The 61,614-nt window shown below is 41.9% G+C and overlaps 1 protein-coding gene across 1 annotated transcript; it reads right to left on the bottom strand.

Annotated features, from left to right (window-relative positions):
- Positions 1-1,446: 1,446 nt before the first annotated feature.
- On the bottom strand, positions 1,447-46,271 carry ankef1a (ankyrin repeat and EF-hand domain containing 1a). Its single transcript, XM_048600896.1, has 9 exons — positions 46,113-46,271; positions 45,381-45,774; positions 32,248-32,447; positions 24,122-24,271; positions 18,845-18,968; positions 15,650-16,472; positions 12,216-12,442; positions 3,410-3,582; positions 1,447-1,647 (listed from the first exon to the last, which is right to left on the bottom strand). The coding sequence occupies exons 2-9, from the start codon at positions 45,727-45,729 to the stop codon at positions 1,447-1,449; spliced, it is 2,247 nt and encodes a 748-aa protein (XP_048456853.1). The 5' UTR covers positions 45,730-45,774; positions 46,113-46,271.
- Positions 46,272-61,614: the final 15,343 nt, after the last annotated feature.

Raw genomic sequence — 61,614 nt, 5'->3', positions numbered from 1 at the left:
GGAGCAGAGAGCCTCTCTGCTCCTATGATGCTGCTTGGCCTGCTGTGTTCATCCAGCCCTGCACCTTGTTGTCTAGGAATAGGAGTAGGTCACTCAGCCCTTAGCCTACTTCACAATTCAATAAGATTGTGCTTGATTGTGCCCTCAAAGCCTCATTCAAGTCTTCCTTTGATAACCTTGCCTTACAAATATTTAAATGATTCTGCTTCTGCTGCTCTCGAGAAAAGAGTTTCAAAGACTCATGATTCTCTGAGAAAAAAAACATTCTCCACACCTCTGTCAAATGCTTGAATCTCTATCTCCTAGTTCTAGTCACTCCCAGTTGTGGAAACAGATGTGCACTAGCAGGCCAAAAATGTAAGGTAGTTATGGATAAATCCAAAGCATAATTTGTGAGAAACCACTTCACCTATAGGGTAATTAATGCTTAAATGTTTACTACAGGAAGTAGTTGAGATGAATAGCATTCAGGGAGTTTAATGCTAGGGTGACAGGAATGATCAAACATTAAAGACCACATGAAAATTTACTCTGATTTGAATTAGCTTTGGATCATTAGAAAGACATCCAGAATGTGGAGTATTGGTGAATGCAGCAGTCATGTGGTGACATGGCTACTGATGGAATTTAAATCAAGTAGGGTCCAAATGCTTCCTGAAACAAAGCCAAGCTTATTAATTGGACAGGACATCAGAGTTGGGAGGTCAGTGGAAGGACACTGGAGGTTGGGGTTCAGGCGGGAGGTTGAGGTCAGAGCATCAGGATGTGGGAGTGTTGGAGGTCAGTGAGGAGCTGAATGGGGTGTTATTACCCAGAGGCCTGGACACAGTTTTAACCTACAAACATTTCCTAGGTAACAATCCAGGTAAATAAGTCATATCTCTCCCAAGTCTTTGACTGTAAAGGCAAAGTTGCAGACCTGTTGCAGTTGCAGTCCAACTATAAGGTGCTCTTTCATTAGAGGGACAGAGAGGGATACACGACTGAAGGTGGTTTAACCTGACAATCACCACACCTGAGGCAAGTGGAGAGACTGAGAAGGAGAACCCTGCATGGTAATCTCAGCTGGTGCAGGAACTGAACTCACATTGTTGGTTTTACTCTGTATCACAAACCAGCTGTCCAGCCAACTGAGGCTCAATTCTAACAGATTTGGGAAATATTTGTGTAGGGTCCCCAGGGAGCTGGAGAATTGCTCATTACATGTCTAAGCTTCCTGGACAATTCCATGGACTCAGTGATCTGGGACATCTGAGGAGTCTTAATGTGTATCTTTAAGTGTGTATCTGAACGTCAGAAAAATGGAAGATCTGGGCCATTAGGTTAGCAAAGAACAGGAAATGACTTTATTTTTATTATGCCATTTACATGCAATCTTCCTGTAGAATTCAGGCACCATGGCATGCTGAGCTATTCTTAGGAAATTCTTAGAAACTTTGCCAACATTCAGACCTTTGAGTTATTTACAATTTGCTGCAGAGAAAATGTTTTTGCAGAGCATTCTGTACTTACAGTCTTTGGAACAAAGGTGATATCAATTTTCTTGGCAATGCCACTGTTTAGCATTTCACTTTTCCTTGCTATGCTGTCCTTGGGAAACTCTTTCTTTGGTGACTTCAAAGTGCGAGACAGAGCTGGAATCGGTGTCTGTTAAAATATAAACGTATTAGAGAAAAAGGTGAGTATTTATTTCAAGTGGGATTTCATGCGTCAAACTGCATCAAAGACAGTATGCATGCTTCAGAATTCATTTAAACGTTAATTTTGGAACAGTAAATCCACAGAATTTAAGAAATAGATGTTTTTAAATCGATCTGTTCATAACACGTCTTATGGCAATTGGGACTTGATCTAGGTCTTCTGACTCAGAGGTCGGGACACTACCCATTGTCCCAGAACACTGCCTCCTTGACTAGAATTACTGGATCACTGTAGTCCATGTGGTGTAATTACATCCCAATTATGAGGGGACCACCTCTGAAAACATACTCCATCACCGGGTGAAAGAATGCAGTGCTGACCTCAATGAATTCAACACGTGCAATTCATTTGCTTGACCTTTTGCCAAATTACTGTCCCTGAGAATAAGAACGAAATGTACCCTTGAAGTACGGTTTCCAGCTTTTAGTGGTGTCAGTGGATTCTATATTGGCAGGCATCTGGTGAAATAGCAAAGGTTTTTGCTAGGTTTTCTGGGCCAGTCTGTCCCAGTGAGGGTTGAATATTGGAGAACATGACATCTGAGCTGTGGGGAAATGTGTTCCCATGAGACCCTGAGGATGGAAAATAGGAGAAGGGCCTGTTACTGGATCACCAACCCAAAACAGTCCCACTGTGACATCTGCCTAGGGATTCCCCCTGAGGTGGCTCAAAGAAAGGGTGGGAGGGTGGGAGACTGGCTCTCAGAAGCTGGAAGGCCAATTAGAAGCCTTTCTGCTTGCAAAGACCAGCAACTTGAAATGGGTGGCAAATAATTGAGTGGGTCTTTTCACAGTAGAGGTACCCTCTCACCAACTGACTTGATAAGTTATATTTTTTCAAAATGTTCCAGTTGTGAGGCCCCCAGTGTTGGTGGTGATGGTGGTTGATGGAGGGATGGTTGATGGAATGGTTGGTACAGCCTTTCCCCTACAGGGGGGTCTTTAGTTACCCTCCAAGTGGGGGTGAGGGCTCGCGGCTTGCCTAGAAAATTCTGGAAAATTCCAGGGTTTTTTTTTTAGTTTATCCTTCCTGTTTACAAGACTCTTAACGAGTCCAGTTTGAACCCCCAAAAGGTGGTGGGCTAAAATTTGTCTTTCTTACATTTTCTTCGTCACTGCAATCCTCTTTGCGAGCTTGGAATCCATCTCCACCCTCCCTCTGACCATAGAGGAGTTACATTTCCTGAGAGGTGGTTGCGGGCAGGGCAGGAAAAGTGCCTAACAATTGGCCCAGAGTGATGTCACTGGTGACCTCTGTAGGTTACTGCTGGAAAGCTGGGATGAGCACACGTCCCAGACTCAGGGCAAGGAATGGAAACCTAGCTCCATAGTGATGTGAAGATTGTCTGCACTCCACATTCACCAGGTCATCAAGTAGGCCACATCTTCAAACTAAATTTATCAAAAAGCCCTCAAGAACAAGAGACTGGAGGAACAAAAACAGAAGTTGCTGGTAAAGCTCAGCAGGTCTGGCAGCATCTGTGTGAAGAAAAAAAAAAGTGAGAGTTAACATTTTGGGTCCGGTGACCCTCCCTCAGAACTGAGGAAGTTCTGAGGAAGGGTCACCAGACCCGAAACGTTAACTCTGATTTTTTCTTCACAGATGCTACCAGGCCTGCTGAGCTTTACCAGCAACTTCTGTTTTGTTCCAGATTTACAGCATCCGCAATTCTCTTGGTTTTTATAAGAGACTGGAGGAGTTAGTTTACCATCATTTCGAGCGAGATCGCCTGGAGCCTTGAAGAAACTGCACTGCCTCCTTTTGCAGCTTTCCCACCTTTTTTGGGTTTTTCTTTCTTTGGAAGGCTGTCCATCTTCTCCTTGATCACTTGAATTATCCTTATATCAGCGAAGGCATTTGCAAGGTCCAAAGCATTTTGCCCTAATTTAAATAAAACAAAAAAAAGGCCATGGTGTCATGTAAAATATACCATGCAAAAGTAACATTGTTATCAGTCAGTGTCAACCCAATTTCTCCATCAGACTTACACATAATTGAGCAAAAAAGCCTCAGACTGTAGAAACTTCAAAGAGACAGTACAAAAATTGCATTAATATGTATGTTTCTCATATCCTCAGGAAAGCACAAATCGTTTCACAGCCAAGAAGCACTTTTGAAATGTATGCACTGTTGTACAGTAGGCAAATGTAACAAAATTATACAAATAGGAATGAGATAAACTGCCCACTATTTTAATGGTATTTGTTGAGAGGGTAAATATTGGGTGGAATTTTGTAAGAACTCCCTTGTTTACCTTCAAGTATTGGCATGGGACCTTCTTTGTGTCCACTTGAGACTGCAGATGTTTTAATGATTTATTCAAAACATCAACTCCGACAGTACAGAGGAGCTGAGAAATTCGTACGTACAGCAACATAGTGTGGTAGATCTGGATGTTATGAGCAGGAACATCAAAAGATTGTGGTGAACAGAATTATTTGACTTTAATTTTACACTAAATGCTACTTCGGATAACTGAATTAAATGCTGATGGCGTTCTTATATTTATGGCAATGCTATAGGTGTTCACATTGTAAAATGTACTGCACCAAAGACACAGTCATTGGCCAAAGCCAACCAAATTTCTCCTACATAATTGAGCAAAGAAAGGGGTTCAAACTTCAGAAACTTCAAAGTGATTGGATTAAAAAATGCATGAATATGCATAGCTTTCACAAGGGCATAAACAAGACAAAAACAAAATATTAAATCTTTTGACTCTCTTGCCTCTTTCAGCTTACAATCATTGACTCTCCATTTTTTAAATCTTCCAGTTATACCTTCTATACATGTTTAAATGAACCATTACATTTATGTTACAGCTGCCTTTCCAATTCTATTGATCACGCTCTCCATTTAAAACATACTCGATTCTCTTGTAAATCCTGTAATTTGGAATTCAGGATTTTTTTTCTAACAAAGTGAATAAATGCTGAAGCACTGAAATATTGACACCTGCGCAGCAACTAAAATGTGAAACACCACGCAGGTGCTGCCCTGTTTAAAATCAGTGGCATATTTTAGTCAGGGGGTGTGAGGCCATTTTCCACCTAACTCCCTGTGTCTTTGGGCAAGGTGCTGTCTGGTGGGGTATCTAGATTTTCCAGGATTTTAAACAATTGACTATCATTAGACCCATTGGAACTGCTCTGCCTATGGATTGTTGACAAGGATTTGGGGTTTAAACTATAATAATGTTCCTAACATGAATCCGAATGTAGCAATGTTAAAAATAGAGTCTCTCAAGAGAAAACAGCAAAGAGTGGATTGTTATGTTAACACGTTCACCAAGATGTTAATGAGCCAACCATTCTTATGACTTGGAACAGTATATGATTTGAAAATCATAATCAAGACTGTAAGAAATAGGAACAGGGGTAGGCCATTCTACCCACTGAGCCTGTTCCGCCATTTGTTTCAGGCCCAATAATATTTATTTGGGCAGCTAGTGGGTTGGACCAAATTTCTGATTGGAGGACAGTTCATGCCCAACAGTGTGTAGCTGGAATTTAAAAACTATAGTTTTTTTTTTAAATGTAGTATCAAACTATAGTTTGGTCCTGTCTGTTGTGTAGTAACTCCAAGTCAATGCATTGTGCAGTTGGATGCAGGTATGGCCAGACAGGCTTGGATGTTTATAACACCAACGTGACTGCTTCCAGAGAATAGGCAGGCCTCCCTCTCTCGTCAGGTTGGAAACTTTCAAAACACCCATGGGTTTAGATACACACAATGCTCATGATTCGGAATTCAGGTTGGAAATTGGTAAGGGATGGAGGGACTCCAATATAAAGAAGAACACTTTATTGTTGATACATTACTGGACCAGGAGCCAGAGCAACAAGCACAGGGGTGAGAGGCAAACAGGGCTTACTGGAAGTTAGGATACATATATCCAAGTTTTAGCGTTGCACTCATGTTTACTGAGGGTAGAAGGGAAGCTGAGCAGAAATAGACTGGATTAGCCGAGTTTGGCAAATAACGCATAACTAATACACTTTGGTAGGAACATAGTTTAGATTCACATTTTTAAGGAGATCAATGCAGTTTCTCCATCTAACTAACATCTTCTACACTTGGTGCAATTCAAACCTATTTCCTCTGAACATTGTCTAAGGGTATGACTCTCTTTTTAAAATGTGGGGTCCAGAACCTCAAGCATAAAATACTCCTGTGAGCATTGCAGAAGGTTGTCTGGTAGGAAATGTCTTGAGATGATTCTCCTGGAGTACAGGGTTAAAAGCAGGCTTGATGGGGCCAGTAACTTTGTAAGTTCAGAATCCATTCCTGAATTGGCTGGAATTCTATGAAGGCCAATATTCAGAAAGGAAAGAAGTGAAAATGCCGATGCCCCCTGATGAGCAAGGCTATTATTAAAGATGAGGTTTATATGATTTACAAAGATATGCTGAGAGATGTGGCTATGTATATGTGCAGACTGCTAAATGTAATTTTAGCTTACATTCAATGGCTATATCTAAATATAGGTGTCAATCATTGCTTCACAGTAAGTATGTACGATAGTATCTCACCTGATACATGTGCAATGAAGCACAATATGTTTGGTGAATAATTTGGAACTGACAGAGTCCATGAACGAAACGGCACAGGATAAAGTTAGAAATAGGAAGGGCAACATGTACCTCCAACTCTTCATTAGCTATAAACAACGTTGGGTTTGTCCGTTAGCTTCATGAACTTGCATTGGTCAGTTTCATTAGAAAAAAACAATTTTTTTTAATAAGAAGAGCCATGATAGAGGCAGAATACTTTCTGTCAAGGTACAAAGTCTTCTCATTTCCATAATGTGGCCCTGCTTCTATTATGTATGGCATGACATTGTGTAAGTGCATCAAAGCAACAGGATAAATGAAGAGTCAGGAGATCTCTGTACTGGCTGTGCTTCATGGTAGGGCTTGGGTCTTTCTTTGCTTATTGACAGGGAAATGTCTGCTCGAATTTCAGTTTGGGTATCGGAGGTGATAATGCACAATCTCGTGCCATGCAAGGTACAGGAGAAACCTTGCCAACAAAGTGTGAGCGAGAACCTGCCTGTAAGGTATAGGAGAGACCCTGCTAATAAGGTGTAGGTAAAAACCCTGTCAGTGAGGTGTAGGATAAACCCTTCAGTCAAAAGATGTGCAGGTTAGTTGGATTGGCCATGCTAAATTACCCATAGTGTTCAGGGATGTGTAGGTTAGGTGCGTCAACCATGGGAAATGCAGTGTAATGGGGTATGGGGATGGGTCTGGGTGGGATGCTGTTCAGGGGGTTAGTTGGACTGAATGGCCTGTTTTCACACTGTGGGGATTCTATAACAGAAAAAAAGCTGTAGGATAAACCCTGTCAGTAAGGTGTAGGAGAGACCCTGTCATAGAGTCATAGTGATGTACAGCACGGAAACAGACCTTTCCGTCCAACTCGTCCATGCCAACCAAATATTCCTAAATAAATCTAATCCCATTTGCCAGCATTTGGCCCATTTCTCTCTAAACCCTTATCATGCATGTACCCATCCAGACGACTTTTAAATGTTGTAATTGTACCAGCCTCCACCACTTCCACTAGCAGCTCATTCCATACATGCCCTTAGGTGTCCCTTAGGTCCCTTTTATATCTTTCTCCTCTCACCTTAAACCTATGCTCTCTAGTTTTGGATTCCCCATCCCAGGAGAAAGATCTTGATTATTTACCCTATCTATGCCCCTCATGATTTTATAAACCTCTGTCAGATCATCCCTCAGGCTCCAAAGCTCCAGGGAAAATAGTCCTGGCCTATTCAGGCCCTCACTGTACATCAAACCCCTCCAACCCTGGCAATATCCTTGTAAATCTTTTCTGAATCCTTTCAAGTTTCACAACATCGTTCCTATGGCAAGAAGGCCAGAGTTGAATGCAGTTTTCCAAAAGTGGCCGAACCAATGTCCTGTACAGCCACAACATGATCTCCCAATTCCTATAATCAATACACTGACTAATAAAGGCAAGCGTACCAAATGCCTTCTTCACTATACTATCTACCTGCCACTCCACTTCCAAGGAACTATGAACCTGCATTCTAAGGTCTATTTGCTCGGCAACACTCCCCAGGACCTTACCAAAGGCAAATGCCCTCATTTGCCTTTCCAAAATGCAGCACCTCATTTATCTAAATTAAACTCCATCTGCCACTTCTCGGCCCATTGGCCCAACCGATCAAGATCCCGTTGTACTCTGAGGTAATCTTCTTCGCTGTGCACTACACCTCCAATTTTGGTGTCATCTGCACACTTACTAACCATACCTCCTATGTTCACATCCAAATCATTTATATAAATGACAAAAAGCAGTGGACCCAGCACCGATCCTTGTGGCACACCGCTGGTCACAGATCTCCAGTATGAAAAGCAACTCTTCATCACCACCTTCTATCTTTGAGCCAGTTCTATATCCAAACAGCTAGTTCTCCCTCTATTCTGTTCTGATTTAACCTTGCTAATCAGTCTACCACAGGAAACCTTGTTGAATGCCTTACTGAAGTTCATATAGATCATGCCCACCACTCTGCCCTCATCAATCCCCTTCTTTACTTCTTCAAAAAACTCGATTACGTTACTGAGACATGATTTCCCATGCATAAAACCATGTTGACTATCCCTAAGCAGTCCCTGCCTTTCGAAATACATGTAAATTCTGTCCATTAGAACTTGTTCCAACAATTTACCCGCCATTAATATCAGGCTCACTGGTCTCTAGTTCCCTGGTTTTTCCTTCACATCTTTCTTAAATAGTGGCACCACGTTAGCCAACTTCCAGTCTTCCGGCGCCTCACCTGTGGCTATCGATGATACAAATATCTCAGCAAGGGGCCCAGCAATCACTTCCCTAGCTTCCCACAGTTCTAGCGTACACCCGATCAGGTCCAGGGATTTATCCACCTTTATGCATTTTAAGCCATCCAGCACCACCTCCTCTGTAACATCATATTTTTCAAGATGTTGCTATTTATTTCCCCACATTCTATACCTTCCATGTCCTTTTCCGCAGTAAACACTGATGCAAAATACTCATTCAGTATCTCCCCCATCTGCTGTGGTTTCACACATAGGCAGCCTTGCTGATCTTTTAGAGGCCCTATTCTTGCCCTAGTTACTCTTTTGTCCTTAATGTATTTGTAGAATCCCTTTGTACTTCTACTGCCTTTATACTCTTCTAGAGATTCACTCAAACTCTGCAGTCTATACCTGACATATGCTTCCTTCCTCTTTTTGGCCAAAATCTCAATTTCTCTAGTTATTCAACATTCCCTACACCTACCAGGTTTGCCCTTCATCCTAACAGGAACAAACAGTCTTTCTCTCTCGTTATCTCATTTTTGAAAGCTTCCCATTTTCCAGCCGTCCCTTTACCTGCAAACATCCGCCCCAATCAGCTTTTGAAAGTTCTTGCCTAATATTGTCAAAGTTGACCTTCCTCCAATTTACAACTTTAACTTTTAGATCCGCTCTATCCTTTTCCATTACAATTTTAAAACTAATAGAATTATGGTCACTGGCCCCACAGTGCTCCCCCATTGACAGTTTTGCACCTTCTCTAGCAGATACATCCACATACTGAATCAGAAAATGTTCTTGTACACACTTAACAAATTCATCTCCATCCAAGCCCTTAACACTATGGCAATCCCAGTCTATGTTTGGAAAGTTAAAATCACCTACCATAACCACCCTATTATTCTTACAGATAACTCAGATCTCCTTATAAATTTGTTTCTCAATTTTCCACTGTCTATTGGGGATGTCTATAATACAATCCTAATAAGGTGATCATCCCTTTCTTATTTCTCGGTTCCACCGAAATAACTTCCCTGGACATGTTCCCAATAATATCCTCCCTAAGTACAGCCGTAATGTTGTCCCTAATCAAAAATGCCACTCCCCAACCTCCCTTGCACCCCGTCTTTCTGTCCTTCCCATAGCAGCTATACCCCGGAACATTAAGCTGTCAGTCCTGTCCATCCCTGAGCCATATCTCTGTAATTGCTATGACATTCCTGTCCCATGTTCCTAACCATGCCCTGAGTTCATCTGCTTTACTTGTTAGGCCTCTTGCATTGAAATAAATGCAGTTTAATTTATCAGTCCTATCTTGTTGTCTGTTTTGTACCTGTCTGCCCTGACTGTGTGACTTGCTCTTTTTCCCAACTGTACCAGTCTCAGACTGGTCTCTTTTCTCGCTATCTCCCCAGGTTCCACGACACCACACCCCCCCCTCAACTTTACTAGTTTAAATCTTCCCGAGAAGTTTGAGTAAATCTTCCTGCCAGTATATTAATCCCCTTTCAATTCAAGTGCAATCTGTCCTTCTTATACAGGTCACTTCTACCTCAGTAGAGATTCCAATGATCCAAAAATGGGAATCTTTCTTTCCTGCACCAGCTCCTCAGCCACATGTTCACCTGATCTATCCTTCTATTCCTACCCTCACCAGCTGGTGGCACTGGGAGTAATCCAGATATTACTACCCTCTAGGACCTCCTTTTTAAATTTCTGCCTAGCTTCTTATATTTTCTCCTCAGAATCTCATCCATTTCTCTTTCCATGTTGTTAGTTCCAATGTGTACAATGACCTCCTGCTGATTCCTCTCCCCTTTGAGAATATTCTGCACCCTTTCTGAGATATACTTGATTGTGGCAACAGGGAGGCAACACACCTTTGTTATGTCTTGCTGTTGGCTGCAGAAATGTGCCTCTGAGTAGGAAGACCCCTGTCACAATCGATCGCTTGGAACCTGGGGAAGCAATGGCTTAGTGGTATGATCGCTGGACTGTTAATCCAGAGACCCAGGTAATGTTCTAGGGGCCTGGGTTCAAATTCTGCCATGGCAGATGGTGGAATTTGAATTCAATAAACATCTGGAATTAAGAGTCTAATGATGATTGTGAATCCATGGGCAATTATCAGGAAAGCCCATCTAGTTCACTGCTGTCTTTTAGGGAAAGAACCTGCCATCCTTACCTGGTTTGGCCTACACATGAGTCTAGACCCACAGCAATGTGGTTGACTCATAGGGATGGGCAAATAATGCCGGCCTAGCCAGCGATGCCCTCATCCCAAGAATGAATAAAGGGGAAAAAAATCTTTGCACCTTAACAATCTACAGAGCCGGCAAACATCACAGTCTTACTGCTGTAAAAAACACTGCACCAGACTAACTTAGTACCTATGTTTTGTATTTTTAAAGTTTAATCAAGAGACAGATCTCAATAAAACATATAACTAAAAAGAACCCACTCTACTCACTACTATAGATTTGCAAAAACAAAAAAAAAAGTAAGGTTACACTTTAAAAAGCCACTTAGCTGGTCTCCTGCTGTGAGCTCTCCCACACAGGCTTCTTCAAGGTTAGCTGTGAAATTTGCTGTTTGTTAATCTTTCTTAGATGACACTGATTTCCAGAGATACTTCAGTAAGATATAAGATAAACCCTGTCAGTAAGGTGGAGGAGAGACCCTGGCAGTAAGGTGGAGGAGAGACCCTGCTAACAAAGTGTAGGAGAGACCCTGTGAGCAAGGTGTAGAAGAGAGAGTCGAAATAGTGTGGAGCTAGAGGAACACAGCAGGTTAGGCAGCATCAGAGGAACAGGAGAGAGACCCGGTTAGTAAGGTATAGGAGAGACCATGCTAACAAGGTGTAGGAGCTTTCCTGTCAGCAGGGTAGGAGAGATATTTTATATTATGGTGTAGGACAGACCCTTCCAGCATTATTTAAGAAAGACATTGCCAGTAAAGTGCAGGTGAGACCCTGCTAGTGAGATGTAGGAGAGACCTTGCCAGTAAGATGTAGAGAACTTGCCAGTAAAATGTAGGAGAGACCCTGCCAGTAAGATGTAGAGTGACTTTGCCATTAAGGTAAAGTAGAGACTACGTCAGCTGGTAGAATAGTAACTTTAATTTAGGCCATCACTGATACCACCAATTGGACTTGTCAATAACATATATGCATGGTGGTATTAACAGTGACTACACTTACAAGTGCTGTACTGGTTGTAAAGAGCTTTGGGGCACCTGAAGTTTTTGAGGACATTATGTAAGAACAAGTTTTTTTTTTGCCGTTATTTAATGAGCACAGATGAACCTTGGGAATCACCATACTTGCAGCTGAGCCCATAATGCTGCAGGCACCTCAAGACAGTATTGCTGGCTAACCCCGTGCAAACAAGCCATCTATCTTTTTGAAATATTAAAAATGTTCTCTTCATTTACTCATTTCCCTCCTGGATTCTTTTTAACATTCTGAAAGTATTAACTAGAAAATTGGGATTCACCGAATCAAATCTTTGGTTCCTTGTCTTGGACACGATGGAACTGAAGAAGGTGCTGAGGGATGTAAAAGCTGGTCACTGACTCAGAATCACAAACTTTACCCTTTCAAGTCAAGTCAAGATTTACTCCCAAATTCTTTTTATGGTGACTATTTTTCTTTCAATTTTGGTTCATAATGTTTGCGAATCGTGTCGCCCAGTGCTAGCATACCTTTATTGTTCTCCATGTCAACACTAGCTCCATGGTTAATCAGAGATGTTACACATTCCAATCTGCAGCTTTCTATTGCTCTCATTAAAGGTGTGGCTCCATTAATGGAAACTGCATTAACCGATGCACCAGCATTCAGTAGCAATTCAACAATGCTCTGCTCTCCTGAATGGCAAGCATGATGAAGAGGTGTCCACAGTAAATTATCATGTGCATTTACATTAGCCCTAGGAATACACAAAACATTACAACATAGCCGCATTATGATGTCTAGTTTCTAACAGAGCTGTCCACTATTTGAATGTGCTTAGTCTAAGTGGTAATATTTAACTAAGTTAAAATGATTGTTTGGAAAATAATGTACAATATGACACCTGTTGAGAAAAACATTGCCGTAGTAATTTACAAGGAATTTCCTGACAAAGACTTTGCAAAGACTAATATGGTGTAACTGTGGATCTCATATCTTACTACAACACAAATATTTAAACAGTCCTGAATTGTTTGATGTAATTAAACAACCAAAATATATCAATGGCAAATAAGACTAATCCCTTAAAGAAATAATCTAAAACAAGTCCCCATCAGGTTGAATCTTAAACAAATCCTGACAACCAATGACGAGGCCAAACTTAAAAATTGGTACAACCTAAATGAGTAAACAGAATAGTACACTTCCACCGGAAGATATTAAGTCCCAACTCCTGTTGGCAGGGGACCCTGCCAAAAATCAGCAGTGTCTATTTTGGAGCACTTCACTTGCAGAGTACTAATGACCTGCCACGAGATGGGGAGCTCTGAGGAAGCTTTGGTGCAAGACAGTGTCACCCAAGGGAGCTGAAGCAGTGTTAAGGCCCCTGATTTGCCTATATTAACTGCCTAGTTCCTGTATCCAGTGGTGAGTACAGAATGTCTTTTTCTGGCCCTTACCAATAAGGCCTCCAATATGGTCTGCATAAGAATCGTGCATGTGTACTGTGGACTCTATGTTATCCGTACACTGAAAATACAGGTGCTATGGAGACTAATTTCTAGTCTCTCATTTCTCCATACTTAGTGAGAAAGGATGCAAAATGCATTTACAATTATCTGCATCACATCGAGATAGCTGAATTAAGATCCATACAGATGAGCAATCAAGGATGCAGATAAAGCTCTTTACTGCCTTGATGAAAACAGTGGTAAAAATTTACCGAGATAGCAAGAACTGCACGAACTTGAGTCAGAGATAACAAAGTGTGGAGCTGGAGGAACACAGCAGGCCAGGCAGCATCAGAGGAGCAGGAAAGCTGATGTTTCGGTTCGGGACCCTTCTTCAGAAAATTTCACCTGATTTCTGGTCCCCAGTTCAGAATAAATAGTAAAAGCTGAAAATCAGGAGGCCTCACTATAATGGGCAGATTGTGGGAGAAATTTAAAGGAGTGAATTCATCTGATTTCCTGGTGCCAGGTTCATGAACATGCTGTTGGCGAGCTTCCAGTATCGTTTCTGCAACTGGTGGCTCACATGTCTCGCTTGGCGATGGGGAAGAAAAGTTACTGGCACCGTTTGTCTAGCACACTTTGGCTGGTGTTCCCGGTATAAGAGGAAACAAAAAACTAAATTAAAAAAAAAATTCTCTGTAGATCCCACTGTACATAATGCAATCAATAGATGGTTTTTTAATTAGTTAAACGCAGCCCTCTAAGCTTCAAACCCTGCCTGACATGAACACCAGATTCAGATGACAGGATGTACATGACAGAGTCATAGAGATGTACAACACAGAAACAGACCTGTTAGTCCAACTCATCCATGCCAACCAGATATCCGAGATTAATCTAGTCCCATTTGGGCCATATCCCTCTAAACCCTTATTATTCATCCAGGTGGCTTTTAAATACTGTAATTGTACCAGTCTCCACCACTTCCTCTGGCAGCTCACTCCATACATGCACCACCCTCTGTGTGAAAAAATTGCCCATTAGGTCCCTTTTAAATCTTCCCCTCCCACCTTAAACCTATGCTGTCTAGTTTTGGACTCCCTTACCCTGGGAAAAAGACCTTGGCTGTTCACCCTAGCTATAGGATACATTTCTATTGTTTGCATCGTCTTACAAATATTCTTGCCTGTGCATGTGTGCATGGTAGTTCGTAGGAGGAGGTGACTCTTGGTCTTGGAAAGATCCAGCGCGAGGAGTCTTTTAACATGGGTGGGGGTTGGGGGGTACTGCTGTGCTGGAGCTATCATATGATTCAGACTGACAAGGAAACTCTCCTACACAACAACAACAACAAAAACAAAGTTGCTGGAAAAGCTCAGCAGGTCTGGCAGCATCTGTGAAGAAGAAAACAGAGTTAACATTTCGGGTCCAGTGACCCTTCTTCAGAACTGTTCTGAAGAAGGGTCACCGCACCTGAAACGTTAACTCTGTTTTCGCCTTCACGGATGCTGCCAGACCTGCTGAGCTTTTCCAGCGACTTCTGTTTTTGTTCCTGATTTACAGCATCCACAGCTCTTTCGGTTTTTATTAAGGAAACTCTCCTGCTATTATTGCCCGACCACAGGCAGACATACCTGATGGATCAGATGGATTTACCGATTGATAATCCATCACCTTGGCCACATCATGACATACACTCAGTGGCTGGCTGATCCTGAGGTGGGACTGCAGACCCACAGTTTCTGATCTAGAGATAAGGAGGCTATCACAGAGGCACAAGACTCTCTGGGCCTGCCTATTTGGGGAGGATGGATTGTAAACCAAAGTTATATCAAGCTGCAGACTGCAAATGCAACAAATAACAGAAAAGCCAACAAACAATTGATCACCCCATCCACAGCATACCCACCTGGAGTGCATTCGCAAGAACATTAGAGCAGCAAGTATTTAGACAAGTAATTTAGATAAGTAGATGAATTAGAAATGTTTGGAGGGATATGGACTAATCTCAAGCAGGCGGGATTAGTTTAGTTTAGGATTATTGGGTCAGCATGGACTGGTTGGACCAAAGGATCTGTTTCCGTGTGTATGACTCTATAGCTATAAGTAAGCCATCTAGCCCCTCGAACCTACTCAGCCACTCAGTAAGATCAAAACTGCTGTGTAATCTCCATATGCCTGGCTTTGCCATTCTAATACTATTGGTGAACAAAAATCTATCAATCTCAAATACAAAATTAATAACTGACAGAGCAATTGTCATTTGGGGAAGGAGGTTGCAAGCTTTTACAATCTCATCTTTGCCCCTTGGCTACAATTTGTTGACCACGTTCTTTAGTCCTAGCCTCGCCAATGGGCAGAAATAGTTTCTCTCAATCAGGCCATCTGCTCCCCTCAAAACCTTGGTGAAATCAACCATCAAACTCTCAAGGGTGCAGAAAACAGCTTCACTAAAAATTAATGTCAGATGTTTTTTTTTTAACAACAGCCAGAAAAGGAGTCAGGCATACTTTGTTTCCACGAGGTATTTGGCAAGTGCATAATTCCCATCCGCACAGGCTGCCATAAGCGGAGTGGTGAAAAATTTATCCTGCACGTCAACTGGCACTCCCTGGAAAAATGCTTTCTTTAACGACTGCATATCCTCTGCTTTTGCTGCGTAGTTAATGTTTGTGTAGACCTTTTCTGGCTTATCTAAGTACCATGCAGAGTCATCTTGCAGGGGATGCTGTGGTGGGTTATCACGGCTGAATCGACTTCTATCTGTGAATGTCTTGTAGCTTTCAATCATAAACTCTGGTGGGCCCCCATCCTCCCGCCGAATCATATATTCTTTAGGAAGGGTGCAAATTGGTATTGGTATCACCAGTTTCCCCTTTTTCCCACGTTTGCCCTTCTTTCCCTTTTTCTTCTTGGGTTCATACGAAGACATAAGGTAAACCTTTTCGAGGTACTTTGTGCCTGTGAAGAACTCATTGATATCGATGACTCCAGTCCGAGACTTGTCATGGGCAGACATTAGGGCAGCTATCTCTTCTTCCTTCATCGGCGCGTTTTTCTCCATAAGGATGGCGGCAAAATCCTCCTTCGCCAAGGTGCCATCGCCCCTGTCCACGGTGGCAAATAGATTCCGAAGTGCGAGCTCATGATACAGCGACCAGTCATAGAGCCGGATGGCCCAGGGGGCATTGGGATTTTTCACGTCGGGCCTGGCATACTTGGTATAAAGGCGTTCGGCCTTGCGGAGTTCTTTCGATACAGCTTTGTGACCGTTAGCTTTGGCGGCAGCTGCTGGGGTCTTTTGCAGCAGGTTTTTCATTTTGGGGTTGCTCCCTGAGCGGAAAGAAAGTCGAGAGATTGAATGAGAAAGGGATTGCAAGCTATGCCCTGCTAAAAACTTTACAGCACCATTTTTCTGTCAGTAAAGTAGGCCAAGGGGCCATTTTCCACGCTGTCAAAGAACATTATGACTCTATTATTCCCCCACTTTGTGTTTTGCTAACATACTGAGGGTCAATAAGCTACATCTTTCTTCTTAACAATCGATGTAACTGACTCAGTCAGATGTATCTGAGGAAATCGCACCCAATGACACATAATGGAAACTCTGGTTTGTAAATTCAACGGCACCCCAGGATTTTCTAACCCTAATTAGCCATGACTGTATCAAAACCACTTTATTATTGAGTGTAATCGTCTAGCAGGCCTTTTACTGTGGTCTAAAGGAGTCGTGCTGAGATTGAGCTACGGGGATCAATTTTAACCTTGTCCAACAGGAACAGAGCATGGGAGATGTTACAATAAGTTACTTACTGGATACCTACTTATGGAATCATACAGCATGGAAGCAGACCCTTTGGTCCAACCAGTCCATGCCAAACATAATCCCAAACTAAACTAGTCTCACCTGCCTGCTCCTGGCCCATATCCCTCCAAAGCTTTCTGATTCATGCATTTATCTAAGTGTCTTTTAAATGTTGTAACTGTGCCCACATCCACCGCTTCTTCAGAAAGTTCCACACGTGAACCACCCTCTGTGTAAACAATTTGCCCCTCATGTCTTTTTTAAATCTCTCTCCTCTCACCTTAGAAATATGCCCCCTCGTCTTGAAATCCCCCACTCTAGGGAAAAGACATCTGCCGTTAACCCTATTTGTACCCCTCATGATTTTATAAACCTCTACTTGCAGGATGGCAGGGAAAGAATGGGAATTGGGACTATTTGGACAGCTCTTTAAAGACTCAGCACAGACCCAATGAGTTGAATAGTTTCCTTTTTATGAAGCTACACTGTCACTCGGCAGCACCTTGTCTTTGCCATCTCTGTGAGGTATTGAAGCTGCCGCAGGAACCTGGTGGAAAGTGGTTGGCAGAGGTCAAGACAAGTGACATATTTTAGCACTTGGGAGGATACCTTGAGATCTAGAAGAAAGAAGAGGCCTCTTCTGCGCTCCAGAAAGATGCCAGGACCTCTCTTGTCCCAGACCCTGCTACACCTAAACTCCTTCCACCCTAACTCCTGGTACACTTATTGTAAGACAGGAACTATTTCTTTGGGTCTCTGGTGGGTGGCTGCTTCCTAATTCCTGTTCCTGCCCATCTTGAAGTCATAGGGTCCCAGAGTCATAGAGTTGTACAGCACAGAAACAGACACTTCAGTCCAACTCATCCACCCCGACCAGATATCCTAAATTAATCTGGTCCCATTTGCCAGCATTTGGCCCATATCCCTCTAAACCCTTCCTATTCATATACCTATCCAGATGCTTCTTAAATGTTGTCATTGTACCAACCTCCACCACTTCCTCTGGCAGCTCATTCCATATACGCACCACCCTCTGCGTGAAAAAGTTGCCCCTTGGGTCCCTTTTAAATCTTTCCCCTCTCACCTTAAACCTATGCCATCTAGCTTTGGATTTTCCTAGCCTGGGGAAAAGACCTTGATTATGCACCCTATCCATGCCCCTTATTGTTTTACAAACCTCTATAAGATCACCTCTCAGCCTCCAATGCTCCTGAGAAAATAGCCCCAGCCTATTCAGCCACTCCCTATAGATCAAACCCTGCAACCCTGGCAACATGTTGGGATTAGGAACACTCTGCTTGAGAGGTCAGTGGAAACGGAATTCACAGGAACTCTCAAATGGGAAATTAAATGAATGCTTGAAGGAGGAAACTTTTCAGCATGGGAGACAGGGTGACAAACTGTGTAGCTGATTGCATAGCTTTTGGGCATGGTGGGTCAAATGGCCACCGTTTGTGTCATGCTCTCCATCTTTGGGCAATGGACCAATGCAAACGTGCAAGTGCAATACGTCTGTTAAAGTCAGACAGGCCTCATAAGATCATAAGAAATTGGGATAGGAGCAAGGCCATTCGGCCCCTTGAGCCTGTTGCTGCTATTCATTAGGATCATGGCTGATTTGACATTCTTCACGTTCAAGTTCCTGCATTGTCTCTGTAACCTTTGGTTCCTCTCACGCATGTTTGGAATTCAGGATGTGCTGTACTCTCCTCGTGTATTAAATGGGCTGAATCAGACAGGTGATGGGCCTGGTTTCTAGTTGGCTGCAAGGTTAAGACACCAACAAAGATTTTGGGTTTCCCACTGGACATACATTCACTGTACCAAAAAGACTCCCCCCATAAGAACAGATGATCCTGGGTGGTGCATTTCCCTCGGATCAAGAGCTTCATTTCTGTACCTCTTTGCGCCAGGAACTTGGCAGTGTCAACAAAGCCTCCCAATGCTGCCAAATGTAAAGCTGAGTTTCCATCCAAATTGATAACATCAAGGTCACAGTCATGAGCAACCAGGGCACGAATCACCTAAAGAAAGACACACATGTCAGCAAACAGTTGTTAATCTCATTTTATTTGCTTGCTTACTTTTCCTTCTGAAATAAAGAGAATAGATTCATGGATTGGCATGCTAAATTGGAATCCCTACAGTGCAGAAAGAGGCTATTTGGCCCATCGTGTCTGCACTGACCCTCTGAAGAGCACCCCTTCCCATCCTATCCCTGTAACCCTGCATTTCCCATGGCTACCCACCTAGCCTGCACATCCCTGAACTCTATGGGGTAATTTAGCACGGCAAATTCACTCGAGCCTGCACATCTTTGGACTGTGGGAGGAAACTGGAGCACCTGGTGGAAACCCACGCAGACACGGGGCGTATGTGCAAACTAAACACAGTCTCCCAAGGCTGGACTCGAATCCAGGTCCCTGGTGATCTGAAGCAAATGGTGCTGACCACTGTACTTTTAATTCTTTCCCTCATTAATGTATCATTTGTGAATGCACCATGGAAGTTAATTACAAGTATGGGTCAAAGCAAGGGTGTCGGATTGGAATGACTTGCGGAGTTGAATTTTCTAGGGTCTTCCTTTGGCTTTTTAAAGAACTTGACCGACAGAAGCAGTGACACAAAATTACATGGAGCATCATTTTGACAAAATATTAATTCACATTAGCAACAAAATCAGTGATATTCCAGCTCACAAACCTTGTATAATACAATTCCGACAGTCATATTTTCCTCCACTGCATGGTGGTTAAAAAGGTTTTTTACTTTCACAACTCTATCTGCAATTTAGGTGATAAAGTGTAGACTCTACAGTCGCAACTGTTTCAGAGCCAAGAATTGGTTGCACAGTGATTGCTTCTTACCAGCTGAAATATTTTTTGGACACAGAGAGCAGGATTTGCTTCCTTTCAGTTGGGTAATAGGGTGGCAAGATTTCTGCTGCCCCTTTCTCTTTACCCTACACCTCACCTACCTCCATCATAGGAATAGAATTTGCCTACTTTCTCTGGAGTTCAGAAGAATGCACAATGATGTGATTGAAACATAAGATTTTGAGAGTCACAGACCGATTCCTTGGATGGCAGGACTGATGTATAAGATTTTGAGAGGCCTTGACCAGGCTGATTTGAGGGACTGTTTGGTCGGAGAGCCTAATATTAGAGATCAAGGCCTCAGGATAAGGGATCGGCCATTTTGGACTGTGATGAGGAGAAATGTCCTCGTTCAGGGTGCTGTGAGTCAGTGGAGTTCTCTCCCCTGGAGAGCTGAGGATATTCAGTCACTGAGACTGTGATCAAACACAAAACACAGATAACACTGGAGAGGCCTGACAGGTCTGGCAGCATCAGTGGAGAGAGAAACTGAGTGATAGTTTTGAGTTTGGTATGACTCTTCTCCAGAACTCAGAGACTGAGATCAACATCATAAGATCTTATCGTAGGATGCCAGAACCCCTACAGTACTGAAAGAAACCATTTGGCCCATCAGGTCCACATCAACCCTCTGAAGACCATCCCATCCAGACCCATCCCACTACCCTACCCCTGTAACCCTGCATTTCCCATGGCTAAACCACCTGTCCTGCACATCTGTGGACACAATGGGCAATTTAGCATGGCCAATCCACTAACTTGCACATCTTTGGACTGTGGGAGGAAACCGGAGCACCCAGAGGAAACCCTTGCAGACACAGGGAAAACATGCAAACTCCACACAGACAGTCACCTGACGCTGCGATCAAACCCGGGTCCCTGGTGCTGCGAGGCAGCAGTGCTGACCACTGAGCCACTGTGCTGCCAGCTCTGAGGGGCTCAAGAGTAATAGGGATGGTAAAGAAAGGCAGAGCTGAGGAAGAAGATCAGCCATGATCCCACTGGACGATAGAACATGCTGGAGGTGTTGTATTGCCTACTCCTGTTCCTGGTTCTAAAGTGTCTTATGTTCTTATAATTCATAGAACATAGAACAGTACAGCACAGTACAGGCCCTTCGGCCCACAATGTTGTGCTGACCTACTATCCTACTCCAAAATCAAACTAACCTGCATTTTACTATCATCCATGGGCCTATCCAAGTGTTGCTTAAATGTCCCTAATGTATCTGACTGTTCTACCACTGCTGGCAGCGCATTCCATGCACCCACCATTCTCTGTGTAAAGAACCTACCTCTGACATTTCCCCTATACCTTCCTCCAATCACCTTAAAATTATGCCCCCTTGTGATAGCCATTTTTGCCCTGGGAAAAAGTCTCTGGCTATCCACTCTATCTATGCCTTTCATCATCTTGTACAAATCTCTATCAAGTCACCTCTCATCCTTCTTTGCTCCAATGAGAAAAGCCCTAGCTCCCTCAACCTTTCCTCATAAGACCTGCCCTCCAGTCCAGGCAGCATCCTGGTAAATCTCCTCTGCACCCTCCCTAAAGCTTCCACATCCTTCCTGTAAAGAGGCGACCAGAACTGAACACAATATTCCAAATGTGGTCTAACCAGGGTTTTACAGAGCTGCAGCATAACCTCACAGCTCTTCAACTCAATTCCTCTGATTCTTCCAAGTCAAAGTCTGTTGTTATGCAAGACAGGCTCCTGAAGCAAGCAGGAAACTGATTTTGCAAACAGGATAATCTTGTAGGTGCTGGACAGGCATTTCAGTTGCATCATCACCAGAAAAGTCAAGAGAATGGTTAAAAGGGACAGGAGAGTCATAAAGAATTCAGCTGAAGGCTAAATTTTGGCTGAAATGCACGGGATAGCCCCTTCCCTGGAGCTTTTGGATAACTTCATTCTCAGATGTTGGTATCGTTGGCAAGGCTGGTATTTTTATCCAAACCTAGGTGCTCTGTTGTTAATGGTTTCATGTAACTAAGTGAATTGTTGGAAAGCTTCATAAGGTAGTTAAAAGTTAAAGACAAGGATGAGGTCCCAAAAGTCAAATGTCTTTGCTGAGGTCTCAGAGCACATTGGAGATGTATAACTGGTCAAAGACAGCTAAACTAAAGACGGAAAAGCAAATTCTAACCTTGCTTTTACAGAGTCATAGAGTCATGCAGCATGGAAACAGACACTTTGGTCCAACTTGTCCATGCTGACCAATTTTCCTAAACTAAACTTGTCCTTTTTGCCTGTTTTTGGCCCATATCCCTCTAAACCTTTCCTATTCATGAAACCTGTCCAAATATTTTTTAAATGTTGTAACTGTACCTGCATCTACCACTTCCTCTGGCAGTTCATTCCACACATAAACCACCCTCTTTGTGAAAAATTTGCCCCTCAGATCACTTTTAAATCTTTCTCCTTTCACCAGTTTTGAACTCCCCAGCCTAGGGAAAAGACCTTTGCTGTTCACCCTTTTCATTCTTTTTGTAATGATTTTAATTGTGTATCCTTTTAATAATACTCCATTGTCCAGCAGAAATATTCTATGATTATTTAGTTTATCATTGATATTTATAATGTTAAAAATCACTGCAAGTCAACTCCTAACTCTCTCAGTTTTACTGGAAGGATCCCTAACTTGCCAAGTTTTTTTTCCTAGTAATGTTAACCTTCAATTTTCTTGACGTCTACTGCAGTCTTCCCTTGTGTAAATGCTCCCTGCAGATATTTTCCAATCAACCTGGTCAGAGATGTTGTTGCACACCTCTGGAGCAGGTGGGACTTGAACCCAGGACTGCTGGCTCAGAAGCAGGGACACTAACTCTGTGCCAGAACAGCCCTAAATCTTCCATTTGATGTGGTAACCCAAACAGCACATGCATCACCCTAATGAAGCAGAGTTAATCGATTATTTCAAAAAGGAATTCGATTGTTACTTGGAAAGAAGACTATTAATGAGTGTAGGATAGCTAGCAGGAAGGTGAGATTAACCAGGTTGTTCACGTGAAGAAAAGCAGACACTTGAGTGATTTAATTGAAGGTTTCCATGTGAGTGTATTTTGATGGTTCAGCTACACGTAACTTGAATTATATCTAACCTCCTGGGCCACCAAACAATGATAGCACACATTTTTTACAAATTCCTAGAAGAAAGGCTGCATTTGACAAGAAACCCCACTGGGCTGCATTTTGCAGTTAACAATGACGCAACAGCTCTTGTTGCTGACCACAAAGGAAGCTGGTCACAAGGATCTAGGGATCTCTGTGGCATGTATATTCTCGCTCTGGATGGCAGTTTGGGCCTGGTGCCAATACAGAGGAGCATCCAGGTCTCCAGAATTCATGAAGCAGGACAAGGAACCTATCACCCTGAAGTATTCTCATGCGCAGCACGCCAAGAAGCTAAAAGTACTTTATCAAATTCAATTTTAGAATCATAAAATCCCTACAGTGTGGAAGCAGGCCATTTGGCCATTTAAGTCCACACCAACCCTCCAAAGAGCACCCCACCCATACCCAACCCCCTACCCCATCTCTGTAACACTGTATTTCCTACGGCTAATCTACCTAATTTATACATCCCTGGTCGGTAAGGGCAATTTAACATGGTCAATTTAACTAGCCTGCACATCTTTGGACTGTGGGAGAAAACCAGACCACCCAGCAGAAACCTATGCAGACATGGGGAGAATGTGCAATCTCCACACAGATGGTTACCCAAGGCTGGAATGAAACCCAGGTCCCTGGTGCTATGAGGCAGCAGTTCTAAGCACTGAGGTTAATATTAAATTTTACCATCAAATTTACATTTTACAGAAATCAAATTTAAAGATTCAGATGGGCACATGGGATTAAGGTACGAGCTAGAATATCATTCATTGAGTCCTTATTTTAACAGCGTAAAATTCTTATCATTACAGAGAAATCTGCCTTCAACAAATAGAAAATCACTCAGGGCTGCTCATCAGTGACTGTGAACTTAGTACGCTGCCAAACACCCAGTCACACCTTGTTCTGCTAGCTGTAACTTTGCAAGGGTTTATACTGAGACTGAGGCAAAGAGAGGAAATTGCTTCAGTTCAATAATATCCCTTTCACCTTCATTGAAAGACAGCTCAACAGCACATCCACTGGAGATGTATAGAATTACTGATGGCAAATTTTGCATCTGTGGACTGCAGAGGTTGTGCAAAATCTAGGTAATTGTTTTCATGATCTAATTGCAGCTGGCTTGTCAGAGTTAATTCAATTACTAAAGTAACATCAGTGGATATTTGCAATTTCTCAATTATTGTACCTCAAAGTGCCCTCCTTGGGCAGCAAAATGCGCAGCGTTGTACCGTTCATTTTGTAGAACATTAATCTCACATCCTTTCTCCAGGATAGCACACACAACCTCAATTGCCCCTTCCCTTGACGCTTCCATTAATGCAGTGTGGCCTGTTGCCTACAAAAGTAATTATAAACATGGAAACTTTTATCAAGCTCAAGCTACAAAGGAACTTAACTTTCTCACTATTGGTCAGTAACGAGGTTAAATTATTATCCAATAAGTAAACTAATCTGCTAATCGCAAGATAGGATATTTTAAAGTTCATTTACAGGATGTGGGCATCGGTGGCTAGGCCAATATTTATTGCCCATCCCTAGTTGCCCTCATGAAGTGAAATGCCTTCTTGAACCACTGCAGTCCATTTGCTGTAGGGATACACATAATGTCATTAGGGAGGGAATTCAAGGATTTTGACCAAGTGACACTGAAGGAACAGCGATATATTTCCAAGACAAGATGGTAAATGGTTTGGAGGGTGCTGTTGTTCCCATGTATCTGCTGCCTTTGTCCTTCTAGAGGTAGTGGTCAGGAGTTTGGAAGGTGCTGGATAAGGAGCCTTGGTAAGTTACTGCAAGGCAACTTATAGATTGTGTACAATACTGCTATTGGGCTATGGCGGTGGAAGGAGTGAATATTTGTGGATGTGGTGCCAATCCAGAAGGTGTACAGCTTCTTGAGTATTGTTGGAGCTGCACTCATTCAATATTCCATCACATTCCTGACTTGTGCCTTGCAGATGCAGGACAGGCTTTGGGAAGTCAGAAGTAAGTTACTCCTGCCTTTTACCTCTTCTTGCAGCCACAGTATTTATTGGACTAGTCAGTGGTAGCCCCCAGCATGTTGATAATGGGGGTTTCAGTGATGGTGATGCCATTGAATGTCAAGGGCTGATGGTAGATTCTCTTGTTGGAGATGGTCATTCCATGGCACTTGTGTGGCATGACTGTTACATGTTACTTGTCAGCTTAAGCCTGGCTAATGTCCCATTTGGACATGGGCTGCTTCAGTATCTCAGGAGTCATGAACGATGCAGAACATTGTCAATTCTCAGTCAACATCTCCACATCTGATCTTACGATGAAGTCAAGTTCATTGATGAAACAGCTGAAGATGGCTGTGTTTAAGACACTATCCCGAAGAACTCCTGCAGAGATGACCTGGAGCTGAGATGACTGACTTCCAACAATAACAGCCATCTTCCTCTGTGCTAGGTATGGTTCAAATTGGTGGAGAGCCTTTCCCCCTGATTTCCATTGATCTAATTTTGCTTGGGCTCTTTGATGTCACACTTGGTTAAAAGCAGTCATGATGTCAAAGACAATCACTCAGCTTGCGTCTGGAATTCAGTTTTTGGTCCGTGTTTAAGTAAAGGCTGTACTAAAGTTGGGAGCTGAATGGCTCTGATGGAACCCAAACTGAGTGAGTGTGAGCAAGTTGTTGCTGAGCAAATGCTGTTTGATAGCATTGTCTGGGTGACCATTACTCTGGTGGACAGCCGTCATTCTCTCAAGAAATGAAACAAATGGCTGAAAATTACTAGTTAATTTTCCTTAGGGGTAGGAAGATTGACCCCACTGTTCTTCCTTTAGAGTCTAGATAAGAATCTTGAACATTGATAGACTTTCAGGACCCTTAACTATGGCACTGCCTACTTGGCTGAGGTGAAAATATAATTCTCAAAACAATAGGCTCTGCTTCCTGCCTTTAATATTCCAATCCAGTCTCATGGCTTCTCCCAAGCTAGCCCTCACCATCCTCCTCAACTCAGGACCTAGAACCCACTCTACAGTCCTCCAGTTCCCATTGCAAGAGAACAATGAGAAGTTTTGAGGATATCAGCTCTGAACTGAATCTTCCTCCATCTCTCATATTTATTAACACTGCATTATTATCTTTTATAATCATTTGAAATGCTCAATTTTAAAATATCATTTGCTTTCTCTTGATTCAAGAGTAATGTCTACTCTGAATCATGAGCTTCTGCCATGATTCTTCATATTACTGAACAGGCCAACTCCTCAACCTGTAGACTTTGGGCACAATGTGCAGTTTGTCAAATAAGGTAATGGGTACCTAACAGACCGTTATCCATGTGTAGAATTAGGCATCAATAGACTACAAGAGAGAGCTTCGCGTGGTCACAAAGGAAAGGTTGCATCCAGAGTGACACACAGCCCAAGTGAGTATATAGTTCAGGGAATTTAAAGGTAGCAAGGGAATTCAGTGCAGGGGGCAAGAGGTGTGTTTTGCTTGCTTTTTGTTGGTCATAGCTTGCAAGGTTTTTTTAAACAGGATCAATCGAAACCCAGGATCAGGGACCCAGCACGAAAGAGTGACATCACAGCTAAATCATAGGTTCATTGTTTGGTGATAGCTACTAATTTGACTATCACCGGTTACTTTCAGATTGAAGGCAAATAGGGGAAATATTTATAGGTTGCAAACTAAAAGTCATGTAGGATTTAAAAAAAAAATAAGAACTAAGTAAGTAAAGTGGAGATGCAAGGCCAGGTGATGTGCTGCAATGATGTGGGAGCTGGTGGATGCCATTGTGGCTCATGGTGACCACAAGTGCAGCAAGTGCTGGTTGCTTGAGGAACTCCAGCTCACAGCTGATGAGCTTCAAACACTGCAACACATCAAGGAGGGGAGAGTTACCTGGATGCTGTATCTCAGGAGGATTTCTCACCCTTTAGATTAACTCACTTGAACTCAGTCAGTGGTCAGGGACAAGACGGTGTGACTGCGAACAGGGCAGGTAGAGCGATCCAGGAGGTAGTGCCAAAAGAGCCTCAACCCTTGAGGTTGTCTAACAGGTTTGAGATCCACCAGCAGCATACGAGAACTTCAAGAGAGCCAAAGGGCAGAGGTGAGTGTAGTGACCATCACAAAGGAGAAGGTGCTGGAGAAGCTGAAAGATCCAAAGGTGGATAAATCACACAGACTGGATAGACCACACCCCAGAGTTCTGAACGAAATAGCCAGGGAAATTGTAGGGGCATTGGTGGTGAGGATCGCCATTTTTTTCAGGAATCACTGGAGTCAGGAAGGGTCCCACACAACAAGAAAATGGTGAATGTAACAGCCCTCATGGCAAGGCCTGAACAACATTATGGGATACAAAATGAAGTGGTGCAAGAAAGCAGGCAAAGACACATCCCTCCCTGATGCGCTCAATGCTTTCTATACTTGGTTTGAGCAGAATGCCAGCCGCGCGGTGTCACCTGCCGCAACAGCCCCGGCTACATCCGTTCCCTCGGATACCGCTGCAGACATCAGATTGGTCTTCCTGGGAGTCAACCCAAAGAAAGCGACAGGGTCTAATGGTGTCCCCAGCTGAACACTCCGATCCTGTGCAGACCAAATGGTGGAGGTATTCACCGACATCTTCAACCTTTCCCTCCTACAAGCCAAAGTTCCCACCTGCTTCAAGAAGACCTCTATTATCCCCGTACCTAAGGAAGCACATGCAGTGTCCTTTAATGACTATCGCCCAGTGGCTCTGACCTCAATAATGCTTCGAGAGGCTGGTCATGGCCCACATCAACTCCAGTCTCCCAGCCCGCCTTGATCCCCTACAATTTGTTCACCAATGTTCTGGACTGAACTCAAAGCTTCATGAGCTTGGTCTCAGCTCCGCCCTCTGCAACTGGATCTCAGCTTTCTGACACACAGACTGCAATCAGTGAGGATAGGTAATGGCACCTCCTCCACAATAACACTCAACACTAGAGCACCCCCAAGGATGCATCCTCAGCACTCTAAATTCTCAGAGTCCGTCATTAAGGATGAGTTTGAGGAGTACTTGGAAGTGCATGGTAAAATAGGGCTGAGTCAACATGGCTTAGTGAAGGGAAGGTCATACCTGACATATCTGTTAGAATTCTTTGACATCCTAGAGGACTGGTGAGTAGCTAATGTTGTTTCTCTGTTCAAGAAGGGAAATAGGGATAATCCAGGAAACTATAGACCAGTGAGTCTTACTTTCGTGGTTGGGAATCTATTGGAGAGATTTCTTAGGGATAGGATTTATGCACATTTGGAAAAACATGGCCTAATTAGGGACAGTCAGCATGGCTTTGTGCAGGGCAGGTCAATTCTTACTAACTTGATTGAATTTTTCGAGGAGGTGACAAAGGTGATCGATAAGGGTAGAGCAGTGGATGTTGTTTACATGGATTTTAATAAGGCTTTCGACAAGGTCCCTCATGGTAAGCTCATCCAGAAAATGAAGTTGCATGGGATCCACAGTGACTTGGCCGCATGGATTCAGAATTGGCTTACCCATAGAAGACAGAGGGTAGTGGTGGAAGGTTGCTTTTCAGGGTGGAGGTCCGTGACTAGCCGTATTCGCAGGGATCCGTATTAGGACCACTGCTGTTTGTTATAAATATACATATATATATAATATTTGACTTAGATGAAAATGTAGATGGGTGGGTTAGTAAGTATTGGACGATACTTAGTGGAGTTGTGGACAGCATAGAAGGTTGTCAAAGGATACAGTGGGATATAGATCAGCTGCAGATATAGGCAAAGAAATGGCAGATAGAGTTTAATCCCCGGGTAAGTGTGAGGTGCTGCACTTGGGGAGATCAAATGTTAAGGAAAAGTGTACAGTCTTGGGTATGTACAGTCTTGGGGTTGAAGTCCATTTCTCCCTAAAAATGGCCACGCAAGTAGATAGGATGGTAAAGAAGACATATGGCGTGCTTGCCTTTATTGGTCAGGGAACTGAGTACAACAGTCAGGATGTCATGTTGCAGCTTTATATGATTTTGGTTAGACCACACTTAGAGTATTGCGCTCAATTCTAGTGACCACATTACAGGAAGGATGTGGAGGCTTTGGAGAGAGTGCTGAAGAGGTTTACCAGGATGCTGCCTGGAATAGAGAGTATGAGTTATAATGAGAGGCTCGAAAAACTCAGATTGTTTTCTCTGGAGCAGCAGAGGCTGAGGGGAGATTTGATAGAAATCTATAAAATTATGAGATGCATAGATAGGGTTGCCAGTCAGAAACCTTTTTTCCCAGAGTTGAAATGTCTAATACTAGGGGGCATGCATTTAGGGTAAAAGTGGGTAAGTTCAAAGGAGATGTGAGGGGCAAGCTTTTTTACACAGAGAATGGTAGGAGTTTGGAATGCACTGCTGAGTTGGTGGTGGGGGCAGATACAATAGGGGTATTTAGGGAACTTTTAGATAGGCACATGAATATGCAAGGAATGGAGGTATACGGACCAAGGGCAGGCAGCAGCGATTAGTTTCATTTGGCATCATGTTCAGCACAACATCGAATTAACTAAGTGCCTAAATAGCAATTTTCAAACACTGTCCACCAGGGGCAGTGTGGCAAAAATGAAAATTCTGAAAGGAGGGGAAACACAAAGTCTACTCAAACAAAACAATGTTGGAAGGGGAGATACTACATCCCAGAAGAACCCAGTTCTTTTAAAAATAAATATAATTAAACACAATTGCCAAGTTACAAAGACTGCCTACCAGGAGCCATATGACTTGAGATTGGAACCCTTCTCCCCAGGGCATTATCCTGGAGCTCTGAATAGCTAGTACTAATGACTTTACTTTCAAGCACCCTAATCATTCTGTTCAGAGACGTATGACACAACACTGGAGGAGAAGGCACTTGAATGAGGGCCACAAGGCTCAAAGAGATGGACACTACCCCTGCACTATAGGGGGCCTAGCACCCAGCTCTTAAGCATAGAATCCAGTGAACATTATGTGCACTCCATCAAGTCTGGGCTGTTCTAGTTGACTCTTAAAGGGGCCTGCCTTCCTAACACTGACAGTGGGATCCACAGTACAAAATGTGCTTCCCTTTTCTTTCTTTCCCTGCTATTGCTTTGCTTCATCATCAAAGTGTTTGGACTCAAAGTGTGACTCAACTTGGTGGACAATTTATTGCCATTTTGAAAACTTGTAGTGAGCTCTTCCCAGTCATTCATGTCAATGCTGTTGCATTTCAAGGAGAGCTTCAGAACGTCTTTGTAGTGATTTCTTTGTCCTCTCAGAAAACTGGCCTTTTGATAATTGAGAAAACAGGACTGCAGTGGGAGATGCAGTGTCTCGTTCATCGTAGTTGGTTTCGCAGGAGTTTGCCTGAATGCTCTTAGAAGATTGAAGAAGGACAGTAGCACTTATTCAATGGTCATCCTGTTCAACTATGAATGAAGAAGATCCTTCAACCATTCTGATCTTAGCTTGCCAAATACCAACACTAATACTATTCTGTTAAATCATCAAATTGATTTCTAGGTGGGTCCCCTATCCTGGATTCTCAGGCCTGAGGTTGCTGGGCTCCACAGAGGATGCAAGAAGTTCGTGATTGTTAGAGTACCACTTGGAGGAGGTGAGTCTGCAGATAAAAATCCAAAATTGTACCTTGTTTTCCCTTTCTTTTTAAATAAAAAAAAAACTTTGATGCATAACCAGAATTGGTTTACCATTTGTTCAGAGCAGTCAATACTAAGTTCTGAATTTATTGCTCTATAAGTGGAGTGATTTGCTGGAACATTTCAGAGGGCAGCTAACAGATAACTACATTGTCAAGGGGCTGGAGTCACATGAGACCAATGTTGGGTAACAACAGCAGATTTCCCTTCCAAAATAATCGTGAACTACATGTTCTTTTACAACAGTCTGTCATCCCACAGTCATCATTACTAAAACTAGCTTTATTCTGCATTTTTTAATTAACTGTATTTAAATTCCCCAGCTACCATAGTCAGATTTAAACTCATGTTTCTGGATCACTAGTCCAGGCCTCTGGTAGATAAACTCGTTGAGATGTTACCATAACCACTAAAATTAATAATTAACTACTGGTGGTTATTAATTAATGACTGAAAATGTTGCACATCATTATTTTTGTCATGAATGTTGCACTCCTGCTCATAAATGATGTCAGAAAACCAGTGAAGTCTGATAAAGGAGCCAAGAATTATAAAATGATCAAGAAATAATCCTGGAAATGGACAAGCCAGAGGCAAAAGAAATTGAACGCATATCATTGCAAGGTGGCCTTATTGAGACATGTGAAATCCTAAAAGGATGTTTCCCCTTGTGGGAGAGATTGGAATCGGGGGCACAGCTCAAGCATAAGGGGTCTCCTGGTTAAGACAGAGATGAGCAGAAATGTCTTCTCGCAAACTGTCATGACTCTTTGCAATCCTCTTACCCAGAGAGAGGTGGAGACAGTGTCATTGAGTATTTTTAAATTAGATAGATAGATTCTTGACTAACAAAGGGGTCAAAGGTTATTGTGGGTAGGCAGGCATGTGGAGTTGAAGCCACAATCAGATCAGCCATAATCTATTGAATGATGAAGCTGGCTCTGGGGAGTGAAATGCTCATACCTGCTTCTAATTTGTTAGGCGTTTGTAGCAGGCATTGGAAGAAAATGACGAAAGTACAAAATTAAAATATATTAGGTCAATGAAGCTAATCACCTCCATTTTGTTTCACCTACCGAGACCTTAAAATTCCTCCATTTACATATATCTAATTATTTTTAAATATTTTTCTCTGTTCAGCAGTCTATTACAAATTTGACATTCAAAAGAGAGTTGGGGAAGTATTTAAGTGAATTCGGGTGCTGAGTGTATATGTGCACAGACCATAGAAGATAGAGGGACAATTGGAGACAGCAGTTAATAAAGCAAACTCAGCTTTATCACTAGAGGCATAGAGCACAAGAACAAGGAGGTGACGATGAACTTGACAAGATACTTGTTAGATCTTAGCTGGAGTATTGTGTACATTATAGGAAAGATGTGAATGCATTGGAGAGGGTGTGCAATAAATTGTGTAGCTCCACCAAAGGAACACCGTGGGCACAATGAGTGGAATGGCCTCTTCCTGTGTTATATTGAACCTACAAGTTTAACATTAGGGTCTTCTGGATAAGTGAATAAGGTGGAGAGAATGGCCTTGTCATCTTGTACATCCGTTACTTTCTAGTATCCTGTGATGAACAGTGTTGAATTTCTTGTGCCACTTTGTTGTTCATCTCTGTGCTGTTGTCTAGGCAATGCGCTCAGGCAGATTGGTTACAACGCCTGACCTTACCTCAAACTTGGAATTTGGGTCAGCACCTTTCTCTAATATCTGCAGACACATTTCGGTGCAGGATGCAGCCTGTTCACAGGCCAGCAAGAAGACTGGCTTTCCATCATGCGCGCAATTGTTAACATCAGCTCCATGCGCTAGAGCAATCTCTAAGCAACGAAGGTGACGGACAGTAGGAGCAATGCAGTAATATAGAATGCCTGCAAAAAATGGTTTAAAAAAAAAATTCAGAGACAAAAGAAAACATGTAGACCAAAAAGAGTTCTGTTGCTGCTATAATAATATGTGGTAGCTTGAAGCTGCTTGCTTTAGTTACAGTTTCACGACAGTGGGGGTAGGACTGTGGAGAGTGACACATAAATCTTATACTTTTACAACTGGGTGCAATTCAATTCCATGAAGAGGGTAGACATTTTTAGTACACGAAAAGAATGCGGTTGATTTTTCAGCTGGTCAATACATGACAAAGCCACTGTTTCACAGTCAGTCAGGTTGTCGTTGCCACGGGCAATCCATTGAAACTGCAGACTTCCAAGTGTCATTTGCAAACACTGGTCCATTCGCCAATGCACCAAGACCTGGCTGTAGTGGTGTTTAGCATCCTCTGTAATTAAAACTTGCAGACGTAACTTTGTGTCGACTGCAAGTTTGCAGATAACTCTTTCAAAATTTACATATTGAGAAAAGTGAAACGTTCTGCCAGTTTGACAGGGCTATGCAATTTCAATACTAATAAATGATTTTATCCCTTGGTAATACAGAATTAAATGACCAAATGAATAAGTTTGATTTTTCTGCTAGTCAATACGTAACAAAGTCCCTGTTTCCCTGTGTCAGTGAAATTGTCATTGACATTGTCAAATTCTTGAAACAGTGTAAGTAACATGCAAACAAGAAAAAAAATCACTAATTTCTGACAGAATTTATGTTATTGCTTTAAATGCAATCACCCGTGTGCATTCAAAATGATTTCCACCAAGGCACGTTGCGATCTTCAGAAGTTTCTATTTATAAATGAGTTCTTTAGATGATTATCAACACCACAAGCTAAGGCATGCCTACCCTTTGTTGCAGTGAAATATTTAGGAGGTAAGTTGTCGATGTGGTAGCTACAACATGATCGAAAGATTATGTTGCCATTTGAATTATAGTCTACTATGTTACGGTCAGATTACTACCCAAATGGCTGTCACTACAAATGCAATTGCTTTAATTACAGTTTTCAAATTAGGTTCACCTTCCTCTTGCTGTGTTTATATTACAAAATTGCTGTAATAATTGCACCTGCAATAATGCCTTGGCATATGGGCTGTTGTGAAAACTGTACTATTTATGCTGCTGGCTTGGTATAACAGGTCCTATCCGCTTCAGAGCTGGGGCTGATGTCCCAGGTATTTTAAGCTCTCCCTCTTGTACCATGCCTTTAACCACATAACCTGCCCTATCCTGCTATTGCTCATCTACATCATTTTAACATCCTTGTCCTTGTTTTTAAGTTCTTCCATGCTCTTGCCTCTCCCCAAAACTTCCAACCCAACAACCTATAGCTTCAAGGGTAGAGCACACCAAACATTTTCCCTCTGTGACCCCATTTAGAGGCTTGAACATTGTCCCTATCCCTCAGTGAGGACTGTTAGACCTGGAGCACAGTTGTATAGCTGTTATCACTTGGCCAGAGCTCCATGTTGGCTGTTGTAGACTCAGAGTTTGCAGTCCTAAAATTCTGTGTCCCAACCCCCATTTTGGGAAGGCCCACTTTCAGAGCTTGAGGGAGATGAGGACCAAACATAAGGCCAAAGCAAGCTGTTAACATTTATTGCTTATAAGATATATATGGAGACAAGGTACAGCAGGTGCTTTGCTAATGCCTTCTTCCATCAGAACTCAGTCCCATGTGATCCATTGTCATCAAAACATCTGAATGAGAGTCTTACTGGACTTATTTCTCTCTCTATGGATGCTGCCAGACCTTGAGTTTTTCCAGCATTTTCTGAGTTTGTTCCCGATTTCCAGTACCTGCCGTATTTTGCTTTACAATCAAGGCATAGCTCTTTAGACACAAGCTCAGTAGCCATTGATGGAGTACTGGTACAGTTAACCCGTTACTCTACATGACCCTCTGTGATCTTTACTCTCCCCCCATACTAGTCTCCTGCCTTTCTCCGACTTTTGTTGCTCCAGGCCTGATGGCTATATATTCAGTTGTCTGGGTCTTAAGCTCTGGAATTCCCTTCCTAAACCTTCTGGCCTCTCTACTTCTCTCTTTCCTCCTTCTGAAGTGCTCCATAAGATGTACCAAGTCTCTTATATCTCCTTATGCAGCTTTGGTGTTAAGCTTTATACCTTGGGTTTTTTCCTTACTACAGTAAAAGGTGCTATATGTGAAAAGGAATCCAAAAGTATTCAACTGGCATACGAACTGTTAAAGTATTGTAGAAAACCAGGGCCAAGTAACAACAATGACATGCATTTATATAGCATTGCAACGTGGGATAAGTCTTAAGGTCCTTCACAGCAGCATTTGCCAAAAAAAATTTGACACCAAGCTCAAAAGGTGGTATCAGCCTCGATACGTTCTAAGGAGGAAAGAGAGTTAGAAGGCAGAGGGAGGTGTGAGGAGGGAATTCCAGAGCTGTGGGGTTTGGCAGCTGAAGTCTTGACCACCAATTGTGAAGCAATTAAAATTGGGGCTGCTAAAGAAGCCAAAATTGGAGGTGCACAGAGATCCCGGAAGATTATGGGATTGCAGGAGACAGGTAACAGGTGTAGGGAGGGACAAAGCCACCGTGGCATCTGTAGGCAGGGACGAGGGTTTTAAAATCAGATACTTGTTGGGGGAAGGAGCTAATTCTAGCCAACGAGCACGGGTCTTGGTTGAAGTTAGGATAAGCTCAAGGTTTATGGTCTGCTCATACTACTGGTGGTTTAATCATTTTAAAACTTAGCATGCGCATATTTCATTTAGGAATTTTGGGAACACCAATGAACACCAATGAACAAGAGGGGTCAAACAATCAAAAAAGCCACCATTCTTAAAATGATATCAAAACAAAGAATGCTGGAGAAACTCAGCAAGTCTAGTAGCACCTGTGGAGAGAGAAACAGAGTTAATGTCCCATGTCCGAACTGCAGCTTGGGTGCAGTAAATGAAATGATGGCAGTCTGGGAGGCTATGTCAGCAGTTGGATGGCGGGTTAGTGATGCCAACAGCGTGGGTTCAATTCCTGTGCCAGCTGAGGTTACCATTCAGGACTCTCCTTCTCAACCTCTCCCCTCGTCTGAGGCATGGTGACCCTCAGGTTAGACCACTACCATCATCTGTCTCTAATGAAGTGGCTGCACGGTGGTTCAGTGGTTAGCACTGCTTCCTCACAGCACCAGGCACCTAGGTTCAATTCCACCCTCGTGTGACTGTCTGTGTTCAGTATGCATGTTCTCCCGATTTCTGAGTGGGTTTCCTCCAGGTGCCCCGGTTTCCTCCCACAGTCCAAAGATATGGTGGATTGGCCGTGGGAAATGTGGAGTTATGGGATTGAGGGGCGAGGGCAGAGATGTTGGGACTGGGCAGTACGCTCATTCAATGGGCTGAATGGCCTCTATCTGCACTGTAGGTATTCCATGGTTCTGGAAGCTTGACTTCTAGGTGTTACAGGTGCAATTATATTTGTCTTTGTTCTCCCTCAAATAAGTATTGCTTCTTTCTTTGAATGCAATACAGCCACTACAACACAAAAATGGAGTTCCCTGGCTTAATGCTGCAGTCACTGATAAGTGTAGAAAAAAATGAAAGAACTTGCATGTATGTACAAACTTGCATGATTTTACAAAGTCCAAACACAAATTGTAGCCAATGAATTACCTTGGGTTGCTTACCAAAACTGCATGAAGCTGATAGCAGAGCTTTTTGCTGTGTTAGTTAATAACGATGCTAGTTAACAATGATGGTTTGAAGGAACCTTTTTCAGACGTGTGTTAATGGCCTTTGGACTACAAAGGATGCTTACCTACTTCAAGCTCAATGCGTCAGGTGTTTCGGCTCACTTTTGGCAAGATTTTATATCGTCATAGAGATCTATAGCACAGAAAAAGGCTGTTCAGCCCATTGTGTCCAGGCCAGTCAAAATGAACCACCGAACTATTCTAATGCCACCTTCCAGTTCTTGGCCCATAGTGTATGCCTTGGCATTGCAGTGCAAATCTGAATACTTCTTAAATGTTATGAAGGTTTCTGCCTCCACCACCCTTAGATGCAGTGAGTTCCAGACTCGTACCATCCTTTGGGTGAAAAAGCTTTTCCTCACATCTTCTCTAAATCTTGTTGTTGTGATATTGGGAAATGCAGAAGCCGAAATGAGCACAGCGAGATCCCACAAACAGCTCGTGGCATGATCCAGATGAAGCGAATACTCTGCACGAGCAAGGCTGCAGGAAATTTGACAGAAAACAAAGTTGCTGATTTTAAAACTGGGCTACATTTATTGCCACTGCAACTGTAAGGGCTGCACTCACCGTCCATGCAATTGCAGTATTAGCAATGCAGCAGCAAAGAGAAGCCTAAAAGCTGAGTTACTTGAGGGAGAACAATGCACCAGGCCAACTTACTGGGATCCACACCAGAAATACAGGGTATCATGTGCCACTGTCTGTGGAACAGGCCCTAATTGCAACACTGCAAACAAACAATGCTGTTTAAACAAATCTCATTCAATTTTGCACAATACTGTTTTTGGCTATGGTGGAAGCCAATGCTATCTTTGAAAAATTAATTAACAGACAGATAATTTTTGTTCTGTGTTAACCTTCTTGACAATCTGTCAATTAGCAAAACCCCAGATGGGAAGTATTGGCCAGAAATTTTCTAAAGCTTCTTTGACATCACTTTCCAAACCCACAAACTCTACCACTTAGCAGGATAAGGACAGTACATACATCGGAACACCACCACCTGCAAGATCCCCTTCAAACCGTACACTATCCTGACTTTGAAATACGTTCCTCACTATTGCTGAGTCAAAATTCAGGAACATCCTCCCTAACAGCACTGTAGATTCACATCACATGGATTGTAGCAGTTCAAGAAGGCCACTCACCACCATCTTGTCAAAGGCAATTAGGGACGCTGTCAATATATGCCACCTCTGCTAGTGATGTCCACATTCCAACAATGAATTAAAAAGGACTTGTTATAAAGGAGTTAACTTGTTAAGTTTTAACACATATTGCCTAGCATTTATGCTTATTTTAACAGAATGCGTAGAATTGTGTGCATATGGCTTGTTACTTGGCATTTGTTCCTGACTTTGTGTACGTGTATCTATAAATGCGACTATCTCTGGCCTGTGCATGTTTTTGTCCATATTTGAATGTGTCCATCTCCATCCATTTCAATGTTTGATTGTCTAATAATAGATCAATGGACCACTTACTAGCTGATTGGCCATAACTTGTATTCATATAGTGCCTTTGCCTGTTGTATAAAGTAATGGGCTTGAAAGGGCTCATCGGTAAGCTAAGCTGAAGCTCCACTCATATATAACACAGCCACTCTGTGGCGCATCAAGCTTTTGGTGTTAGGCAGCTACAATTGGAGCAAGTTGGACACGGTCTCCTGATAACGACGTTAAGTATATTACCTACCTCCTGTTAATATTAGTTCATTTATCTCCGTGTTTATGTTACCTGTACTTTGTTACTATCATGTAATAAACTAATTTCTACTACTTAAAACATATGTTTAGGTTAGGAGAATTAGCCATGCTAAATTGCACATAGTGTCCGGGGAGGCGCATGCTAGATGGGTTAGCCAATGGGAAATGCAGGGTTACAGAGAGAGAGTGGGGGGTGGGTCTGGATGGGATGCTCTTTGAAGAGTCGGTGTGAACTCAATGGGCTGAATCTGGCCGATTGTACAGAGTAGGAATTCTATGATTCTCTGTTTATGGAGGGTAGAACATAGAAGGGCAACCAGGAATGCATTGGAGTCTAGAGATAACAAATATGTGAATGGAGGTTTTGGCAATGCAAGTGAATTTGTTCTATTAGTCTTTTGCCTTTCCCTTGCTTCAGTCTCTCTCTGTGGCTACTGTGCCTATCCATATTCTGTGCTTAGTTCTGTATATACCTTGGGACATAAAGTTCACTTATCTGGACCTTACCTAGCTCTATGACAGCAACAAATAGCCTGTTTCTACCCTAACATTAACTGTACAAATATTTTGTGCTATCTCTATGCCTCTACTATGACTATATCTAACATTTCAGTGCTTATTCTTTGGTTACTGATACAGATGAACCCTAAAAAAATTCCCTCTGTTATTTACGTTTTTGCATGCGCATCTGTTGATCTGTCCAATACCTGCAACCGAATGAGGGCCCCGAAGTACGAAATTAGAGGGCGCAGCCATCAGAAAGATCAAGTGATGGTAGATTGGGCAGATAGGTAGGATACAGTTCACTTAGTGAAATATGAAAAAGTACATTTTGGGATAACAGGTGAAAGGATTCATACTCCTGTAAGGTTATTACAGATGGAGCAACAGAGAGAATGAAAATGCATAGAGGTTTGAGAGTTGGTTAGAAAAGTCCAGGCAATTGGGTAACTAGATCTTATAGATAGTAACAATAGAGTGGCCAATAAGCTGTATGTCCAGTTTATTGTGGAATAAGATTATAAATCCTTTTTTTGGAGAAAAGGGGAAGTACATCTAAAACAGTAAGATTCTTTACTATGTGAAAGAAAAACATGCACATAAGTAGACTTTCAAAGGTGGGAGTACAGGGAGAGAGCACTTAAAAAGGCATTCATGATTTTCGACATATCGGCGTTGCAAATAAAAGAAAAGGCATTGAATACGTATGATATATTGGTCAGATCATCGTTAAGTATTGAATGCAGCTTTTTAGGCTCCGTTAACACTACTAACTGTGATTCAGTTGGTATTATTTCTGTCTCTCAGTCAGAATGGTGTGGGAATTAAATCCCTCTTCAAAGGCTTCATCTCAAAAATCTAGGCTTCCGTTCTAGTACCAAGGGAGACCTTCACTGACAGACGTGCTGCTTTTGTGTAAGAGGTTCCAATTAAGACATTAGCTGCTCATTAATATCAATTAAAAGATTGCATGGTAGAATTTTGAATACAATGGGGAAATTAACCCCAATGTCCCACTGAATATATGCTCTTCAACAAATTTCACCATCAACATTACAACAGACGGGTGGCATGGTGGCTCAGTGGTTAGCACTGCTGCCTCACAGTGCCACGGACCCGGGTTCGGTTCCACCTTCGGGCAACTGTCTGTGTGGAGTTTGCATATTCTCCCTGTGTCTGTGTGGGTGCCCCAGTTTCCTCCCACAGTCCAAAGATGTACAGGCTAGGTGGTTAGCTATGCTAATTTGCCTGTAGTGTTCAGGCATTTGTAGATTAGGGGGATTGGTCTGGGTGGGATGCTCTGACGGACAGTGTGGACTTGTTGGACCAAATGGCCTTTTTCCCCACTGTAGGTATTCTATGAAATCAAGATCATCTGGTCATTATCACATTGTTGATTGTGGGAGATTGCTGTGTTCCCTATTTTGCAACAGTGACTATACTTCAAAAAAGCACTTAATGAACTGTAAAGCACTTTGTGGGGGCATCCTGAGATTGAGAAAGGTGGTATCTAAATGCAATTCTTTATCTTATAGGGAGGATATTGGGGTACAGATAGGATACATATCGTTTCACTAGATTGACAGCAGAAATGGAAGGTTATGGCTGGGCAGAGCGAAGAAAAGGGATCAAACAGAGGCTTTTAAGACCGAAAGAATATCGATTGGTACATCATCAAATATTGTTACCATTTCTTGTCAAGTTGGTAACAAGAGAACATACACTAAAAATTATCATTAGAATAGCACAATCAATTTCAATACACTTCTAGACCCAAGAATATTATTCACAAGTAGAAGGCAAGTGGTGCTGTCTGTCTTTACACCACCAACAATCAATAGATTTCAATGGGAAATCAGAAGACTGAGTGACATACTGTATAATCACAGCGTAACTGCCACATAATAAGCATAAATGTGTATTGCTGAAAACAGACATTCTGTCATAGCTTTTCATTCTGCACTCATCAGTGCATTGTCGAGAATATAGGGAGAACAACATTTAGTATTGTATTAAAAGAGAGTGCTAATTACTTTTCAAGTTGGCAATGCCTCAACGGATCAGAGTTAACCTGCCTAGTTTAAATTTAAACAAGCTTGGCAGTTAACTGTAGGTCATCTTCCAATTGGTACTTATTTGATGGCAATGCTTCTACTAGACACTTGGCAATCAATCAGCAAAGGTAGGCAATGGCCAAGTGGTATTAAGACTAGACATTTCATCTAGAGACCCAGGAAATGTTCTGGGGACCCGGGTTTGAATCCTACTGCAGCACACAGTAGAATTTGAATTGAACAATAAGCTGGAAACAACAGTCTAACAATGAGCATGAATCCATTGTTGATTATTGGAAATACCCATCTGGTTCACTAATGTTCTTTAGGGAAGGAAACTGCCATCCTTACCTGGTCTGGCCTATATGTGACTCCAGACCCACAGCAATGTGGTTGACCCTTTGCTGCCCTCAGGGCAATTAGGGATGGGCAATAAATGCTGGCCCAGCCAGTGGCACCCACATCCTGTGGACTTATTTTTAAAAAGCCCTGTCTATAGAATACAAAATGTTATTCCCTTTTATACCCGTGAATGGCCTCGTGAGTGCAAGATGAAAAGACTTTAACAAAATGTTCCCTTTTTTAGCAATACTCAAGTTCTGTATTAGAAAACAGCTTCAAGCATAAATGTAGGATGATTAGAAAATAAAGTAAAATTACTTAACTCTCATTACAAAAACAGAACATAAAATGCATACCATTTTGATTCCACTTTAAGCACCTTATGGTCTAGAGTCAGTTTGAGCTCAATCTGAGATTCTTTTGTGACATAGGCTGTAATTTACATACATTTTAATGTCATTTATCTTACAGTTTGAATTTTGAATGAATGGCATGTCTGTGGGTGTGAAAGATTTTCATAATTAATTTATAAGTATTCTTGTAGTTATGGTGATTTTTTTTAAAGACACTGTATAAGAGAGAGACTTCCTGGAAAATAAAAAAGGTGTTTTGTTTTCTTTAAGAGAGTTTTAAAGGCAAACAAACTGTATAGTGTTAGAAGCTTCCAGAAGTTTTGTTTTTGATCAGGGAAATAATTATAGCTTGGAATTCTTTTTAGTTTCAGGTTTGCAGAGGTTTTGGCTAAGACTCAAAGTGTAAGACAGTAGCTCTTGAAGGGCTGAGACAATTTAGAACACTTAGGAAATAGGTTATCTCAGTGTACGGGGTTTAGTTTGAAATTCCAGACCTGGAGTGATGGGTTAAAACCCTGAAGGGGCTATTTGAAGCTATGAAAGTCTAAGCTCATTTGCATGAAAACTCAAAGAAGAGGCTATCAGCTTCAAAGACTGGAAATTGAAGCACTGTTAAGTTAAGCCATAAAGATGTGATATGGAAGGGAATTCTCTCTGGTGTGAGTATTGTAAAGGTGTGTTGTTGGGATTAATGAGACTGTATTTTACTCTGTGCTTTGACATTCTCAAAACTTGTGTTATATGTAAATAGTTTGGTCATTCTATTTTATCTTCATTTCTGTTATGTAATTTTTTTTGTTTTATTGATAATAATGAAGCTGCAGCATTGTGTGTTTGCGTTTCAGTGAAAGGCCACCTTGTTCAAAGCAAGAAGGCAAAATGTGATCTATCAAGCCAGATTTCAGTCTAGGATCTGACTTGTCTAATGATAACATCAGCTGGGATCATAACACATTTTATATTTTCACCACTCATCTGACAGAAACATTATCCACCCAGTGCTATGCACCATAATCTCCACACATTTGAAATCTTGTTCTTTATGTATCATGCAGTTCAGTGGGGTTCATTTGTGGTAGATGTAGTATCTCACCAGGACCCATGGCATATCTAGATAGCCTACAGACTCATAACCCCCTCAATTTTGTGACTTTGCAATGCTGGTGAGGAAGTATTTCCACCAGCAATGTAAGCTGGAAAATTGTGAACAGAGTTTCATCACTCTCCGTCCATCAAGCAAGTTTTATACTGATGGCCTGAAGGTGACGAATGAGGAACTAAGAGGCCAAAATTCCATGGGTGATTCTTCAATTGATCCGCTATAACATTGACAGGGAAACCACAAAACAAACCACTGTACAAGCAATAAGTTTGTTGATGGAAAAATAAAACCTTAACATATCTGCTGATTTGAAGATGGGGCTGAAAATTTTGGCGGGAGACCTATTCTGCATATAGGGGTCGGTGTTGCTGTATAGGAAGAGGGCCTCATCCTGGGGTAGACATATTGATCTTAGGAAGCTGGAAGAGAGGCTATTTCTGATTCTGGATGTCAGGCAGAACTGGGTTAGTATAAGGGAACTGGGGTTAAGAGAAATATTTACCTCTACCAAGCAACAGCTCTTGTCTCCATCTAGTTTTCCCCAAGAAATGACCTGGTGCAAAGTTAACACTGGACCACAGGCAAGATTTGACATATGCAGCCTTTAATAATATTTAAATGATCAAAAACAATCAGTGGGAGACAATGGTCTTGTGGTATTATCATAGACTATTAATCCAGAGACCTTGGTAATGATCTGGGGACACTGGTTTAAATCCTACACAGCAGACAGTGGAATTTGGATTCAATTCAAAATCTGGAACTAAGAGTCTAAGGATGACCATGAAACACGGCTGTTGATTGCCAGGGGAAAAGAAAAACATCTAGTTCAGGGAAGAAAATCCGTCATCTTTAGCTGGTCTGGTTGTCATGTGATTCCAGACCCATAGCAATGTGGTTGACTCTTCACTGCCCTCTTGGCAATTAGGAATGGGCAATAAATGCTGGCCTAACCAATAATGCCCACATCTTGTGAATGAATAATAAAAAAAAATAAAAAAGATGTCCCAGCTTTGTTAAAATTGGGAGTAAGTGATATGGAGTCAGATTTGAGCTTTATTTTATATTTTCACATCTCATCTGACACGAAAATTATTTTTGGTGTTGCAATAGTCCCACTGGTATGGACCACAATGACATCTTACCTTTTGCCTTCACATTATTTTTAGGAACTTGCTAGATTGACACATTTGTTGCTCAGTAAACTTACAGTGGAAAGTGATGCTTGTTAAGTAGCTTCTTAACAACATGATAATTGTCAATGCAATGCTAACCAGTCTTGTAATATGGATAGACCATGCTGGAGAAACTCAGCATGTACTCATATTTCCAGTGTGCACTTTCTAGTTCGAGTCTCCCCTACAAGGGGAAGCATCTTAATGGTAACCACTCATCCTATCCTCTCAGGATCTAACGTGTTTCAGTAAGATCACCTCTCATTCTTCCAAACACCAATGGATAAAGGTTCAACCTGTTCAAGCCATTCATCTGTATTCATTTGTCCATACTCAACTGCACTTTCGTGTTTACATGTCTGGAGTCAGACTTGAACCCCAAGTGTTCTAATGGAGATGGAAGAGCCACTACGGCACAAGCAGTAAGAGAAACAAAATGATCCTAACTAGGAATGAATGGGGTACGAACTTAGTTTACATAAAGTCCTCCATCTTGTTGGGGAGACCAAAAATAAATTTGTGGATCCCATAAGCTTCCGTTAGGAAGCCTGCTATCCCAAGTTGTTACTTCAGAAGTAGCAACACAACTTTCAGTATAATCAGGAGGGATGAAAATATGGCTAATTCCAGACCTTCAATAAGTATAAGTATGCTTGCGCAGTGTTTTATATATATGGTATAGCTGACGACATGGTTATACAGTAGAGATAAGAACTAAAATGTTATCAATGAGTATTTCAGAAGGGAACATTTTGAAGCTGCACCAGAGAACCAGTTTGCAGTGCAGAATGATGCCAACAGCATGGGTTCAATTGCTGCACCGGCTGAGATTATGATGAAGGTCCCAGCTTCTCAACCTCTCCTTTAGTGCTGGAAGGTGGGATTACTGTAGATTTAGTATAACTTTGACGGTAGGGACTTGATGAACAGAAAGGCCTCTTCTGAAATATATGATTCAATGATTCCCTTTGCATTGAGGCCTGAGGTGACCCTTAGCTTAAACTGACCTCCAGTCCTCTCTCTCTTTCTCTCTTTTCCTCTCTTTCTATTGAGTGAGTGGGACTACGGTGAATTAATTTTTCCAGCCATGTACAGTACACATACACTGAAGATCCACCGAGGGAGGTTTGCTGCCAGACGAATATTATGTTTAAAGATAACCTGCAGGTTCTGGTCCAATCAGGTGTAATATACACACACACAGATATACACATACAGATATTCATTCCCCAGGCTGATCATTATCCACTCCCTTGTCTGTCCAACTGTGCTTCTCTCTCTTTGGGCTCTACCCCCACCTATCATTTACTCTTTACCCCCTTCCCACCCTATCTTCTGCATCAAAACCAACTTTTTCCTAGCTACCATCAGTTGTGAGGAAGGGTCACTGAACCTGAAACTTTAACTCTGATTTCTCTCCACAGATGCTGCCAGATCTGCTGAGCTTTTCCTGCAACTTCCGATTTTGTTTATGATTTCTGGCATTCACAGTTCGTTTGGTTTTTATAGATATACATAGGTAAATGCGTGTGATATAGATATAGCACCTAATTATATATACTGCAAGATATATGCACACAGATATGTATATGTATATGTAAACATATGTGTGTGTGATATATAGCACCCGATTATATATTCTGTGGGGTATACATACAGATAGGTATATATAAACATATGTGTGTGTGATATATATCTTGCACCTAATTATACATAACTGCAACATATACACATAGATATATATGATATATAAACATATGTATGTTTGATATATATATAAAACACCTATTTATATATACTGCAACATATACACACAGATATATAAATGTATATTCAAACATATATATATGTGTGTGACATATACATATAGTACCTAATTGGACCAGAACCTGCGGCTTATATTTCAATAAATATTGTGCTTTAACAGCAGTAAAAGCGTATGAGCCGCCACACTTTACCTTTGCCGTTCTTGTCTACAATGGACATGTTTGTGTTGGCGTCAGCCAGTACCTCCAGGACGGTGTCGTGGCCGGCTTCAGCGGCGATCATCGCGGCGGTGCGGCCGTCCTTATCCACCACGTTCGGCTCAGCCCCCAGCGATAGCAGCAGCTTACAGATCTCCACATCGTTGGCCAGTGCGGCCAAGTGCAGGGCGTATTCCCCCTGGCTGGGCTCGCTCAGATTTACCAAGTGCGGCACCCCCAGGGTCAACAGCTTCTCGATCTCGGCTTTGTCCCGCCGCCTCACGTACTGGATAAGTTTGTAAACCTGCAGGATCTGCAGGCGTCCTTCTGCAATGTTTGTCATCTCGCCATTGCAACGTTAAACTTCCCTCCTGGCCACAAACTGCAACTGAGATGAAACAATGAAACATTGAGCGGTTACAATGAAACTATATCCCTCTCCACCAACCCGTCAAAAACACTTGTTTCGTTGGCATGTTGCTTTTTGACTTTAATTAACTTGCCACATTAACGCTAAATAATTTGTTACATTGAGTTTAAATAACTTGCTACATTGTCTCTAAGTATGCTGCTTGGCCTGCTGTGTTCATCCAGCCCTGCACCTTGTTGTATCGGATTCTCCAGCATCTGCAGTTCCTACTATCTCTAAATAAATGCTTTCGCCTCCGCTCAGGGAGAATTTACCCTAATTTCGAGTGTTTCAACTGTCGTTAGAATGCAACTTACCCGGTCGGCAGGGAAACTCTCCAGCGAGAGAGACGTCGGTGGAAACTGTGGATTGAATCACTTACTGATGCCCCGCAGTTGCCAGGTTGTGGGGGTGGGGGTCCGGAAACATAAAAGGGGGGCAATCATTGGGAATATGCCCCCGGAGCTGCCGCACCGAGCTATAGACAAGAGTGAGGAGACACAATAGAATGAAAAGGGCTTTGGAAGCAAAGCAACATCTGCTCCCATAGCAACAGAACGCGGCCACATTTCAAAGAATGCCGAATCACAAGGACATGGAAAAGGGGTTCCTCCCGGGAATAGGGGAGGAGTATTTACGGGATTCAGCAACTCTAGCCAGGATAGCTGGAGATTTTTTTGCCTTAGCAGTCAGTAACTCTGAGACAGAAGTACCATTGCTTGAAGGCTCTTCGTGTCCCTACCTCTGAGACTGAAGACCTGGTTAATGTCTCAACTGTTCGGGGGCTCTTGTAGTAGTGTCCTTACCTTTGAGCCAGGAGTCATAGAGTCATACAGCACAGAAACAGACCCTTCGGTCGGACCAGTCCACACTGACGTAATCTCAAGCTAAACTAGACTTACCTGCCTGCGCTTGGCCCATATCCTCCCAAAAATTTCGTATACATGTACTTATACACTCAGTCAGCATCCACCACTTCCTCGAGAATTTCATTCCACAGACCAAGCACTGTGTAACAAAAAATGCCCCTTACATCTTTTTAAAATGTTTTCTTCTCACCTTAAAAATATGACCCCTAGTCTTGAAATCCCCCATCCTTGGGAATAGACACCTGCCTTTATCTGGGTTCAAGTCCCACATACTGCAGGGTTGTGCAATGACATCTCAGAAGGGTTGGATTTACGAAAACACCTACAACTGACTGGCCAGAGCCACCCAGGTGCACAGGGAGACATGACAGATCAGTCCATAAAGTGCAAAGTCAGGAAGAAAGTGGAGTCAGTGAGGCAGTCAGTGGAAGTTCATTTGGAGGTGGGAATGAGAACTCCCTGACCCTTTCTTGGCCTCTGTGTGCTCTTGTGACAGGCAGTGAACGATCAGGCCAATTGCATGCAGCTTGGTGCAGTTGCATGTTAACTATGGCTCAGTCAGCAGCATTCTCACCTGTGAGTCACAGATTTTTCAAAAAAATTGTTCAGGGATGTTGGTTTCGCTGATTGAACCAGCATTTATTGCCTGTCCTGAAATGCCTTTGAGAAAGTGATGATGAGCTGCCTTCTTAAACCACTGCTGTCAATTTGGGTGCAGGTATAGGTGATGGTTGACAGACATTAGGGAGTCAGGAGGTGCATTATTCACTGCATGATTCCAAGCCTTTGACCTACTTGTCTAACCACTGTATTTATATGTTGTAAAAAGCATGCACTTTTATATCCTTTGTTTTCGAAACATGGACTAAGAAGGGAAAATAATGCTTTAAACCAAGGAGACTGTGCAAAGAGATGGCTGCAGCTTTTTTAATCATGTTATTGGAGTACAATGTAAGTTGAATGCAATGTTGCATTTTCCTGGAACAGTGACGGCAAAAGTAGACACCGTGGAGCCGATGAACTAAGGGACAACCGCTTCACAACAACATTTTGATTGGATCCTGACCAGGTGACCATGGCTTGTGTGGAACCAGTGCAGCAGAGAACCACTTAGCCTGCAAAGTGCAAGCAAAAAAAGTCTCTCTTTGTGTCTGTTTTCTAGTGTGGAAATGCCAGAAAGTAGCTGCCTTCCACTCACCTTTCCATGCAAATGCGCTGTTGAGAAAGGGAAAATCACCTTTACAGACAATTGGGGTGAATTCTCAACCTGTGAGTTAAAGACTCAGCATTAGTATTTAAACAACCTTATGTCAACATCAAAGAATTGAAAGGAAAAGAAAAAAAAACAACACATTGAATCCTGTATTCCAGACTGGTGCTATCAAATTGTGCTTCCTTGATTCCTCTTTCTTCTTGCGCCCTTAATATCCTTGTTTTGTCTGTCTTTGAGTCTGTTTGTGAAGGAGGGAATTTAAAGTGGGTAAGAGTTTAAGTTATAAAGTTACATGCTAGCAACGTATGCTTTCTTATTGCCACTTGGTTAAGGATAACCTGTTCACAATAAACAGTCATATTCCTGTTAAGTACAAAAACCTAGTGCATGTTTTCTTTTAATGTGAATTCATCAGTCAGGTGAATTGGGCATGATATGGCCACTTCAGCTGACAAAGGAGCAGCACTTCGAAAGCTTGAGATTTCAAACAAACCTGTTGGACTATAACCTGGTGTCATGTGACTTCTGACTAGGTAAATTGGGACGTTGGATAGTTTGACTAAGTGTTTCCATCGTTTTGATGTCTCTGGGAATAGTGAGTCTTCATTTCCAGTGCACTACCTCAGTGACTCATGACAATGGGTAGTGCAGTTCAAATGCTGGTCAATGGTAATCCCAGAATATTGATAATAGAGATTTAATGATATTAATGCTATTGAATGTCAAGGAACAATAACTCCACTCTCTCATATGGGAGATAGTCATTGTCTGTCACTCATGTGGTGTGGATGTTGCGTGCTGCTTGTCATTCCAAGTTAGATATCACCCTGGTTTTGCTACAGTTGGACATGGACTGCTTCAATATTTGAGGAGTCATGAATGGTGATGAACATTGTGCAGCCAAAAGGGAACATTCTCACTTCTGACCTTACGGTGGAGGGAAGGTCATTGACAAAGCAGCTGAAGATGTTGCTAGGACACTACCCTGATGAACTCTTGCAGTAATGTTCTGGGCCCGAGATGATGGGCTTCTAACAATTACAACTGTCTTTTTGTGAGATATGACTCCAAATTTACCCCCCAATTTGCATTGACTCTAATTATGCTAGGGCTCCTTGGTACCCTTAATCTCAGAATAATAGGTCATACACTTAAAACAGACACAAAAAGGAATTTCTATTCTCGGAGGATTGTGAATCTGTGGAATTATTTACCACAGAGGTCTTTTGAGGCTGGGTCAATAAGTACATTGAAGGCTGAGATGGGCAGAGTTTTGATCAGTGAGGGAATCAAGGTCTATGGAGAAAAGCAAATGAAGTCGAGAATGATCAGATCAGCCATGGTTTCATTGAATGGTGGATTGGAACTCAGTTCGCTAAATGACCTGCTTCTCTGCTCCTATGTCTTATGGTCTTATGCTACACTCTGTCAAATGTGGTTTGATGTCAAGGGTAGCTGTACTCACCTCTCATCTGAAGTTTAGCTTTTTTGTCCATGTTTGAACTAAGTCAGAGATTAGGAGTTGACTGGCCCTTGCTGAACCTAAACTGAGCATCACTGAGCAGGTTGTTGTTAAACAAGTGCTGTTTGATTGTACTATTGATGCCCTCTTCTATCACTATGCTGTTGATCGAGAGATGGGGTGATAATTAGCTGGATCGGATTTGTCTAACTTTTAGCGTACAGGACATACGTGGCAATTTTCCATGTTGTCAGGTAGATGCCAATGTTGTAACTGCGCTAAAACAACTTGGAGCATGGCAAGTTCTGGAGCGTAAGTCTTCAGCCCTATTGCCGGAATGTTATCAGCACTCATAACCTTTGAGTTATCCGGCACCTTCAGCCATTTCTTGATGTTACATGGAGTGAATTGAATTGGCTGAAGACTGGCATTTGTGGTGCTATGGGCATTTAGAGGATGCTGGAATGATCATCCACTTGGCATTCCTGGCTGAAGGTTGTTGCAATGTTTTGCACTGATGTGCGGGGCTCCCCAATCAGTGACCATGGGGATATTTGTAGGAGCCTCCTCCTCCTCCAGTGAGTTGTTTAACTGTCGACCATCATTCACAATTGGATGTGGTAGGACTGCAGCAGTTATGTCTGATCAGTTGGTTATGGAATTGCTTAAACCTGTCAATCATTTGCTGTTTGGCATATAAGTATTCCTGGGTCCACTGTTGTTTGTCATTTATATAAACGATTTGGATGAAAATTTAGGAGGCATAGTTAATAAGCTTGCGGATAACACCAAAATTGGTGGAATAGTTGACAGTTAAGAGAGTTATCTAAGATTACAAAGGGATTTTCAATAATTGGGATGATTAGCTGAGGAGTGGCAGATGGAGTTTAATTTGGATAAATGGGCTTATATAGTTAATAATAGGGTCCTGGGTATTGTTGTTGAACAGAGAGACCTAGGAGTACATAGCTCTTTGAAAGTTGTGTCACAGGAGATAGGGTAGTTAAGAAGGCAATTAGCACACTTGCCTTCATTGCTCAGGCCATTAAGTACAAGTTTGGAACGTCATGTTGAGGTTGTACAGGATATTGGTGAGGCCACTTTTGGAGTACTGTGTAGAGTTCTCGGTACTCCGGTATCAGAAGGATATTATTAAATTGGAGAGGGTTCAGAATAGATTTACTAGGATGTTGCTGGAACTGGAAGGTTTGTATTGTAGGGAGAGGCTGGACAGGCTGGGACATTTTTTCACTGGAGTGTAGGAGGCTGAACGGTGACCTTATAGATGTTTATAAGATCATGAGGGCATAGATAAAGTGAAAGCAAAGGTCTTTTCCCTAGGGTAAGGGGAGTTCAAAATTAGGAGACATATTTTTAAAGTGAAGGGAGAAAGATTTAAAAAGGACCTGAGGAGCAATTTTTTTTATATATACAGTGAGTGATTCATGTGTGGAATGAACTGCCTGAGGAATTGATAGGTGCAGGTGCAGGAGAGCATGCCAGGAGCAGCACCAGTTGTAACATTTAAAAGACATTTGGACAGGTACATGAATAAGAAAGGTTTAGAGGGATATGGGCCAAATGTGGGCAAGTGGGATTAGTTTAGTTTGGGAAACTTGGTTGGCATGGATACATTTGACTGAAGAGTCTGTTTCTGTGCTGTATGACTCTATGACTCCTAAGATATAGCATCACCATGTCTCTTAATTTTTAGGTATGCCTGGTGCTGCTCCTGGCATGCTCTCCTGCACTCTTCATTGAACCAGAGGTGATGTTCAGACTTGATGGTGGCTTGGGGGATTTGCCTCATCATGAGGTTGCAGATTGTACTTGAGCACAGTTATCCTGCTGTTGAAAGTATACAGTGCATCATAGATGCCCAGCCTTGAGTTGCCAGATCTATTTGAAATCTATCCTCTTTAGGACTGCGATCATGCTACACAACACAATAGGGAGTATCTTCAGTGTGAAGATGGGACTTTTGTCTCCACAAGAATTGTGCAGTTGTCACTCCTTCTGATGAATTGGATAGGTTCACCTGTGACAGGCCGATCTGTTTTAAGGAGCTCAAGAATGACTTTTCCTTCTGAGATAGTAGAAACTGCAGATGCTGGAGAATCCGAGACAACAAGGTGCAGGGCTGGATGAACACAGCAGGCCAAGCAGCATCATAGGAGCAGAGAGGCTGACGTTTCGGGCCTAGACCCTTCATCAGAAAAGGGGGAGGGGAAGGGGGTTTTGAAATAAATAGGGAGAGAGTGGGAGGCGGATAGAAGAGGGATAGAGGAGAGGATAGGTGGAGAGGAAACATGTGTTCATTTTACTGGCTCCATCCCTGCCTCTTCGACCTGTTTGTTTCCTCTCCACCTATACTCTCCTCTATCCCTCTTCTATCCGCCTCCCACTCTCTCCCTATTTATTTCAAAAGCCCCTTCCCCTCCCCCTTTTCTGATGAAGGGTCTAGGCCCGAAACGTCAGCCTCTCTGCTCCTATGATGCTGCTTGGCCTGACTTTTCCTTCTTGTTGGTCTTTTACCAACAGTTGCAGTTCTGGTCTAGTAGCTATGACCTTTAGGATCTGATCAACTCAGTTAGTAGGGACACTGCTAAATGACTCTTGATGGCATAGAAGTCAGGATATATTCTGTGCCCTTGCCATTCTCAGTATCCTTAAAGGATATCAGTGAATGACCATTGTTTATGGCAATCAATCAATTTTAAATTGTAGGATTTTTAAAAATAAAATTTGAGTTCTGCCATCTGCTGTAGGATTTGAACTTAGGTCCCCAGTGTTTTCCCTGGGTCATGGCATTAGTGACCCAGTGATAATACCACTATGCCTTCATCTCCTTGGGCTCAAGTCACAAATAAGGTCTAGAGCACAATAATGAAGGCTGACATTCCAGTATCATACTGTGAGAGTGCTGCATTGCTGAGCATGCCGTCTTTTGAGTCGGATGAATAATGGTGATCCCAAAGTGGAACATGGGGTTATCCTCGGGGTCATGTAAAAGATCTATCTGCTTGTTATCATGTTGCTACGGGAGCTTGCTGTGTGTAACTTGATTTTGTACATTACAAGAATGATTACGTTTCAAAAGTAAGTCAATAGATCCTGCTTTGTGATGCTCAGAAGCCTTGGGAAGGTTACATAAATACAAGTCTTCAACTTTTATCAGTATAATCTAGAGTCAGGCAATGTTGTGAAAGGCATTCAGGCCCAGCGTTGTGTCAGAACCTCAGAATCTGAGAGGGTGCAGCCACACTATGGAGGTGGAGGTTAGCAATGCTCAGGTTTAACAACAGAAAATTGTGTATTGTGGCTGAAATGTACATTCTGAACACTGATGAGTCAGCAGTTGCCATAAGGTCATGTGGTGTGAGATTGCTATTTCAAACCCTTGAGATATATGTGGCAGAAAGTTAATCATGTATGAACTTGTGACTAGTGTGATGAGCAAGATGAAGGATCAGTTTCTTAAGTCTTCTTATTCAATTCCTAAAAGCTGTTGGCTATTGGTTACAGTTTTGTTCCGACAGCTACATATGCTTCCATAACAATAAAAGCCTAATTTGTGAGTCACATTGTAACATCCCTTAAAAAGGAACAAAATTAAGACTTTTGATCATTTTAAATAAAACTTCAATTACATGCAACTCTCTTTAATTGCATTCCAGATAATCATGTGACTAAACAGGATCTCATAAAATATAAAACAACAATTTTTCTTTGCTTTGAAAGGAAAGGTAATTTGCAGTTCAAACTTATTGTTAATTTGCTTCTGTTAATTTGATGTCATATTGTTTGAATGATTAGACATTTTTAGCAGTAAATTCTTACTTAGCATTATTTGTATTGTTTAATTTAAAATACTCTGTTTTTGTTTAATGCACAAGGTAACAGAATAATAAGGAGTTGATTGAATTATAAATATTTGTGAAACATAACGGTGAGAGAATATTTAGGAGATAGTGGCAATTGCATCGTAAGATTTATATTTACCATGAATAAGAACAGGGACCAGTCCAGAGCAAGAATACTTAACTGGGGAGGACAAACGTCATTGGGGGAGAAGGCATCTGGCTCAGAAAAGATAGAATCTAAGATTGGCAGACAAAATTATGACAGAACAATTATACCTTTAAAGGAAGAGATGGATTATCATGAGGAGGAAAGGTAGGCCAAAAAGTCCAGAGTTCCTTGGATGCTGAAAAAGCTAGAGAATGAAATGAAGCAGAAGAAATGTATATGATTTATGGCGAGTAGTTAATATAATTGAAGATTCAGAGAGGAAGTGTAAAATCAAATTAGAGAAATAACGAGAGAGTGCAAGAAGAGACTGGTAGTGAACATAAATGGGAGTCCACAAGTCTTCAATAGGCATATAAATAGTAAAAGTGTGGAAAATGAGGAGTGAAGGTGATTATCATAGAATCTCTACAGTGTGGAAGCAGGCCATTCAGCCCATCAAGTCCATACTGACCCTCACCCAGACCGTTTCACCCAGACCCATGCCTATAACACTGCATTTCCCATGGCTGTTCCACTTAACCTGCACATCCCTGGGTATTACGGGCAATTTAACATGGCCATTCCACCTAACCAGCACGCCTTTGGACTGTGGGAGGATACTGGAACATTCAGAGGAAACCCACAGGGAGAATGTGCAAACTCTACATAGACAGTTGCCCAAAGGTGGAATCAAACCCAGGTTGCTGGTGCTGTGAGGCAGCAGCGCTAACCACTAAGCCACCATGCCACCCCTATTATGGAACTAAACATTGTTATAAAGTTGTTGCTTCATGGTTATGTTGCTTGAAGAGTGAGCATTTAATGGAGTTATTTCAAGTTTTGTGGAAATATATGGAGTATTTATGTAAAAGAGGTTATTGTGGGCATTGGAGCTTTCTTTTTAACAAGGCTTCTTTGAGATCATGTTGACTAATGGTACCTAGTTTCTATTTTTATACATTTCTATTTCAATGCCCTTGTAGTGAACTGAGGAGAATGTTCCACTGGGGGAAGGGTCACATGTGGCAGGGCTCAGGGGAAACCAGGTGTTGGCTGTGATCTGGTGTACGTAGGTAATTGTAGATGGTGATGAGGTCAAATGAACCCTGAAGATGGCAGAATGGGGAGTCTGGGTTGGCTCTGGGTGAGGGCTAGCCGGCCGTGGAAGTCAAAAAGGGGAAGACAGTGGTGAGTCAGGGGCAGGTGATCAGTTTAATAGTTACCCAGGAGTTAGAGCACATTTTATTTTCTATAACTTTTTCTGGGCAAACTTTAAGTTAAGTCTGTCAGAACCCTCTGCACTCAAACTCAGAGGGTTGAGGCTTTGTTTGAAGGGATCCAGGTGCTGGACAAATGTCCAATAGAAGTTTCAATTCCAGGACAATTCCCTCAGAGTCAGATGCATTATAATTGCAGCATTGTTCTGACATGCAGCTCTCCTCAATGCTAATACAGTAACTGCCTTCCTATTGGAAGTTCTAGGTCATTGCGCTCATTTCGGGGAATGACACTTCATGAATGATGTGAAAGCAGAAAAAGGTTTCTGAGAGTACATCCAGGAATGAGGAGCTTCAGTTATGTGGATAGATTGGATATGCTGGGGCTTTACTTCATGGAGAACAGAAGTTTAAGAGGTAGATAGAGATACTTCAAAATTGTGGTACATCTGAACAGATTAGATAGGGACAAGCTATTCCCATTGGTGGAAGGATTAAAAATGAGATGATACACACTTAAGGTGATTGGCAAAAGTATTATTGGTTACATGCGGAAGAAAGTCTTCTTATAGCAAATGGTTAGAACGTGAGGGCAGAGTCTATCTTTTGAAAGAGAATTAGGTGGTTGACTGAAAAGAAAAAGATTTGCAGGGGAGAAGAATGGAACTGAGTGAGTGGTTCCTGCAGAGAGCCAGGCTGAATGACCACCTTCTGAGCTCGAACCATTGTGTATGATTTTAATCCCTAGTAGGACTCAAAGAACATTATTTCTTCAAAAAATCAAAATAATTCAAGTCTTGCACTGTATTCATAAAAGAAAGTGAATGCACAGATGATTAGCAAACACAAGCCAATACTAATAATAGTCCAATGAGTGGAGGAGAGATCATGATCAGGGCAGTATTTCATTTTGTTAAGTTTTGGACCATCTGCATTTTTTCGCATAACATCCTACAGCATGAGGAGAAAGTAAATTGTCAGTTTAGCACAAGGATTACAAGGAGGCCTGGTGTAAGAAGTGATAAATGTCACAGTGGTGTATTGGTAGTTGTTCTTTTAGAGACTCATTTAGACAGGCCACAGGAGATTTAACTCTGAATGAACATCTGATTTTTTTTTTACTTGAGTGAGTTCAGTGCTGTTAATGGATGTCAATGTAGCATGAAGATGTTCCATTTGGCACATGTCAATGACAAGGTATTGAGTAGAACTTAGTATTGCTTCTGGTAAAAAGTTTTACGATTCAATGCCATGACCTAATTGGTAGTGTTGTGTTTTAGATCACAGAGTCTGAGTTTATGTTATAGTCTGCAGCTATGGAGAGTGATGGTAGAGGCTCCAACATTCTTTTCAGGACATGGTTGACCAAGAATCTCTCCCACTCTTACCAACTGCTATTGGCACATGTGGGAATATACTCAACCTGTTTGGCAACATTATGAATGAACATTGTTTGGCCATCAAGTTCCAGTGTGGGACTTGAACTCACAGCTTCTAGCTTCAGAAGCACGTGATGCATTTTGGTAAGAAGGACATGAACAGACAATATAAAATGGGGAATACATTACTTGATGGGGTGCAGAAGCAGAGGGACCTGGGTGTACATCTGCATAGGTCACTGAAGGTGGCAGGACAGATGGAGAAAGAAGTTAATGAATCATAAAGTGTCCTCGGCTTTATTACTTGGGGCATGGAATTGAAGGACAAGGAAGCTACGCTGAACATATACAAGATACTTGCTAGACTGCAGCTGGAGTATTGTGTACAGCACTTGAACAATATAATGCATAGTAAAGAATATAGAATAGGTTTACAAAATGGATTCAGGAATGAGAATGAGAGGGCAAAGATTTAAAGTGATTTGCAAAAGGAACAAATGTGATGTGAGAAAAACATTTTCACACAATGAGTGATTCAGATACAGCATGCACTCCCTAAGAGTATAATGGAGAAAGAGTCAATTGAGGCATTCAAGAGGGCTTAAGATGACTATTTGAAAGAAACTACAGCAAAGGCAAAATATAGACCTAATGGGCTGAATGGTCAGCTTCTGAATCATAATGATACTGTGATTCTATGACTCTACTCAGTGCACCACAAGATCTACTAAAACCTAATTGCTTAAATGTAACTTACAACACAGAAGAAAGGTCAATTTGGCCCAATCTCTCTGTGCCAGTGCTTCATTTCCACTCTGTTTGGCATTCTCCAATAACCTGAAATTTGAAGGATGAGGGTGAAACATATTCCAGCCACTGTGTTGGAATCAAAATGACCATTTCTTTCTCTAAGCTGGCATTGGCTTTCCCTCCTTTGGATGGAGATTTGAGAGATATGTGAACAAAATCCATAATTTTTATTTCCCCACAACGCTGCATTCTTTTGCTTATTTTCTGTACCCTCAACCTGATGAATAACATCTAATATATCAAATTAATTTTTAAATTATACATCATTCTTCACTTTACATTTGTCAATCCACTTAAAGCATGTTTCCTGAAAAATATACTGTTCAGAAATTATAGTTGGGGTTATATACTATAATTATGACATATACACTCATCTCTCAATTTATAATTCTGTAACAGGGGTCTTGTAAAATTCATGATAAGTAATATTGTTATGAAATATAAGTGAAATAATAATGTGTTTTTAAAATATTGATCATGTTTTATTCCATTTTCATTATTTAAAATAGAATTACAACAATATATTTTAAATGTTACATTGTTATTTTTACAGAAAGAAGCAAAGATATCATGGAAGATTGCATCTTATGATTTATACAAGTGTGACAGAGTTCATCTCAGGACAGTAAACAACTTCTAACAAATGAATCAAAGGAGAACATATTCATTGGGTAAATAGCCAAGGTCTTTTCCCCAGGGTGGAGGAGTCCAAAACTAGAGGGCATAGGGTTAAGGTGAGACAGGAAAGATTTAAAAGAGACCTAAGGGGCACCTTTAGCAAGCAGAGGGTAGTGTTTGTATGGAATGAGCTGCCAGAGGAAGTGGTGGAAGCTGGTACAATTATAACATTTAAAAGGCATCTGGATAGGTATATGGAAAGGAAGGGTTTAGAGGGATATGGGCCAAATGCTGGCAAATGCGACCAGACTTATTTAGGTTATCTACTGGGCATGGACAAGTTGGACTGAAGAGACTGTTTCTGTGCTGTAGATCTCTATGAATCTATTACTCAGTCTCAAAAATTTTGTAAAATTTAAAGTGTTTGCAAAAGCTTAGTTCTATGATTGATGTTGCACGACACTTTACCAATGTCATTTAAAAATTGACTTTTTTTTAAAAAATCCATTTTTGTCGTGTGTGTGTGTCGCTAGCTGGGCAGCATTTATTGCCTGTCACCAGAGGCTTTGTACCTGGGATGAATCTTCAGAGCTGGAATTATAGTGAGAATTCTTATTGATCTGTCCTTCAGAGTACCAGCATTCACAACCCAGTAAGGAGTACTGTGTACAGTTCTGGTCGTCCGGCTATGGGAAGGATATTATTAAATTGGAGAGGTGCGGAAAAGATTTACAAAGATGTTACCGGGACTGGAGTGTTTGAGTAATAGGGAGAGGCTGAATAGGCAAGGACTGTTTTCACTGGACTGTAGGATGCTGACCCTATAGAGGTTAATAAAATCATGAGGGTCATAGTTAAGATGAATAGCTAAGGTCCTTTCCTAGGGCAAGGGAGTCCAAAACTGGTGGGTATAGATTTAAGCTGAGAGAGGAAAGATTTAAAAGTGACCTAAACAGCAACTTTTTTCACACAGAGGGTAGCTTGTATGTGGAATGAACTGCCAGAAGAAATGGTAGACACAGGTACAGTTACAACATATAAAAAGTATTTGGACAAATACATGAATAGGAAAGGCTTCGAGGGATATGGGCCAAATGCAGGAAAGTGGGACTAGTTCAGTTTGGGAAACTGTTGGGTATGGATGAATTGGATGGAAGGGTCTGTTTCTATGCTGTATGACTCTATGACTAATCGTCTTTGAGAAGATGGTGGTGAGCTATCTATTTGAATCACGACAGTCTACTTGGTATATGTACCACGCCACCAACCCCTCCAAACCCCACCCCCCGCCACCCCAACAATGCTATTAGGAAGGGAGTTCTAGAATTTTGACTCAGTGTCGCTGAATGAACACCAATGTATTTCCAAGTTAGGACAGTGAGTAGCTGAGAGGGGAGTTTGCAGGTGGTGATGTTCCCATGAATCTGCCGCTCATGTCCTTCCAGATTATTTGTAGTCTTGGAAGGTTCTGAGTGAGGAGCTTTGGTGAATTCCTGCAGTGTTTTCTTATTGATTGTACACACTGTTGTTACTGAGCACCAGTGAGATAGATAGTGAATGCTTATGGATGTGACCAAGTGTGCTGCTTTGACCTGGGTGATGTTTAGGTTCTTGAGTGTTGTTGGAGCTTCACTCATCCAGGTAAATTAAGAGCATTCCATCACACCCCTGACTTGTGTTTGTAAAATGGTGGTCAGATGACAGACACAAAACTGAAATCTTGATACATTGCCATGTAACTCCCCATTATAGAATCAAAGATGCCTTTGATTCCATTTTTAAGGGAGACCATCATAGCTCCCCATGTTATTGTGAAATCAGAGTCCTCAACCATCGAGGAACAAATAGTAATCCCAAACTAAATTGGACGGTCTTTTATCAAATACTGCATTGATGTTTTGAAAATAAATATCCCCAGATAATAATTGTAACCTGTTAGTCAACCTGAGATTTCATGTGGATCAGCTAAAGTGCTGAAACGACTGAAGCAGTTGTCTAACTATGAGGCACGCTGCCTGAAATCTTAACATCTGAATCAATTCAATATCTTCTCTGTGACAAAGACAATCACTCCCTTCTCATTAATATTGACCATCTCTATCCTTAGCTCAGTCCATCCTCTGCTAAAACTCACAGCTGTGCTGTTGTCACTTCCAGCCTCAACTTTCAATGCTCGCTAAATTGCTTACCTCCATCACTCTCCTTCAGCTCGCCCAAATTTTCACAACCCATCTTCATACCTGCACCAACTGTCCTATTACCATTTCCCTTGCAACTAATTTTAGTTCCCAATTTCCTAAAAAAAACAGTTTAAAATTCTCATCCTTATGTTACGGTATCATCTGTTCCCTGGTACCTAACCTCCTCTCATTCTACAAAGACTCCAATAGTGCTCATTCCTCTGATTCTTATCATTCCCTCTCTCCCTCCATGACATCTGGAGCTCCTCTGCCTCCTTCATCTCCTTTCACACTCACCTCGACTGGGAGCTGGGACTCTTTCTGGGTGCTCAAATGGAAAGGAAATGGTCATCCTGTAGGATTTTCATTGAGTGTCCCACTTCATTGACTTGGAATCAAATTCCCTGTTCAGTTCTGGGCCCTTGAACCTGGATCTGAGGGTAAGTAACTGAGAAGAGGATTCAAGATGCAGAGCTGGATGAACACAGCAGGCCAAGCAGTCCTGCTCCTATGATGTTGCTTGGCCTGCTGTGTTCATCCAGCTCTGCACCTTGTCGTCTCAGATTCTCCGGCATCTGCAGTTCCTACTATCTCTGAGAAGAGGATTCCATGTGATGTGGATCTCTCACTCACTTTCTTTACAAAAAAGAGTAAATACTGCAGCACCCACATCTGGGTGCCTGTCTTTTTCTAAACAAAAAATCATCTGAGGGATGTGGGCGATGTGGGCCTCACTGGCTGAGCCAGCATTTAATTTCTATCCCTAATGCCCAGAGGGTGGTTAAGAGTCAATAACATCTCTGTAAGTCTGGAGCCACATGTAAGCCAGACCTTCCCTAAAGGGATGTTAGTGAACTAGATTTTTTTTAACAAAAGTCGACAATAATTCCATGGTTGTCGTCGGGCTAAATTTTAATTTAATTCCAGGTCCTCATTGCATTCAAATATCTACCTTAATGGGATTCAAACCAAAGTCTCCAGAATATTAGTTTGGATTTCAGGATTATTAATCCAAGGACGTTACTGCCTCTGGGCTCTTAAACTGCCTCCATCAGTTTGGTAAACTGAACGGAGAGTGGAAATTTCCACTAGACCTCCTTTAAGTCCTGTCAATACGGTCGTCGACATGCCTTATTGGCCCTGCACCTGATGGGGGTTTGTAGCACAACAAGTACTGAACTGCTTCGGGCAAAATGAGTGGCATTGAGAACAGGGCTGAGAAACTGGACAGGTATTCCAAGGCCAATAATTCACTGCCCAGCTACCCAGATACCTTTTCCTTTAATTATGTGTCTTTTTTTTTCAATTAGGCCTCTGTGAAATGTTTGTGAACATTTTTCTACATTAATGAGAAGAACAGTGATTAATTAACTGAACAAAACACCGAAACTTTGCACTGCAAAATACAAGTTGCACACCAATAATATTAATGTAATTGGAATGGGTGGTTCGCAGTAAATTATGGAACAGTCTGTGACTTTCGTGTATCAATTTGTTAAAAGATGCAGTGTAACAAAAGATTAAAAAAAAACACAATGAGTTTAATGAAAATAGATCCTCCAGGTTTTCATTTGGAAAAATGCCCAATGTCTTAAATTGACGAAAGGATGGATTGTGGCGACCAGAGAAAGGAATTTTGGAAATGATATTGAATTAAGATGATTGTCAGTTGGAAGAAAATGTATTCTTGGTGTCCAATAGTTCATGAAAACACCCCTTTAAAAAATCACATAGACATACAGCACAGAAAAATGCTATTTGGCCCATCTTACCTGTGTTAACACTTGGAGAGAACGGTCACTATTAAGCCCACACCCCCTCTTCTGTCTGTTACAAGAAACTGCATTTGCATAGTTCCTTTAGTAGAGTATATTATCCAAAGGTGATTCACAGAATGTTGCCAAAGTTTAACGTCAAGCCACATGGGGAGATATTAGAGCAGATGACCGAATGTTTGGTAAAAGAGATAGATTTGTAGGAGCACTGTAAAGGAGGAGAGAGAGTTGGAGAGGTGAAGAGCATGAATTTGAGAGCTTGAGGCCTCAGCAACTAAAGATAGG

Source organism: Rhincodon typus, chromosome 9 (genome assembly GCF_021869965.1).
Source record: "Rhincodon typus isolate 14 chromosome 9, sRhiTyp1.1, whole genome shotgun sequence".
Lineage (NCBI taxonomy): Eukaryota > Metazoa > Chordata > Chondrichthyes > Orectolobiformes > Rhincodontidae > Rhincodon > Rhincodon typus.
Note: the sequence above shows the minus strand (reverse complement) of the source record. Positions and strands in the feature narration are given on the sequence as shown.

Bases quoted from the DNA above. Each gene is read 5' to 3' on its own strand.
- ankef1a (XM_048600896.1), bottom strand. From the start codon at position 45,729: ATGACAAACATTGCAGAAGGACGCCTGCAGATCCTGCAGGTTTACAAA. The intron at 32,448-45,380 runs GTAAAGTGTGGC...CATTTTTTGCAG, and splicing joins TGTAGACAAGAACGGCAAAG to GCATTCTATATTACTGCATT. The intron at 18,969-24,121 runs GTACAATAATTG...GTCTTTCTTTAG, and splicing joins CCCAAGGAGGGCACTTTGAG to GTGATTCGTGCCCTGGTTGC.